At 40.3% G+C, this 72,089-nt stretch overlaps 1 protein-coding gene across 3 annotated transcripts; it reads left to right on the top strand.

The window, feature by feature from the left end:
• The first annotated feature begins 40,292 nt into the window (after positions 1-40,292).
• LOC128734940 (proton-associated sugar transporter A-like) lies at positions 40,293-66,864 on the top strand. 3 transcript variants are annotated; one of them, XM_053829355.1, is made up of 7 exons: positions 40,293-40,760; positions 63,797-63,921; positions 64,441-64,708; positions 64,787-65,049; positions 65,111-65,395; positions 65,457-66,370; positions 66,442-66,864. In XM_053829355.1, exons 2-7 carry the CDS (start codon positions 63,900-63,902, stop codon positions 66,670-66,672), a joined length of 1,983 nt encoding a protein of 660 aa, XP_053685330.1. In that variant the 5' UTR covers positions 40,293-40,760; positions 63,797-63,899; the 3' UTR covers positions 66,673-66,864. The 3 variants fall into 3 exon arrangements, with proteins under 3 accessions (XP_053685330.1, XP_053685332.1, XP_053685331.1); XM_053829356.1 differs by lacking the exon at positions 40,293-40,760 and adding an exon at positions 50,775-50,837; XM_053829357.1 differs by lacking the exon at positions 63,797-63,921.
• The last annotated feature ends 5,225 nt before the right edge of the window (positions 66,865-72,089 follow it).

Genomic DNA, 72,089 nt, shown 5'->3' with positions numbered 1-72,089 from the left:
AGTCGATATTTGTATAACGCGGGTAATTGGGACCGCGTTATACGAAGCGCGTTATACAAGTACACGTAGCATATGGAAATTGAGTTAATTGGGGCTATACCCGAATTTTACGAAATTTTGAATCAATACGACCATGGTTCCTTTGGGAAAGATGTCAAGTATATATTTTTCCATCTTGCAGATGCTTGGTGAGACAGAAAAAATCCCCTGTTGGTCTTCCAGAGTTTCCGGAACATCCGCTAAATTTTCATTTCTGTGAAGTCTTCTCATAGCTTCAAATTCCTTCTTAAAGTCCCTATGGCTTATTATTTGGCGTAATATAAGTAAAGTAAACAATCCGTGCTATTGAGAAGTCATCATGCGATTCTCCGACAAATCCGGAACATCCGTAAAAGTGGTCAACGAGCGAAAATTGTTCTTTGAGTTCGGAATTATGTTCATTCAACCTCGAATTGAACAATGTGAAATAGGAATACAAATTCAGCGGTTTGTAACTCATCCTGGCCACTATGAAATGCATCGTAAGATCCGATATTAAATGAATAAAATTGATGATCAAGGGCATCGAACTGCTTATCGCGTTGACGAAAGCAATAAAGTTTTTGAAGCCTGTTCGCTCTTACAAGAAGCCACATTCTGAATTGTCCAGGAAAAGGTGAAAACAAAAGCAATAATACTTCTCTCTCACTTTTTCGCAGGCAAACCCCATAAAAATATTAGATACCGTCAACGCGGATTACGGAATGGCCATGGCTAACTACGATGGTTAGATTTCTGTTAAAATTTTCCCAGAAGAGCACAATACCTGGTGAAGAGCTTACACAAAAGTTGATATATTTGCTATTAGATTTGTAAGTATAGTAAATGTTACCGTTGTTCAGTTTACTATACCACATCTATCAAATTAAACTAGCGAAATTGGTAATTTCAACAAACTTGCGAAATAACCTCGTTTATTTGTCAGCGAACATTTGCAGTATTTGCATCATTTCTGTTTCTGAATCCGAAATGTTTTATATCAAACCTTTTTCAAATTGTAACGCGGACTTCAACATGAATTTTGTGTTGAATTCTTGTGTAGTCAAATTACACTCAAAATATTCACGATATATTCTCAATTTTCCGGAGGACCACCTTACGACTTCCTAAGGTCACTTATTTATTACTTTTTTTTTAATTTGTATCATTTACCCGACCTTAGTTACTTCAAAAATATTTTACCAATTTTAACTAACTTTACCAATACGAAAATTTCAACGGATATTCCGGAACCTCCAGCAGGCCAACCCGTAACTTTGTGGATTCCGTATATCACTTAGAGAGTCAATTGTTATATGCCCTACAACTTCTTAAAATACACCACGGTCGTATCTGTTCAAAATCGCTTAAAATTCGAGTTTAGCCCCAATTAACTCAATATCCATATGCTACGTGTATTTGCTATATGCGGAAAACCGCGTTATAGAAATATCGTGGTACCCGCGCTATAGAAATCCGCGTTCTACAAATCCGCGTTATACAAATCTCTACTGTATGTATATTTCAACATTGTGCATAACTATGACCATTGTGTTATTTTTTTATAAACACCTGTTGAATACCACGCCATTATTCACAAAAGGGCCATAATATTTGACAGCGAAATAAATTAAACGGAAACTGAAAGTATTTTATACGTCAGAAAACAACGTCGTTAGCGCCAACGCTAAAACTGTCATTCTAGAAAATAACAAATTTATGATCGAAATTCCTTGCAATGATCAAATTACCCAGCATAGTTAGAAAGAATAATTAGTTTTAGTCATGTTTTAGACAAAAAGAGTGATTGCATGCCTTGGTTTCGTTGGAAAATTGCGACGCAGTAGTGCGCAGATTTAGGCACAGGTTTTTTATTCATGTTCCAAATTCTGCGCAGTAATGCATCCTTCGAAGAAATCGCGAAAGAATACCTCACCCAAATGGCTGAGGTATAGAGGCATGAAAATTCAAGTAGAACCTTTAACTTGCATTGATTGGAATCCTGTGTTGCGACTCGGGGTCCGTACGAGCGCCAATTTATGAAACTATGCTTTCTGATTTTTTTTTTGCATGTCCATCTTCAAGGAGCTGTCAGGCAGTGGCGAAGTGGTTTCTACATGAAAACACAATTTTTAATATTTGTCTAAAATGTAATATTCAGTATGCAGAAAACCCGAATCAACTCGTCCTTCATGTTATCGACAATAAAATTTTTAAAGTAAGCCAATCAAAATGATAACAATATTGCTGTGCCGCCTGGACAGCACAAGAACGCCAAATCATGCGTTTATTTATGGTAATGGCTAATACTGGATTTTTGACATGCTTTTAGCGTATAAAGACATAAACAACATGATATGAGTGTTTATAGTTACTTTTTAGGTGCGCAGAATTAGGAACAAACATGCGCAGAATTAGGAACATGGGCAAGAGAGTGCGCAGAATTAGGCACAGTGTATAAGTTTACAAAACAAAAAATATACGCAATTGTTGGTCGACTTTTGATTCCCATGTTTTTTACCAGATACTATAAACCGTAGCACTACACGTTGCTGCTATCAACGTTATTAATTTAAGTCTAGAATACTTATAATAGCGGAAGAATCCTAAAAATGTCTTAACTGCGCAGAATATGGTACGTTCACGGTACTTTAACTTATCGAAAGCTAATGCAAACGGTAACACATTTAAAATCTATAAAACGTATTACTTGCTGGCTAAAAAGTGAGCGGTTAGCTGATTAGCGGTGTCCACCTCTGCCAAGTTGGTTTCATCTCCAAAATTGCCAAGGACTATATTGATTCGCATTGCCTGAAGACGTTATATTGGTTCCTAATTAGACCGACGGAGACGAAAGATGCCTTAGAAATAATCGACATGTAATGCGCATTGATATAAGCTTGGGATTCAATCCATATTTAATATGGTTGACTCGGTTGGGAATAGTACCGTCTCGATATGGTAAGTTAAGATAAACGGGTCTGTAGAACAATGAAATTTCATAACGTTTTGCCGAACACGTTTGGGAACATTTGTAAGTGGAGGCAGTCCTCGTTACAACGCACCACTACATAGATTTTCAAATTATCGGCGTAAGTAAGTTTACATTCATAACTAAGCGATAGTATTGTTGAAGAAAATAGCGTATTAGAGTGACCCCAAGTTGGTCTCTTGCGGAACACCAAATATAAGAAATGGCGAAGAAACGCATTGGCCGTGCTTGACATGTACCGTTCTTTCAGTTTGATTCAGGTTGATCTGCTCGATGCTTTATTTCACAACAATTTAGAGAGTAATACTGCATGGTCGAAGACTGCATTTAAATCCTGTATGACTGCTTCAAGCTGGCAGAAAATTCTCCTCGCTCGAATAACAGGTTGAAAATAAAGAGTAATGGCACAGCAAATGCATAGCACTAGAATAGCGACAAAAACCACCATCAGAGATCTCATCCGGTTCAGGAACGTAAGAGCTACTCTACTTTTTTTAAGACAGTCACAATTATGGCTATCAAGGATTTTGAATTCCGACACGCAAGCCAAACTATACTCCTAGAACATACGGCTTATAGAGTGCAGCATTTATCTTTCTATAGATGTAATTCGTATTCTTGAGTTGCATTCTAAAACTGCTGCCTCCAGCTACCAATGAAGCGGCCACGGTCCCCTTTCGCTTTACAATGAGACGGTTACTCCAGTTTGTCTGAGTTTAGCCACTGACGCAGAACTTCGCTGAACTTGGACGCCATATCTTGAACAGTTCCAATCCACAGCAGATAGATAAGTTCTCTCCAGTGCTCATGTGTCACCGGTAGCGACCTCGACAATTTGCCACAAACATTGATACGAATATCAAGAGCAGGTTGGTGATATCCGTTCGGTTCGTAACGCCTTTGAAACGCTTTGTTGAACAGCAGTGTGTATCATTAATCGTAAATGTAATCAGTCTAACAGCTTCTCGGGACAGCCGTTTGCGTGCATGACTAAATGACACCGCTGGTCGATGTTGATGGTCGATGCTATCATATGCAGCGTTAGAGCCAAGGAATAAATCCTGAATGAATACTCTGTGTTTACGGCCTTTTTGGAGGATCTGCCGCAGCGTAAATATTTGGTCAGTCGTTGACCGTCCTTCAACGAATCCGGCTTGATAAGTTTCCAAAAATCTGTACGCAATTGGTTACAGTCGACGGAATTTTATTTGGGCCGTTTAAATGCGGCATTGAAAAAGTTGATTGCGTGGTGATCACATCCAGCCTTCGATAGGAAAAAGATAAAGCTGAATTGTGCAATCCATCGGCTTATACAAAAGGTATAGGATGAGAAGGAACTACCAGTGGATTGGTTGAAAAGTCTCACTCATAGGCCCAATCTACGAATTTGCAACTTTTCATGAAAAATTTTCTCTCCTGTTTTGTATTCTGAGGCCGTTGCGGAAATTTTTTTTGGCGAGTTCTTGTGTGGTTTTTAAATTTACCTTAATCATTAATAAATTTCGGGAATTCAGCTTACAGATTTACCGCCTGTTCACCATTAACCCACCGTTAGTAGAGCGAGTAGAGAACACGATGAAGGTCAACGACTCCGAGACGGCTTTTTTGGTTGGATGTGCAATATTCATAAAGATGCGCGATGTCGAGATTGTCTCCCCGTGGTGTATCCTAAGTAAGGCGTAATGAACTACAATACTGGGCATTTCGGAGCAAGCGGCTGCGTAAGGAATGTTGTATACCGCATCCCGTGAATGCTGTATATCAAAGTAAGTTCGGATCTCGACGTTTCCCGGCTTCTTTAGGCTGTAAGAGTCAAAAGTTCTGTACTGTAACAGCTGGCTGCGTAGGCTGTTGAATGAAATAGAGACGGTCATGTTTCGAATTCGGAATGTAGACCAAGGATTTGCTTTGTGTACTTCTTTCAAGTACCCGTAGAAGGTGGGCTCGGTTTCGTCGTAGTGCTGTGCAAATATCAGGTGGATGCCCGTAGTTGACCGTGCATATGTGCTGAGGATTAGAAGCAAATGCTTCCACTAGAGCATAATCAACTCCTACGCACTGATAAACGACAAATCCGATGACGTGAAGCACGAGTTTTACGACAGGTTCGAACTTTGGTGAGTGACCAAACCACGATGGTACGACATTAGAAATGCAACTGCACCGAACACCGAGCCTGACCACTTTCTCGTCGTTTGTGTTTCAACACGTTGTCGAACGTGTTAAAATTTCGTACAGAGAGGATGATAGGTTTCAACACCTAGCGGCTAAAAGCCGATGGCTCGACATCGGATAGATGGATAGAAGACTGGGTTGTGGAGGAATATTAAATGGTCTGCGGAAAAGGGGGATACGAGGAAACATCGTTCAATTGCGAATGCCAATGGATTATTCTTTTAGTATGAAAGTCAAAATCCTCATTTACATTGAAATATTCTCTAAATCCAAATAAACACTAATCAGTGGTAGAAGGAGATATAGTTTAAATCGAAAATTCAACCTGTGTTTACCGGTTTATCTAAACTGTGTTAGACTAAAATTACCTGACCATCATCTGGTTTAGCTTATTAGCTGACGAGATGCTTTTTGCTCACATGCCGATGCCGAGGTTACAGCTGCTGGGTGCGGTTGTGTACATTTCTATCATCGCTCGTAACTTTTCGATTCATTCACCCGTCAAATCATACTTCAGATGGGCATTTTAAACCAGCTTGATCAGGTTTAGTCTGCAATTTGTGGTTCTTGCTCAGTCGAAGCTGAGTTTAAAACCGATTACCTTTGCACCCAAAATAATTTGGATATCAAAATTACATGAAAACTGAAGCATTTTATTTTAGTGGTGCAATTATTTATTTCTGTGACTATAGGTGAATGCCGCCCTATTCTATTGCAAATTATGTAGCTTTAACATGGAAAGTTGGATTGAAAATATTCACAAAATCTTTCATAAGTAACTTTAACGTGAAATATTTTTTGAGTGTTGCTCGATCTCTTATAGGGTGGCCAAACAGGATGCAAAACATTTTCATAGTAACTTTTGAGTAATAGAAATAGGTTGCACGAAAGACTAGTTGATCACTTAATTTTCGTCATCGTTTTCTAACAGAACGAAAAAATGCTCAATCACAACAAAGACGTTCTTCTTTTCATAAGTGTGCCTGTGATGAATTAAGCCGCAAGGTGTTGTAGAAATTCCGTTTTCCAAAAATAGCGAAGCACTGAGCCGACAACAGATTGCCACATTGGCTACCGATGCGACGACGTGGAATGTCTGTCTATTGACGTGAAAAATGATGAGTTCTGAACCGGTTTTCCACTCCATCGTAGGTATATTCAGCGATCAGTGATAGATATATTTTCGGCACATTGCTGCCCCCTAGTAGATACGCCAGCGGGGGAAATTTTTGTCTACAATCATCTTATTTCTCATCAGATTTTCAGGTAGAGTTGCTCACCTCGTTTTCTCGAACAAACATGTCTGATTGATAGATGGGAAAATGTGATGGAAGTGTACGGTTCGTAAACAGATGGAAGATGTAAAATTGTATTATGAGTCGTCGCGATAATATTCTAACGTTGCAACCGTAGTAAAGAACGTACCAATTCAATCTATACCTATAAAAATGGATTTCTGTCTTTCTGTCTGTCTGTCTGTCGGTATGTTCCTTATAGAATCGAAAACTACTAAACCGATCGGCGTTAAAATTTGCATGTAGGGGTTTTTGGGGCCGGGGAAGGATCTTATGATAGTTAGAGACCCCGCTCCCCTAAGAGGGGGGAGGGGGGCGAGCTCCCATTCAAATGAAACAGTAATTTCTGCCTGAAATTAAAAAAGAAGAAAACTTATCCAATTTAATTCTACTATGTATATTTTATTCACGATTCGAGTTCGAAAGCAGACACTGAGGAAGCGTGCAAGTCGTATGCGAAATACGTATCTGTCGTGAATAAAATATACATGGTAGAATTAAATTGGATAAGTTTTCTTCTTTTTTGATTTTAGGCTTTGTATTCTACTGAGACGCTCCAAAAACTTCAGTAATTTCTGCATAACTAGAGAACTAATCAAGCAATTGGAACCAAATTTGGCATGTGGGTGTTTTTGGAGGAAAGATTTTTTTCTATGGTGAATTGAGGACCCTCCCCTCTTTAGGAAGGGAATTATGACCAGGGCTTCGACCGATCCTTTTTTTCTACCGCAGTCACACCAACGCGCATTCAAGTTCACACCGTCCGTTTAGAGGTGGAATACGAACGCTATGCATAACACAACTGGCAGTTTGCTCAGTCAAACGCCGATCGCACGCAGCAGAACGACCGCGCTCTAAAATTTGTTGACATTTTTGTTTCGATCAAGTTGCCTTTACCGTTTGGAGCAGCGAATGACTGCAAAACAGTCAAATGATTGGCAATCACCACGCTAACGAAAAGCAACCGCACAATCGTATGATTCAATACTACAAAAAACAACCACTACATGTGCATGGAAGAAGTCGGTCGGACTCCGTCCAATACAAACGAATATTTTGCTTGCGTCGGACCGACGTCCGGGTGACAAACTATTACTGTGAGCAGCCGATTTGGAGACAAAAAGAGAAACGAAAAAATACGTCTCCGTATGCTTCCAGTCAGTTTGCAGTTTATATTCTCAAAGCGCAAAGTAAAACGGGAGATCGACTGGTTGCTTTTGCTGAGATGCCGCATGAATTGTAAGACGGCAGCAGCGCAAGCGGGAGATTGACTGGATTGAAAAAACAGTCAAATGATCGTTCAAAAAGCGGAGTTTGAATGCGGAAAGTTCGCATTCACGGCAGTCACATTCAACTTGCGATCCCTTTTCAAGCCCTGATTATGACCCCTCTCCCCTTTACAAATTTCCTCTTATCTCGAGAACTAATCAAGCAAAATGAACTAAATTTGGTATAGAGGTTTTCTAGGAGGCAAGAATTTTTTTGATGAATTCGGACCCCTCCGTTGTTTAGGAGGGGGGCTCCCATACAAATGAAATACAAATTTCCTCATAACTCGAGAATTAATCCAGCAAATGGAACCAAATTTCGCATGTGGGGGATTTTGGAGTCTTGAAATTAGTTTGCCTCGGAACAACTTGGCCGTTCAAATATTCCAGAATGTTTCCAGGGTGATGATATGAGAATGTTTCTTCAAAAATTGGAACGTTTCATTACTGTTCATTGAACCTGGTGTTAAAATCAACATGAAAATATTATATAAAAACACTACGAGAATGCACCATACCGCTCCAACAAGATTCTGCACCCTCTCACCAGGCAAAAGCTGCACCGTATTTTAATTCTTTGAAAGAGTGACCTGCCTTATCACCTGATTTGAGAGTCTCGATTTCTATGTATGGTGTTACATGCTAGGCAAAATAGGGAGGACCAAACAATTGACATGATTTCAAGCAACGTTTGCAGAAGTTTTGAGATTAAATGCCTCAAGATATCGTCATTACCAGCTGTAACGCTTTCAAACAACGATTGCAACTGATAATCAAAGCTAAGGGAGATATTTGAATTGAACTAATTTAAGACAAATATTATGGATGTACTTCAAACGAAATATACTCAAAATTGATTCTAAGCAAGCGTCTTTTTTGTGATCATTTACTTTACTGACAGTCGTTACCACACATCCTGTACATAGTTCAATTCTGTCGATGCACTCCCGTATCGTAGACTGAGACCGTTGGGTGGGTCCTTTGTCGGCGAGTACCTACCTGGGTTTCGTGAGAGTCGCTCCACGACGGGTCAGATGTGTACCCTGCGCCGGTTAGTCGACAATCATCTGTTTGTGGACTTTAAGGTGGCGTACGAATCAGTCCAATAAAATGTGCTATGGCAGATAATACTAGAATTGGGGTTTTCCGACGAAACTAGTTACGCTTACTAGTTCGTGTGACGCTAGATGGGTCAAAATCATGCGTCAGAATAGCGGATGAGTCATCAGCTGCTTTCATGACGTTGGATGGACTTAAACAAGGGTATGCGTGAAAAGAAACGGGTCGTCTATATTGTCAGAATCAGCCATAGAGTAGTGGAACGGGGGTCCTTAGGCTTTTTGAACGAGTAGAAGCGAGATTGGAATTTGGATTGGAACACCGCCAAAACGAAGTACATGGTTGCTGGTAGGGATCGTGAGAGACCAAACTGTGTTGGTGCCGACGTGTAGCTGAATGAGGCACGATGTGAAGTGGTGGATGAATTCATATTCCTACCTTGGTAAGTTCGTTACCATAGGATCGCAGGATCGACAACGGACCATCGCCACTGAAGTAAAGTAAGGTATGGTACAGAAATTCAAGTCAAGTCAAGTCCATGTCCAAGTCCAAGTCCAAGTCCAAGTCCAAGTCCAAGTCCAAGTCCAAGTCCAAGTCCAAGTCCAAGTCCAAGTCCAAGTCCAAGTCCAAGTCCAAGTCCAAGTCCAAGTCCAAGTCCAAGTCCAAGTCCAAGTCCAAGTCCAAGTCCAAGTCCAAGTCCAAGTCCAAGTCCAAGTCCAAGTCCAAGTCCAAGTCCAAGTCCAAGTCCAAGTCCAAGTCCAAGTCCAAGTCCAAGTCCAAGTCCAAGTCCAAGTCCAAGTCCAAGTCCAAGTCCAAGTCCAAGTCCAAGTCCAAGTCCAAGTCCAAGTCCAAGTCCAAGTCCAAGTCCAAGTCCAAGTCCAAGTCCAAGTCCAAGTCCAAGTCCAAGTCCAAGTCCAAGTCCAAGTCCAAGTCCAAGTCCAAGTCCAAGTCCAAGTCCAAGTCCAAGTCCAAGTCCAAGTCCAAGTCCAAGTCCAAGTCCAAGTCCAAGTCCAAGTCCAAGTCCAAGTCCAAGTCCAAGTCCAAGTCCAAGTCCAAGTCCAAGTCCAAGTCCAAGTCCAAGTCCAAGTCCAAGTCCAAGTCCAAGTCCAAGTCCAAGTCCAAGTCCAAGTCCAAGTCCAAGTCCAAGTCCAAGTCCAAGTCCAAGTCCAAGTCCAAGTCCAAGTCCAAGTCCAAGTCCAAGTCCAAGTCCAAGTCCAAGTCCAAGTCCAAGTCCAAGTCCAAGTCCAAGTCCAAGTCCAAGTCCAAGTCCAAGTCCAAGTCCAAGTCCAAGTCCAAGTCCAAGTCCAAGTCCAAGTCCAAGTCCAAGTCCAAGTCCAAGTCCAAGTCCAAGTCCAAGTCCAAGTCCAAGTCCAAGTCCAAGTCCAAGTCCAAGTCCAAGTCCAAGTCCAAGTCCAAGTCCAAGTCCAGTCCAAGTCCAAGTCCAAGTCCAAGTCCAAGTCCAAGTCCAAGTCCAAGTCCAAGTCCAAGTCCAAGTCCAAGTCCAAGTCCAAGTCCAAGTCCAAGTCCAAGTCCAAGTCCAAGTCCAAGTCCAAGTCCAAGTCCAAGTCCAGTCCAAGTCCAAGTCCAAGTCCAAGTCCAGTCCAAGTCCAAGTCCAAGTCCAAGTCCAAGTCCAAGTCCAAGTCCAAGTCCAAGTCCAAGTCCAAGTCCAAGTCCAAGTCCAAGTTCAAGTCCAAGTTCAAGTTCAAGTTCAAGTCAAGTCAAGTAAAATAAGTAATATCAGACAGAGACTTAAAGGTTTAGTTCCTATGATAATTGCGATCAATATATTTATATTTGAGCTGATATGGAGTCTTAACCTTGAGGTATACGTCTTTACCATCCTTCCCCTAGTTATTATTTTTAAATTTGGAAAATTTCTATAGCAAAATGGACAGTATCAGTAATGGAAAACTATTTCCTTTCTGAACGTTGTCGCTAGATTATTAAATGGTTGCAATTTTTACCGCCTTTGCCTGCGGTTCTCGTTCGTCCGGTAATTGCTGCCGCATGACAAAGAACTTATGAGCTCCGATAATATCGATTACAATTATCGTTTCTGCCTGCGGCGGCGTAGACCATGCAGCCGAGCTGTCAAGGGCATTGGCGCTGGTGTAAACGAGAAAAGTAAACGAACAAACTGACATTTTTCTCCGGGAAAGGGGTTCGACTTAGTTGGTACTACGGAGAAAATAATGAATATTTTAGTATGATTAAATTAAACGAGTTTCAGTGTTCAAAATCGTTCTTTTCGGCGAATAAACGAAGATCCATTTGTAAAATTCTACTTATATGGAAGTACCCCTCTGACCTTCCCGGCCAAGAAATAAGAACAGAATGTTGCGGCACGGTTCGGTTTTCGCTATCAGTGACGCCTCACTAGTGCTATTTACTATTAAACAAGATGCAGCTCTAATTAAAAATGGCGTGTAAATAAATTATCCAATGTTTGCACTGCGTGTAGTCGAATCCCAACGAGACGCTAGCGAGAAGAGGAAATATCGGACTCAGTTGCTGTTGGTGTTGCTGCTGCCATATTTGCTCTGCTCTAAGTAATAGGTTATGATCATTTTGCGTCATGGGATTACTGCTGGAGCCGCTTGAGAAGCTTCGGTAGCATTTTAGATATGTAAACTAAGAGTTAGTAAATCATGCTGTTGACTTTTCGCTGATTATCGAGTAGAGATATCAAATAAATTAAATTGTACGCTTTAGAATGTTAACTTGCTTACCCACTCTTGCTGGACTGAGCAAATGTATTGCTTTAAATTAGGGTTAAAAAATCGGTTCTTAAATAAAAATAAAATAAATCAAGAAAAGAAAAAAAAATAGTGAAAGCATTCAGGCACGACGAGTTTTTCTATAAACTATCAAATATTAGTATATACCTACCTATTTTAAATGATTGATTACATTTTCTGCCATAGTTAATGAAGTTCACTACACCCAGAACTTCATCTTGCTCGACACGACAGGAGGAATGGCAATGTTTTTCTTGTTTTGTTTTACACGGTTTACTTCACTGGCGGATCGTTTTACCAGACGCATCTTTAACTTTTGTCCTCCTAAACGAACAGAAAGCGTTTTAACAAACAGCGCTCAACCGACTTGTGCGAAGAGAAAAAGAAAAAAACGGCAACAAACACTAGAAGTTGCTAATTAACAGGTCTATTTTTGGCGATTTCCTCCATTTCCAACCAGAAGCAGACCACATTTTTATGTTCTATAGATACACGTGTTTACGCTTGCCGGTGCGGTGGGTGGGCGTAGGTACGGTTTTTGGTTTCATTTGTTCCATTTCCTTTGCAAATTTTCAAAACCCATGTTGGGGCCATGCACAGAGCACGCCGGGCTGTCTAGGTGGCCGGATATGGTTACAGCATTACGTACACACATTCGGTCGGTACTGGACCGATGGGAAGCGCAATTTGACGGGGAAAACAGAACATTACTGTTGTTGGTTCTGCTCCAAATTCATGCAACGCAACTACCTTCCGGCATTAAAGCCAGACGCTATTTTAGTATCAATCAATCAACAGCTAAATGAAAAAAAATGTAGAAGTGAGCACATACTATAATATTGAATGTAATCTCCTACAAATGTTCAATTTACACTGCAGAACTTACTTTGGTGCCGACCTCGAATTTGTCTGACACGCCTTTCGTAGTCGTAATCGAAAACATTTCGAATTATTCTGCATGTTTTCCACCAATATCTCATAAATGTGGATGTGGTTTATTTTAATTATGCTGTTTGTGTCAATATTTTCTCAACCGCGCGCTGCCATCCGCTTGATAATAAATACGTAAACAAACGTTAATGCTTGCTTGCTTGCTGGCTGGCATTGACACGCCGCGGTCATACCCAGATGTGTAATTTCCAAAACGACGCGACGCGTTGTAGACCGCTTGTTATCCTATAGTCTCGCGTTCAACTTGTCGTGGGTTGTAGCTGATTTGAGGAAATGCGACGCGTTATCGTGCCATGCAGCTCATGCCTGGGAAAGTTTTTTCATTAACGGCACACCTGCCGCAGTTCGCAGGCCGTGTTCTAAAGGTCAGTTTTTTTCATATGCGACGTTTTATCGAAAAAAAAAAATCAGAGCTCGTTGGTTGCTAAATAACTAAAATATGAAATATTAAAATAAAATCTATTACAAATTTGTGCCTTGATTTATAACAACCGTTGTTAGAAAGGTTGATAACAGTTTTTTGCATGCCAGAAGGGCATTGGGTTAAAAGGCCACTGCGACAGTCTTAATGATCGTCTTTTGTGGCAGGCCCCGATTGCTGTCACAGTTTACGGACCGCTCATACCCATTGATGGAGTTGAGCCGGATAGTTGTAATCCTGTGCCTCAATGTGGTACTAATGAGGCCAATGACTGTTTTGGGATTTGGGCTCCATACTTGATATGGAGTCAGAAGGAAACTTCCAAAGAAGTTGTGCCTTGATAATGCAAGAGCCCCGCACTTGCAGAGCAGATGCGCTGAACTTTCAGGTCCAGAGTTACAAAAGCGGCAGGTGTCGGATAATGCCTTGCTGATATTCTTTAAATGATAAAGAGCGGGGCTGTGTCCTATTAGGAGACCCGTGATTGTGCGTAGTTTACTACGAGTTAAATGGAGTAGTTTTTTAGCTACTGCAGGGTTTGGATAGATAAACTGTTTAGCTTATCTACAACCCTGTGTTTGATTCCAACGGGATACTATTTCTAGCTTTACTCATGTCATCAGTTAGCCTTCCACGGCGGTTGTGGAGGTGCCCAGAAACGGTGCAGGGCCAATAAATTGCTGAACCGATGCTTGTCTTATTAGGTTGTCTACAAATTCATTGCCCTCGATTTCGCAGTGACCGGGCACCCAAAGTAATAAAATTTTGTTTTGGCGGGAGAGCTCCCTCAATGCTGTGCTACACTCCCAAACTAATTTGGACACGTATTTGGCGGACTTAAGTGCCAGTAGTGCTTCTTGGCTGCTGCCCGCCTATGTCTTGTCCAGTGGTCACTGTCGAGCCAGGGAAGTGCGTGTTCATTACAACTTCCAGAGTTTCCGTGGTGGTAACAGTGAGACTTCCATCCTCTTTTTTTTTAATTGCGTTAGACTATTGCAGTGGTCCTTGGACATCGCTTTCTGCAGACTCGTAGCCTCTTGCAGCGTTTGTATGCTTTCGCAAAATTTAACTCGTGATTTCCTTTTGGCTTTGCGTAGCTCAGCTTTGTATTTGGTTAGGGAAGCTCTGTAGTCTTCCCAGTTAGACGTGATTTTGGCCTTGCTGAACAGACGCCTAACCTTCCGAAGGAGATTGCTAAGCGTCTCATTCCACCAGGGCGCCTCACGGTAAACTGTTCGCATGTTTACGGGACAATTTGTGTTATACGCGTCTGTGATTCTACATTGTAGGTCACTAGCGGCGATATCCAGTTCAACTGGAGTTCGTATATTATTGTAACAGGAATTACGTGAGGCAATCAGATGCTCCCAAAATGAACTCCAATTGGTTTTCCTCGGATTCCTGAATTGTTTTCTCTTTAGAGGATTATACTCGATGTCGAAAATGATATGTCTGTGGTCTGATAAACTTGGTTCATCAGACTTACTTACGTGTCCATGTCTCCCGGTCTGGCAGAACAAAGAGATGAAATCAGAGATCTCCACTGCTGACGGTTACCCGGCATGGCTTTTACCTGTCGCCAGGACAGGTTCTCGTCTATAGCCCGGATGTCGTTAGCTAAGCTCTGAGCTTCTGGGTCTGTCTCTTCTACGCTGTCCTTGTGGATTCCAGTCGAGTGCTTCTCTGAAGACTTCGTTCGCTCCTTTCCTCGAGGTGTTTCCGATCCACTTCCACCTACGTTCACGAATTTCTGTGGTTATCGGCCGTTGATCACACCGACGATGGAGTTCCTCATTGGATATTCAGTTGTCAGGCCACCAGGCGCGAATGATATATCGCAGGCACCGGTTAACGAAAACCTGCAGTTTTTGCGTTGTCTCCGCTGAGACGCATCACGTTTCGCAGGCGTACAGCAGTACAGATTTAACGTTTGAATTAAAGATTCGGGTTTTCGTACGTAGAGTGATCTGGTTCGAGCGACAAATGTTTCGCAGACCTGCAAAGGCACCCCTGGCCTTCCTGGTCCGTGTGGCTATCAGTGTTGTTATCACCATCGGGCGTTGTCTGGCTACCAAGATATTGAAAGACGTCTACCTACTCAACTTGTTGTCCCGCTACTGTGAAGTTGGTGGAATTGACAGTGTTCACTACCAAGACTTAGTTTTTGCTACAATGACTGTGAGACCTGCTACCTGGGAGCTCTCGGAGAGGTCGTCTAACTTGCTCTACATATCGTTTCGGCGTTGTGCGACCAAGACAATGTCGTTGGCTAGGTTGAGGTCATTTACCCAGTCAGCATTTTCATATGTATAATTAGATTGCAAATAAGAGTTACGTACTGATATGTACTCAACAAAATCGTATTTGATGCGCAAAAGCCACTTATCCGTGCCATTTTGGAGGCGATATACGCACTGAGGAATAATTTTGAGCGTTACACTTATATAAGTATTTCAATACGATAAGATCCGATTAAGCGCGACCATCTGCATGCAACTATATGAATTTGTGCTGAAAATCGTATGTTTGTCAATTACTAGCATTATAAACGATAGAATATCAACTTGAGCGCGCTTTATTAGGCTTTATTATAGTCCGACTTTGTTAAGAGATATTTACGATAGTTTTCGTACATTGATATACGAGTTGGTGCTGGCTGGGTAGCTTCTCCATCGTTAGAGGACTCCAAGGCAATCTTCGATTTGGTCTACTGTCAATTGCTCCAACTAATATCTCATCCATAACGATAAGAAAACAGAAGCGGAGATAGAATGCAACCTTGTCTCACGCCAGCAGGAACCCTGATGGGGTCGAACAAGACGCCGTCGTGCAAAACCTTACACGAGAACGCCTCGTACTGAGCCTCGATGAGATGGACTAGCTTATCTGGAACTCCTCTACGCCTAAGTGCGCCCCAGATATTTTCGTGGTTGAGTTGGTCGAACGCCTTTTCGAAGTCAACGAACACCAGCAGAAGAGAGTCCTGGAATTCATGGATCTGCTCCAATATAATGCGGAGCGTTGTGATATGGTCTACACATGATCGGCCAGCACGGAATCCAGCTTGCTGCCGCCGGAGAGTAGCGTCGATTTTCTCCTGGAGCCGGTTGAGAATTATCTTACAGAGTACTTTGCGAATAATACAGAGCAACGTGATGCCACACCAGTTACCGCATTCAGTTAGGTCTCATTTTTTAGGGATTTTGACCAATATGCCCTGCATCCAGTCCACCGGAAAAGTTGCGGTTTCCCATTTATTGCTGAAAAGCTGATGCATCATCCGGGCTGACAAAGATGGATCAGCTTTGAACATTTCGGCTGAAATACTGTCTATCCCTGGCACTCTATTGGATTTCATACTCTTGATGGGTGCTACAATTTCATCCAGCGATGACGTCTCCGAGTTGACGCGAATAATTTGACGAATTGTAGGCGTCATATGCTGCTGGTTTTGATCTTCCTCCAAGTTTCATCCGAGATCCACTCCCTTCGCCTGTTGCGCGCTTTGCCGAGGGTTTCATCACTGGTCGTGATGAAGGCGTTCTTGATGCCGGTCCAATGCTCTTCGACAATTCCACCAGGTGGCAACTCCGGGGCTCGGGATTCAAGTTGTTCGACAAAAGCCCTTTTTACCTCAGGAATCTCCAACCAGCGGACGTCGTAGCGGCACCCAACTTTCTCCTCCCGTCGTTGGACACGTGCGACGCGCCAACGTATCTCAGCGAAGACGAAATGATGATCAGATGCGATATCAGCTCTGCGTTTATTGCGTACATCAAGAAGGCTCCTTCGTCATTTTCGGCTGATGCAGATGTGGTCGATTTTTTTTCTGTTCGGCCATCGCGGGAAACCCACGGGACTTTATGTACTGGTCTATGGGGGAAGAGCGATCCACCAATGGACAGAATTCTGTAAATAGTTCCCCGTTTTCGCTCATTTCTCCTAGGGCATGGCGTCCCACGACACGTTCAAGGTCCGCGTTGTTTGAGCCAATCTTCGCGTTGAAGTCGCCCAAGTGGATTTGGATGTCCCCCTTCGGGATTTTTTCAACCACGCTGTTCAGCTGACTGTAAAAGCTCTTTTTCTCCTGCAGGTCGGCAGCATCTGTTGGCGCATAGCACTGGATAGCTGTAAGGTTTCTAACCCGTGTTCTAAATCTGGCAACGATTATTCGCTCGTTTATCGGTTCCCACTTCATCAGAGCCGCATGTGCCCCTGGGCTCAGAAGGAATCCAACTCCTCTTTCTCGAGTAGTATTTACATCTCGCATGCCAGAGTAGAGCAAGACTTGCTTGGCTGATATCTTGTGTGCGCCAGTACCCGGCCAGCGTACCTCGCTCAGCCTCAGGATTTCAAGCTTCAGGCGTCCGCGTTTTCATGCTAAAGGTCGTTGCAAATAATCCAAAGAGATTTTTTCTTTCATTTTCATTAACTTTTTGTGTTCCGGTACAATAGGCTGTTAACCTAAGGTCCTTGTCCCGCTGATGGGTCTGCCATCTCAATGTGGGCGGGAGCCACTGTGCCCCCCTTTCCTGTTAGCGTACGACAACTGAGTTTGCCTACCTCACCCTGCACCACGTGGAGGCAGGGATGCCACATATAATTCTGTGTTTTTGTTGGAAAAATCTAGCCTTCTGTACAGCGAGGAAAAATATCTGTGCAAAAATCTGTCCAATGCAAAACAATGAGAGTGAAAGAGACGGATAGTCTTTTTGCTGACTATTTCCGTCTCTTTCACTCTCATGTAAAAGCTTAAAAATCTGTGTAATTGGTAAAAATTTGTATTCTATTCATACAGATTCTGTACAGGCGATGTCTTTCAAATATCTGTTAAACTCCCCAAGGAACAAAACGGCAGCAGTTAAAAGAGCAGGTGTGGAATAAGAGTTGCGTGGTAGCATCCAGTGCTGAATAAGCGAATTTGCTGAAGTGCGTGTTGTTTAAACGTTATATCCCACATTTTTCCTAGCTTTTAATCAACATCTACATGTTGTTATTTAAGTGTGGAACGAGAGTCGAATAGGCATTGTGCAAACGTATCAGCAGCACAGCTAAGAGCAGGTGTGGAATACCGGTCGCTTAAAAGCTACCGTATCAGCTAAGAGCAATTGTGGAGAAAAGTGGAATTAGAGTGGAATAAGCATTGTGCAAACGTTTCAGCAGTATTACAGAAAGCACGTGTGGAATAGTAGTGGAATAAGGATGGAATAAACGTGGCGCAAACGCATCAGCAGCATTGCTGAGAGCAACTGTGGAATAGTGATGGAATAAGGGTCGAATGAAAGTCGCGCAAACGTATCTGCTGCATTGTTGAGAGCAAGTGTGAAATATGTGTCGATTAATCGTCGTACAAACGTATCAGTAGCACCACCAAGAGCAGGTGTGGAATAAATAGTGCTTGATGGCAGCCAATAACACCAATAACTTGAATGACACTTTTTACTTTACACTATATAATTTATATAAATAAATTTATATTAGGTACACTTTATTTCTTTTTTTTTACAGATTAAGAATAGAAAAAATTTTCATTACCACTTTTAGCAGACAAGTCTTTGCTGGTCGTGGCAATCCTTTTATTTGTTGTTGTCTGGACGGTATGTATCTTTTCCCTCGGCGTGTCGTTATCCCTCGTCCAAGGCAACCAGCTCTGCTTGACGCTTTGCGAGTTACTCACAATAGATTTGCTCAGCGAGATGAATTGCGTCGGGCTAAAGTCACCAGAATTGTTATGGTCGGGTGGCATAGTGGCGATACCACCACTGCTGGTAGCGCCGTACCGTAATCGCGTGACCAGCTCCCGCTGCCGGTGCGCAAAAAACCCACTTCTGCTCTTGCCATCAACTGCTGCTTTTTGTTTTTTAGATGAAAAAACTAAATCCGATCCGATGACAAATATACGTAGCGTTTAGCTCAGGAAGCAGTACTATCTGCGTAAACTAATGACGGGGTGACAAAAATACTATTCCTCTGCGGTACTGGCACGAACCACTTCTGCTGTTAACTAATCACTACTGCTGCTAACTAATAACATCACTGCTAACTAACTGAACAATCGCACACAATGTTCGCAGCTAGCCGAAAGTTCTGGATTTCCAGTTTCCAGTGAATTTCACTCAGTAGCACCGCTCACCGTCGTCAATATTCAAGAGAAAAAAACTTTGCGTTGTGAGTGTGTTATGTTGGTGGTATTGCTGGTGGTACAAGCGAAATACTTTAGCACAAATAGTTTATTAAATGTTTAACATGTGCAGAATAAATAATTCTAAAGCAATCTTGTACAGCAGATGCCAAACATGATTTAAGAAACTACTCTTCAGCGTTTAAATGTATTTTAGCCCATTTTTGTTCCATGCTTGACAAACTTACACTGGTAAATACACATCGGCTAAAAACTCGGCGCCTGTCATCTGTCAGATTATCTCAGATGTGTTCGTCGATGGCTTCCGATCGTCAGGATGTAAGTTCGAATCCGGATGAATGAAAAAAGTATAATGACAGGCTTGATAAATTTTGAGTCAACCAACAATTTCCTACTAAGTCTCTCATTAAATTATAAAAATACGAATACAAAAGTGAACATGAAAATAACGAAACCCGCAAAATAAAATAACAGTAGCTACTTCCTGCCTATTTTATTCTTTTTGCTTGTCTAAATATTGAACTGCTGTGGAATAAACGTAGCTTCAGTGTCATTAGCAGCAGTTTAATAAACATCTCTATGCGTACTGAATAAACGTTTTACTATACGTTGATTAACAGTCATACAAACGCATCTTCCACGTCCATATTCAGCACTGTGCTGTTTAAATTCTCCAAAACCAACTGTATAAGCATTGAACAGAGGTGTTTAGATATACTTTAAAAGCAGCTATACAGCATGTGCTGAATAAAAGCTGTCGGTGAAACGTTTAATAAGCAAAAATTGTTCCTTGGGTCAGAATAATCTGTGCATGTGGCAACCCTGCGTGGAGGTAGGAATAGGAGTTAGCGAACCGAGGTTATGGAATGCACATTTTTAGCCTTTGCCATTTGCACTCCACAGAAATTTGCAAAACTCAAGATTGTGACAAAGGTTATCCGAGATTCACGATTTATGTACAACATAGTATAATTTGTGGCAATACGAAGTTGGTCGGGTCAACTGATGCCAAATATTTATGCTTTTTTCAATAATAATTTGACAAACTATTTTTTATATTTGGTATAGTCAATAAATTTGCTATAATCAATTTTAAGAAAAATTTCTGATCGATTGATGCAAATATCTCTAAAATCTATTGAAAAATGACTGAGTTACAAGCGTGCAAACCAACCACTTTTCGTTACATGCTCATTTCTCGAACTTAGAATACAGAATATAGAAAACAAAAACCCGAAGTAATCCACTTAGCGGCGTGACCTTGCCTTTCTACTGCCACAATAATTATCATTTAATTTCTCAGGAACATCTATAATTAACTTGACTATATTTTTAAATATCCGTTACGTATTCCTCAAAATCCTTATTTGCCAGTAAAACTCACAACGTATTGCGTACAATAAATATATTTTCTTTCCTGGGGTGCGTAAATATTTGTAAGCGTCATTTATGTTACTTGATGACATAATAATCAAGTAAGTTTTGAAGGCATACAAATCAAAACTTAAACTTCTTTTGAATGTAATTTTATGAAAAGATAGTCAGCTTTATCGCATCGTTTTTACAATGTAGCCCGTTAGAGGGTTTAGGAAACTAGATGAGATCAAAAAATTGTGCAAAAGCTGCGCAATAAACTGCAATTTCAATGCAAATTTTCATCACATACACACATATACATACATACATACATACATACATACATACATACATACATACATACATACATACATACATACAAACATACATACATACATACATACATACAAACATACATACATACATACATACATACATACATACATACATACATACACATTGAATACAATCAACATTTGATTGATATGTTTTGATGAGGACACCTAGACCTTTCATTTGACACTATGAACATTAAAATCGGTCCAGCCATCTCCGAGAAAAGTGAGTGAGATTGAAAGCGTTACACACTTACACACACACACATACACACACACATACACCACACACACACACTCACACACAGAAAATGCTCAGTTTCCGAAACTGAGTCGGATGGTATATTATATTCGGCTCGCAGGACCTTCTTTCCATTTCCGGTTTTCCGAGTGATTTCTATACCTTAGGTTGTGTTTTTTATCGACTGGATTCAATTGTAACTGTTAATATTCGGCAGGGCAGTCTTCGGAGAAATTTATCAAGACTGAAGTTTGATGTTTTCCCGACGTTTCGACACTTTGTTGGTGTCTTTTTCAAGGGGTAATATCATTTAGTCTTTTGTTCTGTTTTTTGGTTTGTACATATTACGGTCATGGAGGGTAGTAGTTGGTACATGAGCTGGAATTGGAATATTTAAAAATTCAAATAATTTTTCTTGCTTTGACCTGTAGTTGAAAAAGGCACCAACAAAGTGTCGAAACGTCGGGAAAACATCAAACTTCAGTCTTGATAAATTTCTCCGAAGACTGCCCTGCCGAATATTAACAGTTACGATTTCTATACCTTTATAATATATATTTATATAGTAGAAAGGCAAAACGTAGTTCTATGTTAATAGTAAATTAGTAAGTATGTTTACACTCTAATGAGATGCGTCAGAACTCCTCGCCAGTGCATACTCTGTCCGATAACTGTTGCTTTCTGTCAGATGGTTTGCGTTTTGCTTGACCGAAGTTTGCTTCTCCCGGCACTCCCGGCCGTACATGCTTGAATCGATTGACCATTAATTGGGAGGATCGAAGATAGTTTCTGTTTGCTTATACAGTTTGTCTGTCACCATCAACACTCCTTGCAAACAGTCAATCAGTAATTTATTAGAATAACCTAAAAGCGAAATATTTGTGTGTTTGTAAGTAACTTGGTTTAGTCATTTCAGTGCTTTATGCTAGCAATATTAGCTTACGAAAGGGTAAAGATTTTCTAACTCAGGGCAGAATTTAACCAGCTAAACGTCGTTTTTCCGATGTTTAGTAAGATGCGACATTGAGCTCGGTGTTGTTTTCCAGCAGTTATTCCGGGAAACGCTGAGAGTCCTTATGTTACCTATGTATGTGATTTCGCTCCGTTGCATATGTAAGTGATTTTCCGCCCGTTTCGTCACAAGAGCACCGTGCCTACCCGGCGAAAAGAACTTCAGTTCGGGAAAACGCCGTGTTTGTCTCGTAGTTTTATCGCAATAAAGATTCTTCTTTAATGGCGTTTAGGGTAAGAGAAGGGTATTAATTTTGTGACAAGCCGTGACAAGGGGAGTGATACGCGGTGATAAGAATGTGAATCCATGTTGATAAACAGGATACTTAAACGCTTATCGTGTAGTCGAATATCGTTTCATTAAGGTTGAGGTTGAACGCAAGAAAAAGTACGCATTTCCAAATTGCATTTATTTTTAGATATGCTAGGCAGGTACCTCAGGTGCACTGCATATAAATTTTATTTATAATTTTTCTCAACATCAGAGCTGTATTGCTCTTTCCAACGTTGACGATAGTCTTAAATTTATTCCAAATAAACTGGTTTTTCAAAATGAAACTAAACAGAGCAGATATATAATAATTTTGTAATATCAGTAAAGCAACAGTGTAAAAATCAGAGGGGTCGTGTACAAGACACGACCGCATATATAGGTGACGCAGGACTACGTAAGTCTCTTTGTAGTGATAGTAGTATGTATTCATGCTTGTAATCATTCGATTCTTCATGTATACATGCTATATGCAACATATATACATGCTACATGCGTTGTATGTAACATTTATCAAAGTAGTAACATTGCATACGTCCAATTCTCAAAAGATTGTGCATTTGAAAACAATTCAACAAAATCAAGAACACAAACTATTGCTTTCCTGCTACCTTACTGAAATTAAAGATTGTTTTTATTACCCATGGTTCCCAACGTTGAAGGGATTTTACCAATTCAATCCTATTTTATCAACATCTTTTCACTACACTTCTAATGAAACGGCAAGCATGCGTATTCATACAGAGTCGTATTATAACCGAACACTACAGCTGTAGCACATTTTTCCAACACAGATATCAAATTCGCCGAGGTTTAATCGTCTTGCAGTAAAGAATTTGCGATCTGTTGGGACAACGAACTTGTGTCATTTTTCAGGCACACTTCCCTAACACAGACATCAAATTGGACTAGGTTTAATCGCGTTCGTAAGAAATTTGTTGGCACGAGGGGGGTTTAACACTCTTTCTGGCGTACTTCCCAAGCAAGGACATCAAAATGGTCTAGGTTTAACCACGGTGATAAGAAATCTTGTTGAAATGAGGAAACTTTGTCACTTGTTTTGGCTTACTTCCCAAGCACAGATATCAAATTGGTATAGGTTTAGATCATCGTAAAGAATCTTCCAACCAATCACGAAGCGAGAATTCTGGTGAAATATAAGGTTCATTATTTTCAGTTTTTCAATAGTTCAACATCAAGAATCCACACTTTTCTTTATTTTGGTCAATTCTTAGAAGATTTTCCAATCGATTGGTGTAAGAATATTGAAAATCGATCGGAAAACCGCTGAGCTATAAGTGCTCAAAACCTTTCATTTTTCGTGACGCTCGCATTTTTCGATTTTTTGGAATGACACCCTATCTCAAAACTTGCTGTAAGACGTAGTCCTACGTCAAAATAAGCAATCTATCGTTGGAGTTGACAGCTTTCGTCTGTGAGAACTAAGAACTCAGGACTCAGTGTATGTCAAGTTGCGATGAATTATTCGCCTTTGGTTATGCAATGCTTAGTATATATTCGTTTCAATAGTAGACACGGAAAAAATACTCGATTGAGAATTGACCTGGAACTTTGTTTGGATTATTAAATAGTCAAATTTTGATTTGCTGCTCTAAATGCAACCAAAAACGCAATTAACACGAGACCATGATGAATTGTTGCGGCGGTGGAAATCAAAGAGTAAATAAAAAAGAATAAGGAATTCTTGTTCTTCCGATGTTAGTCAACCGAAAAATGCATTGTCGACTGCATTTTTACTTGAATAAACTTCGTGAAAAGCGAATATATTTTTGTTTTTCAGTTATACGTTAGTTTTTTCCATGCAAAAGATCTACCAAAATAGAGTCAAAATTGAAAGAATTTTTTTTCCGATTTTCGGAAATTACATTCTTTGAACTTCCAGTTTTCGTTCATGTTAGAAGCGTTAATACTTCGTACACTTATTTTTCGAGTTCCTCAGGCTGTAAAACCAAGATATGATTGATTTTATACAAAGAATGTTTACTCTAGTTTATCAAATTTCTTTGTCCCACGATTTTTAAAGCCAATTTTGCATGGGGGAGGGGAGTTGGTTTTGTTTGTGTTATACGTTAAGAATGTTATCAAATAGAGAATATACAAAACTACTTTCGAATGGCTTAATAGGATTGGGATTCTCAAATAATTAAAAGTAATAAATAATTATAACATTCTAAAGATGTGTTTTTTGTTGTAACTTCTGTTTGAAACGGTTTTAAAATCTTAATTTTTTCATTTTTTAGAAGCAGAAGTTAAATGGATGTGATATAATAAAGCGATGACTTGTTTAATTTATGAAAACTATGAAATTAATTAAATGGCTAAATAATGTTTGATTTGTTGTCGTCTGAAATAGTAAAACGAACACCTTTCGAGGCACAGAATATTTGAATCTAATGGCGGGCTACCATTTTTATGTAAAATCATACATTGTCAAAACTAAAAGAGTAAAACCATAACTGAGTCTGTCATAATTCTCCCTTGTTGACCGACTAATCAAAAGATAAACCGTAATGTATCATCTTCAATGCAATTGCTCTGTTAATATTTGGGTGTCAACCTCATTATCTTTCGTGGGCATTCACTTGTCACTGTGAGATTTTCCGTCGAGATTACATGCGGCTACCGGACTAAACCGTTCCATGTGCTATTTTTGTAGCAGCCTCCCTCCGGTCCTTCAGATGAGCCGATCCGGCGGATGACAACAGCGATCGTATTATCCCACCTGGCAGCTTTATATATCTTGATAAGCCACCACGGAATATTCCAAAGCAGGTAGGCGACTTTTTCCTTTATTCAGAACCGGCGGGCGCCTCTCCTCGTGCATACACGGATGTAGTAAACAAAACTGTGTCTCTTATCTGGGCATCATGAAGTGTGAGGCCCGCAGTGCGTTGCGAATCGCTCTGCATCTGTTTCGTATCTGTGCTAGAAAGTTGATATCATTTTGTTTTTGTTACAGAGAATTCGCAGCCAATCTTTGACACTATCTATTTGCATTGATTTCTATTTTGGGGTTTTCCTCTGACAGGACAATGGTTAATCAATTTTCCCGGCAGTCATTTAACATGAAGCTCTGATTGAATCAGATGAACACATTCCTTTACGGAAGTGTCTGCACTGCACTGCATGGGGAATTTACGTTATCCTGTGGTGTGATTAAGCCACTGTCTACAGACTTGACTAGTGTGCCTAATAGTGTTACTTTCTGGAAGCCAAAAATAGATTTTGCTGGAATATTCCACGACACACGAGTGTAGTAAATATGTACGCTGTTGGGTCGTGTTGTAACATATTTTACAAACGTGTAAATAAATCTTACTTATCTCCCTATTCAATTACGCGCTACTTTCTAGGGTTTATTCCAACTATGAAGCGTGATATGTGTGTTTTCGGTATACTCGTACACTTCTTATTAAAGACGTTTTCTCGAATCTTCGACTAACACGCAGTAGGAAAAATTCGGGTTTCCTGTTTTGTTAAACAGGGAACTGAGTAAATATAAATTAATTTATTGAATGGTGTATTCTAAAATATTTTAAGGCTGAATAAGTTCTTGAATTACCTATATGCTTACTAATGTGTCTGCATTTTGCGCTTCGGTGAAAAAGGATTAATATCAGGAGATGCTTCTCCGTAGATGAGAAAGTTTTGCGTTAATCTAGTTAATCTTTTCTACATTATTTCTATGGATTCCGTTCGAGTGCTTTTTGCAGGCGCTTTGTCTGTGATTCACCTGGGGGTATGTTTGCCGTCGCTTGCCTGTTCTACAAAGAAGCTGGGGCACCAATCTTATAATCAAGACAAAGTAAAAAGAAAGGTGATTTCATAATTGGGTGTCTATTTCAGTGAGTCGGTTCTGAATAAATGTTGTGTTTTTTTGCATTTACCCATTTTATCAAGGTACCGAAAAAGAGAAATAATTCTGCTTAAAATTTAGTTCACTTTTATCGTTTCTTATCGTTTCTTATAGGGTATGTTGCTGCTCCGTCGTAATTGCCTATTCCCGTCCTATCCAACACAAATTATTTAAAATATCAGCGATTTTTATGACACACAATGCAAAATTAGTTATTCCCTAATATTTTAGTTTGTTGACTATCATACGCGATCAATCAAAGTGAGCTGAGATTTATTTAAATGCTTTTTTTCATCAAAGAATTCCTAGCAGCCAAATTTCCAACGTTTTTTCGAGCGACGAAGAAGAAAATGTCGACTAATCGTTTCAATTTCCGTCATTCATAAAATGAAAATAACTCACGCAACGTATTGTTGTTACTCTGTAGCCGAGAAAACTTGCATAACCTACAGAAATTTTGCAGAATAACATTTGTCACGCTGTCTTACACAAATACATGCGCGCTAGCTTCGTAAACATTATTTTGATTTTTAGTTCGGACGATGAAAAATTTTGATGGACGAATTTTTAAACGGTACGATGAATTTTAGATATAGTCAGTTGCGTAATTTCCATCAAATGCTTTATTAATCGCTTTTTAGTGAATTCAAAGTGCAGGGATCGGAAGGTAAGTGTTTTTGAGCTAAATCAGCAGCTGAGCTTTAGGAGTATTCATTAAATTCACCTAAGAAATGATGAAAATTAGAGTGGCTTTCCTTACTACGACGGGAATTAGAAATAAACCCGATTTGTTTCTGTTTTGCTCATTTTAGTTATCATTTTTATCTAATAATTTTGTTTATTTCATATTGATTTTAACTCATAGATTTTATTTGATCCAACCTTGGTTGCATTTTATGATTTACTTGCCATTCGAGTTTAAAGCATTTAAATTCGACTATACCTCAGTCGAATTTATAGTAACAATATTAGCAAAAGAGATGTGCGGCCATTTGCAATTTACACTATCATTAAATTTTTACCTTTAAATAACCGACATTATAACAAATAAGATTATCTAGCTTAACTTACAAATGAGTAGTAGGTAAAATTGAAGAATTGAAAGTAAAAGTTGGTAGCTGAGTTGGTAGAGTTACTGGTATTGATTAAAATAAACAAATCAACAAATCTTCCACTTTGGCAAAATTGCTCTGATTTAAGTGAATCGTTGCAATAAAAGAAACGAACAATGTCGCTAAGTGTATGCAATATACCTAGTGTATTGTTTGAATTGTGCTTTTCCACTCTTTTGTCATGGCCTTGACGCATTAAGACCGATTACCTTTTGGAAATCAAGAGAGAAGGTGACGCCGCTGCAAGCCAGGGGCGGACTGGGAGCCAAAGGGCCCACCGGGCCTTTGAGATTAGGGGCCCCAGTTTGTAATATTCTCATGATAGTAAATTAACACAAAAAACGAGATCTACTCAAAAGACATCAGCGTTACAAGGACAGTAAATCGAATGAATATGGGCTCTATTTTGTAAGTCATGTCGTGCAACTTGACTCGACTCAGGCACTGTCGAGTGTCGAGTATCGGGAGAACGGGCAGCATAGCGGCTTGATGCTCGAAACAAAACAAACTCAGTCGTTCTTAGGACCGAGTTACCAGCTTTTAGCGTGTGCGTCATATTAGCGGTTCACGGTACTTTAGTTTGGACGCATTTTTCTTCAACCCAATCTTCGCTACTTTGAGTTTTAGTTTGTTCAGCCACCACCACAGATGCTGTTCTATCGACAACATCCATTTCATTGGGAAAGCAGACGAACTAATTAGATTTGCTGAAGATTGTGCCTGTGTGTTGCTCTTTTCATAACATCTTGTAACGGCATGTTGAACAGCCCACATGAGGGACCATCGCGTTGATAAAGTCCCCTGCGAGGTTAGAATGGCCATGATTTTACGGTCGATGGTATCATACGCAACTTTGAAATCAATGAAATAATTGTGCGTTGAATTCTGTATTCATGGACTTTTTGGAGGATCTGCCGCAGCGTGAATATTTGATTTGATTTGCGTGATAAATGATAGGATGTCAATAGTTCAATATATATAAGTAGCTTACTGCGTCTACACGTCATAACAGAACAGTTCATAGTGCAGTCCATCCCGTGCCGATTTATAGCTATCCCTGAGACTAAACTCTTGGATTCTCCTATATGAAACCTGCTTCTATAAGCAAGGTATTCTGTGCGAATCCTCTGTAGAATTTCTTCAACGATTCCAATGTGAGGAATGCCCGAGACTCTGCGCGAATCCTTTTGGTTCGTCCTGGTAGAGCTGCGGAAAAAAGAACCCATAGTCTAAAAACGCCAGTATGAAGAGCACGTGCTCGCCAGTCCAGAGGAGAGGTTCGTCAACAACGACACACGGAGTTTCTATAAAACGATCGGGTGAATTTTGCCAAGCCTGTGATGTGCAATGCTGGCAACCTGCTTACCGACAAAACGACGGTAGCAGCCAGGTGGAAGAGTATTTCCAGATCAGCAGGTACAGGATAAAAATTTTGAGCGACGGCCAAACTGTGGAGCCACCAACACAGGAGGAGGTCAAAAGAGTAATCAGTGAGCTGAAAAACGGTAAGGTTGCTGTAAAGGATGGTATCCTGGCTGAACTTCTAAAAACGGGGAGCGAGTAGCTGTACGAAACAATTTGCCACCCATTGTCAGGAACAGAATATGGGAGGAAAATAAATATCGGAGGAGTGGTTGATTGGCCTCATTTCCCATAATTTTAAAAACGGACATCGACTTGAGAGTAAAAACTATCGAGGCATTACGTTGTTCAATTTTGCCTATAAGGCTGCTCTCCCTATCCTGTGTTTTAGACTGCGTCCGTTAGCTGAGTTCTTCGTCGGCGAGTATCAAGCTGGTTTTCATGAGGGTCGCTTTACGATGAATCAGATATTTACACTGCGTCTAGTAACTGACGAGTTCCGGGAGTACAACTTGCAGACTCATCATATTTTTATGCATTTCAAGGCGGCATACGATTCAGTCAAACGAAATGAGCTGTGACAGTTAATGCTAGGACATGGTTTTCCCACATGACTAGTAGCGTTGATTCGTGTGACGCTGGATGAGTAAAAATTATGAGTCAGAATAGCAGATGAGACCTCACGTGCTTTTTGATTTTGCGGATGACGTCACCGAAATCAAAAGTAGAGCAGCGAAAGAAGCTTTTAGGTCATTTATTGAGAAATTGGGACTTACCATTAACACCGCCAAAACGAAGTACATGGCGTGGAAATCCAAATGGTGTTGGTGTCGAAGAGGAACTGAATATATTTTGGTATGCTCGTGACATGTGACAACGATGTAAGTCGCAAAATAAAACGACTAATTGCAGCTGCGAATTGGCCTTTACGCAGGCATTACATTTTGTAGCTGAAGTCCCGTAGCTTGGGTTTTTAGCGTAAAATTTGGCAAAATCCAAAATGGAGCGTAGCGCAGGCGCATGAACCACGAGCTATATTAAGAATGCAAATATGCTGTTATAATGAAGATAGTACAGTGTGGCAGTCTGCGCTGGGCTGGTCGCGTGTCTCGAATGCCCGACGAAAGAGTAGCCAAAATTATTTTAAGCAGAGAATCAAGAAGAGGTCGTAGACTTCGGAGTAGACATCGCATTGATAGACGTGCGCTATCGAGGATGATGCACGTTCAGCTGGTGTTCGAGGCGTTTGAAGAAAGGGAAATATTTTAGCTCAAAGAAATATTTTTTTTTTTTTTTTAATTCTATATTAGAGAGGTTTTCAGCCTGCGGCTGGCCAAAGAAATACTATTTTTCACGACAAAAGCTCAAAATCTTCGAAACTTCGGAAAATAACGTATAATAATGTTCTACAAAAACGTTTATTTTAGCAAGATAAACAACTTTCTAGAACACTATAAATACGTAAAAGTTGACCAGAATAAGTCAGGGTTTAAAAACTGTTTTTAAGGGTTTGTCCACGAATAACGCTTCATAGATAATTTCCATGAAAAGATACAAGTATGGTATCTTTGACAAAGTTATTTGTATTGATATTTACTACAACTTTTCCGGAAATACCAATCCTGTATCTCGAACATACGAGAAAATAAATTTCGTATCTCACTTTTAAGGGAATTAATCACCCACAGATTTCTCTTACAAGAAGGGGCTTGTGGTACGAAGAAATGTTCCTAAAGACACTATATGTGGAAAACTTCACGTTTTGGCGCAATATCGCACGATCCCGTATTTCGCTGTTTGGACCACTGTGGGTTGGTGCAACAACAACAATCCCTCTGACTCTAGCAGCACCGCCCAGCTGAGTTCCGAACATACGACGAAAAACTTGTCAAGACCCGCATTGTATCTTGAAGCTAACTGGGTGGAAATGCTTGCTGAGGGTGACTGAGTTTTTGTGAATATGGCTTTTCGATAAATGAGCAGTGGACTTCCCGATTTAAAATTTTTGTTAGGTCTTCAATGACAACAACGACTTATCTCTCGTTACATAACAGCGCAACAATCGATGAATAAGTTCGGCTACGTAAGTGATGTAATGGTAAAACTTGAAAAAATAGAGCGGACTAAAATGGTACCAATGGTAAATTTTAAGAAAAATGTCGAATGATAGATTAATATCAGATCATAATATGCACATTATGATCAGGGATGCCACATATAATTCTGTGTTTTTTGTTGGAAAAATGTGACAATCTGTACGGCGAGGAAAAATATCTGTGCAAAAATCTGTCCAATGCAAAACAATGAGAGTGAAAGAGATAGAGAGTCATTTTGCTGACTATTTCCGTCTCTTTCACTCTCTTGTAAAAGCTCAAAAATCTGTTTAATCTGTGTAATTTGCCGAAAATCTGTATTCTATGCATACAGATTCTGTACAGGCGTTTTTTTTCTTCTGTTAAACACAGAATAATCTGTGCATGTGGCAACCCTGATTATGATACATTTCATTAGCCTGCGGACTTTAAAAACGGATCACTGCCTTTGATTTCTACCATTTATACTCACCATCCCTCAATTTTCTTACCGATTTTCGGTGCTATTTTTAACATTACAGTAGGGACTGCGATAAGGGCATCGCACTAGGCCAGTACAGGTAGTAGATTGTAGAACAATTCATTCTTATTTAATAGTTACGTTTCCCTGCATTATTTATAGCAAATCAGAAGCTCAAGGTCATAGTACATTAATTAGTGATCTGATTGGTCTACTAACACAAACGCCACCAAACCACCGCTCTCCAACATTCGCCAGAACGAAGAGGTCACGTAGGTTTGATTTGTTTTACTGTAGTTTGGTAATTTTCCATAAACGATTGCGCCCTCAGTGACATGATTGAGTATGTCATACAGGTTATCAAGAACCGCGCGCTCTGCTGGTAGCAGCTAAGGTGAATGGGCCAATACTAGAATAATCTAGCTCGGTTTAACGCATTTCGTGTTTACGTAGCGAGTATTGTTCTAAGATTGCATACAAGGCGAATTTTAACTATAACTAAATACTTATTATTGTATTATTATAGAGATGGCAGTATCCGTCAGCTTGCATTCGTAGTTCAGTGTCATCACATTCGATATCTGACCAAGAAATGCATATCTTAAGACAATTCATTCAGCAGCAGCATGTTCTGTAGGTATTAAGAATTCTGTACTCATTTGACTATACAACACGACTAAGCTTTCAAAATGTAACAATAGTTATTTGATAGTTATGCTTTGTTAGACTTCAGACAACAATGTTTACGGTGTTTATATAATAAAATCATTTTACGATGAATTCAGGCACATTAACCCTACTTCGAAGTGTTTTGAGTTTGCAATGAGAGTCGTAATCGAATTAATCGGAAGTTCCCGTTCTCGTGTAATGTTTACTGTAGAGCTGATTGTTATGTCACGTAATAGATAATGTTCGAAATTTGAAAAGTTTGTTCTAGCTGTAAAGCAATATAAGTAAACAGTATATTTCGAATATTGAATCCTTTCACATGCGGCATGCACATTTTTAATTTGAAATTATCATTTCTTGTTGGCTTGTCATTTTTTAGCCGGTGGACTGCTTTTTTTAATTTTACTCGTCGTTTGGATGACACATTTTCGTCGTTTGCTGTACCAATGAAGTCGTTTACTTCGCTCTTTTGGTCTTCAGACTATACGCCATTCAGGTGTTCATCGATGTGCTACTTCTACCATTCGATCATCGCACGGCCGTCTGTCAAAATATCTTCATTCTTAACTCTGCACATTTCCGTTCACGGCTCGATGTTCTTCGAAAAGCATATTGGTGCTTATTCTATTTTACTTGTACTTTTTCGGCGAGAATCCGTTTTTCGAATCAGTGCTGAATTTAAGCGCCGTCTTCATGTTTGCCGGTCTTGGGCTGCCGCTCTGCCATCGCACCCAAAACCCGCTGCTCTAGCATCTTTGTGAACAGCGCTCATTCAACGGAGTCTGAAGTCGTCGACCTCTGCTTCTGCTGAATATTGTTTTTGCCGGTCTCTTACCTAAGGCTGTGCAGGATTTCGCGAGATTTCGTGTTTGCCGAAAGTTAACGAAATCGTACGAAATTTTCCTTAAGTTTAATGGCAGGATACCATTAAACTACAGTTAATTTTATGGTAAATTTCGTTTGGCTTCGTTCGATTTCAATAAACGCGAAATTTTACAAGATATCGCACAGCCTTACGCTCACTCGGCATACTAGCTACGTGGCCAGCTCATTGTACCCTGCTGTCACTTCACGGCACATTTTTAGATATTTAGTATATCTCGTGATTCATGCGCCTGCGCCACACTCTTTTTCTAATATGCCGCCAAGAACTGATCGCAGGATATTACGCTCAAAAACGCGAAGAACTCGTCGGTCACTCTCATTCTACGCCCACGCTTCGTGGTCCTAGAGTACCACCGGGATAATTGGCATCTTATAGAGCGCGAGTTTCGTACGGAGTTGCAGGTTACCGGACTTCAGCTGGCTACGTAATCCGTAGAAGGACCTGTTAGCAGTCACTAATGGTCTGTTTACTCACATTTAGTGTCAAATAACACACCCCTTCAAAATTATCTCCGTTCATCACCACCGCAGTTCCAACACCCGAAGGGCTACCACGCTCCCAATCAGCCACCATATACTATGTTTTTCAAGATTTGGAATACGGAACGACTACCGAAGGAGGGTAAAGACGCGATTTGTTTGCCTTATCTACAAGAAAGGCGATAAGCTGGATTGTGAGACCTACCGAGTGATCACAATCCTGAATGTCGCCTACAAAGTGCTGACCCATTCGAATCTCGCAGGGGACTTCGACTAGATGGTCTTTCCTGCCTGCTATTCAATATTCCGCTTGAAGATGTTATGAGACGAGTGGCGATCGAAATTCGGGGCACGATTTTCAATAAATAGAGTCAATTTATCTGCTTTGCTGGCGACGTGGATGCTGTCAGCAGAACATTTGAGGCGGCGGAAGATCATTACACCAGACTAAAACGTAAAATAGAGAAGATTGGGTTTAAGATAGATACGTCTGAAACGAAGTATATGGTGGCGGGCGGAACCGAGCGCGACAGGGCTCATTTGGACAGTACCATGGTTATCGACGGGGATGAGCTTCAGGTAGTCGACGAGTTCGTATACCTTGGCTCACTGACAACAGAGAACAACAATACCAGTCGTGAGATTGAAAAGCGTATTATTAGCGGAAGTCGGGCCTACTACCGACTCCACAAACACTTGCGGTCGAACAATCTGAGTCACCGGACAAAGTGCACACTGTTCAAAACGCTAATTAGACCGGTTGTACAGGCACGAAACGTGGACACTGCTAGAAGAGGGCATACGAGCACTGCGGGGCGCGTAGCGAGCAAGATGGATCGATCAAGTGGAAGGCGACCTGCGGACCCTACGTAGACTACGTGGCTGGCGAATTGCAGCCATGGACCGAGTGGAATGGAGACGACTTCTTCGTACAGCAGAGGAAACTACGGCCTGGAGCCGATTAAGTAAGTAAGTAAGTGTCTGTAAGTTGGATTCCCGAAATTTATCGAGGATTTGTCGCAAGATGAATATTTGATTCGTCGTGGCGCATCCTTCTCGAAAACAGCACTGGTATTTGCCAACAAAGGTTTTCTGCAACGGTCTCAGTCTATGAAATAGATAGCCGTTTTTCAGCCCTCTAGCTGCTTTTTAACATCGTCCAAAGTTGGAAGATCGACCGCTTGTCCATCATTGTATTGTTCTGGAATATATGAATAATTTCCTGCAAAATATATCAAATGATATTGGGAAAAAGTAATTAAACAAAGCGAATTAGACGAGTAATGGTGTAAATTCGAAGCATTTCATTATTTTGGTATCCTGACGCAAGATCTTGCTCAGTACCAATAGTTATCAATAGTCAGTATCATTACTGAGGAAGATCTCACGTCGGGATCCCAAAATATTGAAATATTTCGAATTTCCACCATTACTTGTACACCCACTATTACTGGTACATCTACTCTAATTTTTCATAATAGTAGTTTTTTTACATTCGATGGAGGGAACGGTAGGAGAAAGTATTGAAACAAAGGTGTTGATAGTATCTCAGGGGGGGGGGACTGGTACCGAATGGCCGAAACACAAATGGCCGAAACACAAATGGCCGAATCATGAGTAGTAGTAGTAGTAGTAGTAGGGGAAAGCCACCATCATTTCAAGGATTTGCCAATGTATGTGGGTAGAATTACAGTAGATCCAAATTTGATTATCAAATGAATTTCACACTAATGCTGTTACAGAAGGGCCAAAAGGGATTGGGCGGACCCACAAGCAGAGGCACTTGTGCGCATTCCGGGGTTATAAGAGTCGCCTTCCAGCATTAGGATCCTTCCATGTAATAATCAATTTCGCTATACCAACTTTAACCCACGTGATGATTTGTTTGTTTTGAATTGAGAAGTGCCATATTTGCTTCAGACCTTAAGGATTCAGGTTGGCAATCCACTCCGTCATCCAGCCTTCCACATTTATGATATCAATAATAATACTGTTAATATATGATATGATATTAAGATGAAATGTGGTATAAATGATAAAAATAGAACAATCTCACCAGCAGTCCTTCGTATGGAATAGAGTAGCGTCCTTTGGGTTCCATAAATGCTTCTTATTTAATTTTAATTTTTAAAAGTTAATTTAATTTTTCATTCTGGTATCCATGTGCAGTATTAAAACTCGTTTTGGCCAGTTTTTACTATATAGCAGGAGATGCTTCATAAGCTAAAACGAAAAAAATAATTAAAATAACTTATTAGGCTTACCTATTAGCTAGGCCGTGTGGCTCCGCCGTCTGCCCAAAACCGCGGTTTTGAGACCAGGCAGCCGGGAACCACCCAGCAACGCACCTCCTAGCTTGGCTACTCAATAGAGCATTACCAGATATGGCCACGTAGAGGCGCTAGGTAGGGGCTTGGGATGTCTAGAGCTATATTGGACGCTCATATGCCTTCCCCATTTCATACCCTAAACACAAATGGCCGAATCATGAGTGACCGAAATCCAAACGGCCGAATTCCAACAACAGTCACAGAAGGCCGAATCACGAAAGGCCGAATCGCGAAAGGCCGAATCACGAATGGCCGAATCACGAAAGGCCGAATTTTCCCGGAATGCCCAAATCAACAAAATTTTTATTGCTCATTTTGTTAGACCTTACACATATTGAATAATTTTTTTCATCTATTTCTCTCCGCGAATTTGAAACATCCCCTCGAAAAACCTTTAAAATTTTCCCCTCTATTGCCTTTTGTTCCACTCGCACCTCTGTGATGATCAGCGTCAATGATAGGTGAAGGAACAAAGCTTTTCGTAAAACTCTGTACCTTAGTTTCAAAAAAACAAGACGTACTCTACATCTTATTTTTTATTGGTAGATTCAGGGCTTGAAAAGGGATCGCAAGTTGAATGTGACTGCCGTGAATGCGAACTTTCCGCATTCAAACTCCGCTTTTTGAACGATCATTTGACTGTTTTTTTTAAACCAGTCAATCTGCCGCTTGCGCTGCTGCCGTCGTACAATTCATGCGGCATCTCAGCAAAAGCAAACAGTCGATCTCCCGTTTTGCTTTGCGCTTTGAGAATATAAACTGCAAACTGACTGGAAGCATACGGTGACGTATTTTTTCGTTTCTCTTTTTGTCTCCAAATCGGCTGCTCACAGTAATAGTTTGTCACCCGGACGTCGGTCGGACGCAAGCAAAATATTCGTTTGTATTGGACGGAGTCCGACCGACTTCTTCCATGCACATGTAGTGGTTGTTTTTTTGTAGTATTGAATCATACGATTGTGCGGTTGCTTTTCGTTAGCGTGGTGATTGCCAGTCATTTGACTGTTTTGCAGTCATTCGCTGCTCCAAACGGTAAAGGCAACTTGATCGAAACGAAAATGTCAAAAAGTTTTAGAACGCGATCGTAGTGCTGCGTGCAATCGGCGTTTGACTGAGCAAACTGCCAGTTGTGTTATGCATAGCGTTCGTATTCCACCTCTAAACGGACGGTGTGAACTTGAATGCGCGTTGGCGTGACTGCGGTAGAAAAAAAGGATCGGTCGAAGCCCTGGGTAGATATAGTATAGATGAGGCTGCTTTAAAAGCACTGAAGTAATTTTCGTGTTCATCTAAACTGGTTTGGGAATGCATTCAATTACTACAACAGGTGGCTAAAAAAAGCACCGTAAGTCTTTTTTGGGTACCTGGGCACTGTGGAATTGAAGGCAATGAAAAAGTGGATCAGTTGGCAAAAGCTGGATCGCTAAAAACTTTCATTGGACCAGAACCATTCTGTGGGACCTCAACATGTACCCTCAGAATGGAATTAAGCAACTGGGAAAAATCAATGATAGGTAATATATGGAATAACAATTTAACAGCTCGCAAATCAAAGCGATTTATATCACCTGACAAAGCAGTAACTCAGAGACTTCTTAGTCTATCCAAAAAAGACTTACGTACTTTCTGTGGCCTAGTAGCGGGTCACTGCTCTAGTAAGTATCACTTGAAACAGCTAGGCAAACTGGAAGATGACTCTTGTCGCTTTTGTAACCTAGATAGCGAGAATGCGGAACATCTGCTTTGTAACTGCGTCGCACTTTATCATAGGAGGAGTAAATTCTTTGATGAAGGTTTAATACCACCCTCTGTTGTGTGGACAGGTTCGCCCAATAAGGCAATAAACTTTATTCGTTATTCAATACCTTATTGGGACAATGCCATTAGTCAACAAGTGGAAATCACTTATACAAATGGTGATAGGACACCGTGACGTGGCTACAGTAAATAGGGTCCCGCCACAATAGATCAAATAACTGGTCGCGGTGGAGAATTTACCCAATAAAAAAAAGCCCTTAAGCGCAAATGATTTACGTTTATTATAGGGTGAGAAGCCTATTGATCGTGTTAGTAGCAAATATTTCCTAGATGATTCATGGCGAGACGGCCGCATGCCGCGAGTGTGCGCCTGTGACCCGTCGTCCCACTACTATTTAGGTGCATGCATTTTCCTATGTTTTTGACTAGTAGGGATTATCCCTAAGTTAAGCGGCAGCGAGTAAGGACAGCATATACCCAATACAACATTTGTGCAGGTTGAAGACAGTGATTATTTTCGACTAAATATGACGTTCGGCCGTTCGTGTTTCAGCCTTTTGTGATTCGACCTTTCGTGATACGGCCATTTGTGATTCGGCCGTTCGTGATTCGGCCATTAGATATATTATGCCATTTGATATTTCGGCCATTGGTGTTTCGGCCATTCGTGATACGGCCATTTGTGTTTCAGTTATTCGTAGGTAAATACACAGGGGAAACAAGGTGTGCAGGAGAAAGAGTGGAAAATTAGGTAAGGGAAGCAACGCTTATTAAGTTTGTATAACGTTTCAAGCTGGAAGATCCGCGGATCGAACCAAGCTAAAGCGAAGGTAAGAAAATTGATAATCACTGATATATACTAGCATAAAACTTTTATTTTCCAGTATAATTATTAATTAAATATGAACAGTGCTTTTAAGAATAAGACCGTTTTGTTTATTTGTAAAAATCAATTGGCAAGGATAGTCTTATTGAATGTTTCAGGTCATGCTTATAAGGCCTAGCACCGTACTAGTGTAATGGTCCATTTCAAATAAGCTTTCAACAGTAGAAAAAATCCGGATGCGGGTTTATAGGATCCAAACGTGGGCCGATGGAATCTCGGATGGAAAATCGGTTAAGCGCAGGGCTAATTGCGATGCACGAAAGTTCATAAGAGACAGCCCTACTAGCACAGTTGTTACAAAGTAGCTGTGGTAACTGAATTGTGACTAATTTCAATTGTAATCCGGTCAACTAAAAGGATCTAAAGTGTGCTACTTGGAAGGATGGTCGGTGAATCGATTTCGCCATTTAAGGTCTTTGCCACACACGCTATTTGCTGAATCTTCCTACGCTGTTCAAGTGCCTGAAGACCCAAAACGGCAACGATCGGCATACGGTGGTAGATTAACTGGTTCGCGGCTCTAAACGCAAGCCTTAGGAAATGTTTTTGCACTCGTTCGATGCGCAAATTCCACGACCACTGACAACAGTGGGCGTATTAACGAACAATACAGTGCTGTCAAGCAGTACGGATCACTGAAGTCACGTGCAATTTCAATAATGAAACCGAGCTGTCGGATCTCGGAAGGCTTTCGATATTTCTATGGTATGCTATAAGTTGAACGTGAGTTTGGTGTCAAGCAGTACCGCAAGGTCATTGACTTGGTCGACTCTTCTGAGTACGTGCTCATTTATTTGGTAGTTGAATACAACCAGACTGGCTATGCGATGGAAAGTAATCACTTGACAGTCAATTTTCTTTCACCAGCCAACAAACACACCCAACAGTCTTTGAATCCGGATACAATCGTCTATGGAACGAAGTACTGAATATAATTTCAAGTTCAGCTTACATCCAACTCCAAGAAGCTGAGCAATATCGTTCACAAATAGCAAAAACAGAATAGCTCCTATGTTGCTGCCTTGGGGTACACCCAAAAAAGGACCCGGAGGTACACCCGAGAGGTTGGTAAACCGGGAAGAGAAGTAGGAATCAACACGATCGTTTCATTCTTTTAGCAACTGACAAAAGCACATCGGGAGGATTTCAATTTCTTATAATGTAAATAAATGTGAATAAAGTATAATTGTTATACGAAATAGGCTCTATCACACCACATGTTAGATTATTAAGTGTACTATCCACCTGAAATTAAAGAAACATAGTACTTTCCAATCTGTTTTTTAATGTCTTCAGTGTAACTTCTTACTAGGAAGTACCTAATATGCAACAACGTCGCAAAAATTAATTTTGAAATCAATGGGACGGTACTTTATCAGTCTGCTTTGTAGACGATGTAGGTTACCAGGGTGCTTACTACGCTCACTCCGCAACCATTCAAAGTCAGTGATTCGAAACGGCAAAAACAACCGTTTAGAATAATATATAGAGCAAGCCGGTTTCACTGTCAATCGATGTAATTCAATTGCAGCAAAAGTTATTCTGCTCGCTTCCGTGTCATGTATACTGCACATTTCAATCGGAATAACGTGGTGTCATTGTAGACAGTGAAAATTCCAATTCATGCTTTTCGGAACAATAGAAATGCGTCAGAATTGGATAGCGTTTCATCTAGAAGATCCGCATGGCGATCCGTGTTCAACATATACCAGCCATCTCCTACCACACGCATACAGGTCGTGAAAGTTAAAGTTTCGGGAAATTTGTGAGTGTCCCTTTGGGGCACAGTTGGTTTGAAATGATTTGAAATTGGCCAAAAATCGCCCTCAAGAAAATTGTAGAAATGAGAAATTACGTCTAAGAACCAAACCTATTTGCTCCACCGTACGATGGTGATGCTGCCAGACAGTTACTGATAAGCCCGCCGGCGCTAGATTGATATGAGACCGAGTGCTGTTGTCGAGAATCACGACGCTTCAAGTTTTGGTACAAATCTTCTATAAATATGAAAGGCAGAGCACTGTCAGCACTTAGTTGGTATAGGTTCGTTGAACGTTCGTTAAGGCGATTCTGAGCTTGTTCGGCAGATTCTAGATAATAATTACTTCTACGCGTCCCTGTGATCTGTGGATCAATTCGAGCGCTTCTGGTGCTAATCGAAATTTTCAGTTCCCGGTTTGGTAGTGCAGTCTGCAATCATGTGTACCACATAACCCTTTCGCGAGTTTGCATCGATATATTATTATAGAAAAGTGTACGGTTTCTATCTCCGCCGACTAGGCTGAAGAAGTAGAACTTTTGCCGTGCTGAACAGCACACCGAAATAGAAAGTTCACCCTGGGTAGTGTCCAGCGAGGTGTGAAAGTTATGTGTAAAGTGACGGGCCTACCGTTGTATCTGATCCATTCCTACAAGAAGCGCCGTATTAAGCTCGGTAATAGCCCAAACAGTAGTAACCTTGGTGGCGGTAGCAGTGAAAGGCACAATAGTGGCAGTATCGAACTGCTGCAGCGCCGCATCGAGTGCATCAAGAGCCAGATTTGAACGGAAGCAGGACACCGTTCTAGCAGAGAGGTAGGTATTGGAGGAAGAAGTGCAATGTCCTGAACTGAATCGGAAAACTTTAGGGATTCAGTACACCGAAACTAATGAAAAGACACTCAAGTAACTAGAAGAAAAATTAGAATGCTGTTCCTGCGTTCTTTAGAATAAATCTTTATGAAATTAATGATTATAATTCATTAATGAAAGATTAAAATTAATGAAAACCACAACTTGTTACTTTGTTTTACAAAACTTCCCACATGAAATACTTTACAATAGTCAAACAATTTCCCAATAGTTTCATCGCTGCTCTGTTTCTTGCGAACAAGTTTAACGATTGCTCTAGTTTATCTTAGTTTATCCCTGGTAAACATCTTGTAGATTATCATAACGCATTGAACCGTAAAGAAGACAACTTCGGTTTACTATCACGCTAAAAGTGCAGCCCTCACTAACGGTGACAGCAGTTTGTTGTGAATATTCATAACACAATTACATCTTCCAGACGGTTTACTTGCTCTACGGTATAACGTCAAATTTAGTCGACCTTCTCTATTAATATAAGAAAAACAACAGTTTGTCGCCTTATTGTTACATGAGACATAGGCACAAATTAATCGATATTTCTTACTGTGAAACAGCATGATTGATACTTTTGACAGTTCATTATGACTGTACTAGTGGACAGTATCTAAGTAATTATAAAAAAATCCAGTAGGGGTCACAATGAAGAGCTAGTACCACAAACTGTTAGGAAAACTTCTCTATTCTTCCTGAGCAGGTAGATGTCGCAAAAAATTATTTTGCACTCTGTTATCGTATAATTTTTTTTTGCAAAATAGATCTATGCGATAGAATTTGTTTTGAATCATTTTTGTTTTCATAAGTTATTTTTATATGCTAAATTTTCTCAGTTGATACAAGATTGAATTTTGGTCTAAAGCTCATCTTGGCCATAATTCCTGTTAGGTTTAAACTCATGCAGCGCAATTGAACAGTATCAGTGGTTGCTTCGGGGCATCAGGAACTATTCCTGTGCAGCCTATTTCCAAGTGAACGCTTCTCTGACTCGACTCGAGTTAAAAATAGCTGAAAAAATGACGCTGATAATGCAGATGGAATTATTTTTGTTTGATTGTCGCTTTTAATAAAACTAAGTGCATATAGCTTCGGGTCGTTTGATCATCGATTCAATTAGATGAATGAAATGTTACTCATATGCGTAGAAGATAGGTAGTTGGTGTTCGAATGGAACAAGTTTTAATAAACATGTTTATGCTTGGACTATTCTATACATCAGTTTTATGTTTCCAACCAGCATACTGCTGCAGCAGTAGTCTATATTTAAAACGAGTCCATCGAAATTGTGGTTTAGAATTAAAAAAATTGTTTAGGCCATTATAAATATTTTAAAAAGTTTTTGTCCCTCCTGTTTTGAGCCACTAAAGCGGGGGGGGGGGGGGGGGGGGCGAAAAAAAAACAAAGAGAATTTTTTAATCGTGAAAAAAATGGATTTTAGGCATTTTTACCTAAAGTTTAAACGCGAAAACCAAAGCTATTCTTCCTTTTAATATATACGTTATTATTTTCCATGCGAAAATCTACGAAAAAAGACAAAAACGAAAGAAACTTGTTTTGGCCGATTTTCGGAAATTCCACTGTTTGAATTCTCATTTGTAATTCGTGCTAGAAGTGTTAACTTAACTTGTACACTCATTTTTCGAGTTTTTCAGGCTATAGAGCACACAGACAATTGATTTTATAAAAAAAAGTTAACTCGTGTCCTACAAATTATTTTTTTGCCCCCGGTTTTTTCAAGCCAATTTCCCAGGGGGAGGGGGGGGGGGGCTTGACAAAAACTTTGAAAATGATTTGTAATGGCCTTATTGAAAATTTAATAATCGATTTCGTTAAAATTTCAGTCGGTGTTTAGTAGATTTATGAATTAACGGGCACTATTTCTCCAAATTTTCTTTGTTAAACGTCTTACGATCCGGAAAATATAAATATCTGTTTAGATGTCAAAAAACTGCGGATACATTCCATTGGCCAGTGTTTGCGAAAATGTTTAATCTTTGTATTAGTTTAATTTGAGTTTTTATATTGCATAATATAGCTCTACGATGTTGTACACAAAAGAGTCATAGTCGGAAACTGAAACAAATAGTTTTTATGGTCGTATTGCATTTTATTTAACTGAATAAAAATTTCTGGCTGTTTGCAACATTTATGTAGTCTGATTAGAGTAAAATGTTGCTTAGAAAATTCTTGATCGTTTGCTATCATTAACTCATTTTTTAAAATTTTGCGACTTGATCCGGTCTGATTTAACACCGATCATATGATATCGCGTCAAGCAATCGAGTTGAGCAGACGAGTCGAGCAGTCAAATCGAGCAGTCTAGCCAAGCAGTTAAATCGAGCAGTCCAGTCGAGCAGTCGAATCGAACGATTTAGTCAAGCAGTCGTGTCAATCGATTAAGTCGAACAGTTGAGTCGAGCGGTTCTTTCAAGCAGACGAGTCGAGCAGTTGAGTCGAGCAGTTGAGTCGAGCAGTTGAGTCAAGGAGCCCAGTCGAACAGTTTATTCGAGCAGTTGAGTCGAGTAGTCGAGTCGAGCAGTCGAGTCGAGTAGTCCAGTTGAGCAGTTGAGTCGAGTAGTCCAGTCGAGCAGTTGAATCGAACAGTTAAGTCGAGCTGTCGATTCAAACAGAAGTCAAGCAGTTGAGTTGAGCAGTCAAATCGAGCAGTCTTGTCGAGCAGTTAAATCAAGCTGTTCAGTCAAGCAGTCCAGCCGAACAGTTGAGTCGAGCAGTTGAGTCGAGCAGTCTAGTCGAGCTGTTGAATCAAGCTGCCAGTTGAGTCGAGCAATCAAATCGAGTAGTCTAGTCGAGCAGTTGAATCGAACAATCGGGTTGAGCAGTTGAGTCGAGCAGCCGATTCGAACAGTTGAGTCGAGCTAGTTGAGCAGGTGAATCATAATGTCCAGTCAAGCAGTCCAATCGAGCAGTTAAATCGAGCAGTCCAGTCGAGCACTTTGATCGAGCAGTTAAGTCGAGTAGTCCACTCGAACAGTTAAATCGAGCTATTCAGTTAAGCAGTCAAGTCGATCTGTCCAATCAAGCAGTTGAGTAAATCGAACAGTTCAGTCGAGCAGTTCAGTTAAGCAGTTCAGTCGTGCAATCAAATCGACCAGTCCAGTCGAGCAGTCTAGTCAACCAGTTTGGCAATCGAGCAGTCCAGCAATCGACCAGTGAAGTGACTGAGGATAGAACTCATTGCTACGAAAACATGATGTCCTGTTATGGGCCTGATTTTAATTACCGATAAGCATTTTATGACATCCTATCAGAACCTGGTTTTCGGTACAGACATAAGCCTCTTATATAAATAGATTCTGACAGATGTGCATTTTGCCTCAGATTTTCGGGTTTCATCATGGTGTGTTTCGAAGATGAGTTAAAACAGTCACTGATGCAGTAGAAAAATAGCGTCAATAATGTACAAAATGTTTTGTTTGATGCCTAAAGCTAATGATTCCTATCAGAAAGCTAACAAAATATTTAGAAAAAAATTGAAGTAAGTAATATACAGCTTCAAAGAAACACTTGAACGAAATAGATCAGAACTGTGGCGAAATTAGTTACGATTGGGGAAAAAATATACCCAATTGAATTAAATAACATGGTTGATAGTACCAACAATAATCTGAATTCAGTGGAAACTGAACATAGATCATAGACACGTGGAAATACATCGTTACTTCGAAAAATAATTAATCATGTTAAATCAACTAGCGCATAAAATCATTTCACAGTCAAACAATATTGATTGTGGCAGTTAGTTTTGAGCACGTTCCAGTCTACTATGTATCACTTGCTTCCAGCTCGGATTAAATTCAGGTCAGCGTCTCGAGTGATTCCGAATAGTTTTTTTTTCTTCTTTATAATACTGCTGCACTGATAAGTGTTAGATAGCAATAATAACATTGCTGTGCTTCAATTTTAATGTACTAGATTTGCTTTTAACGCGGTTTGTTTATTTTCGCTTATTTTGAAATTTACGCAAACTTCAATTCACGAGGTGTTTTTGGTAAATTTCGAAAATTTTCCATTTTTTACGCAATTTTGAAATTTATGTAATTTCTTTACGCAACTTTCTGAACTTATACGATATTTTCGATTTTGATTTACGCGGAATGATACTCGACTTACGACTAAAAAGCATAAAAAGTGACTTGAATGTACGAGCATTTTTCGACTGTAGCTGTGCGATTTAGAGATATAGCTGTGGTCTTTCACTTACCCTTTTTTCAGTAACAATTGTAAAAGCACTTGAAGTGTTATCAGCTGACCGGACTCAGAAAAGGGATTTGCAAGCATACTACAGTACAGTACAGCGTCAACATAAATGTATCGAAAGGTGCCGGCAAAAAATATTTACTCCATTGAAACCTATTTCCTATTTGTGCGGAAAAATATACAGGCATCATGGATCAGTTTGAAATATTTGTTACTTTGCTATGCCACCAACGACCTAATAAAATCTAATTTCTTAAACTAATACATAATACTAATATAAGAAAACAAATAGTGCAATTTCAACATTTCCACTGACACACCTGGGCATAAACAGAAGCTAGGGTACCGACCTTTTAGAGCAGCGGTTCCCAAATGGGGGTTCGCGAACCCCCAGGGGTACGCCAAAACTTTAGTTCGCTTCAGAATAGTATAGGGAAATCCGTCAGGGGGTACGCGAACCGAAAAAAGGTAGGGAACCGCTGTTTTAGAGGCATGTTTTTGCCTGAAAATTATCAGTCGTAGAATGGAGGATTTCTTTTACGCAATTCCTTTTTTTAGGGGTAATGGGGGTAAAAGCGGCATCCCTCGATTTTTTATGTTATAGACTGTTTTTTTTTGTATATTATCTAATGCATCCTGTTTACCTTTGTTATTGCTCAGGTTTTGAGTTATTTTACTACAGCCGAAGTCTAATTGCTGTCAAAAAAAAATAAATAAAATAAAACCGGTCAACGTTGAAAAAACTGTTCTTGTAAAATGCCCACCCTAAAGAAGGTTCCCAAGAACATTTCTGGGACTTGCGATTTTTATCGACGTCTGTTTTTAGTGATATTCAGGAGTTGTTTGAAACTATAATTGACCCTCTAACGCAGCGGTTCCCAAATGGGGGTTCGCGAACCCCCAGGGGTTCGCCAAAACTTTAGTTCGCTGCAGAACAGTATAGGGAAATCCGTCAGGGGGTACGCGAATCGAAAAAAGGTTGGAAACCGCTGCTCTAACGGGTAAGACCGTCTGTAGACGGGCTCCGATTTTGGAGCTCCAGAGCCACATACGAAATTTGACAATATGAGAATATGAATATGAGAATATGAGAAATATGTTCAGAACAAATTTCCTGACATGTTGATACTAATATCACAACCTTCTGACCATGCGTTCAAAAGTTATCATCTTTCAAAAACTAGAATTCCGAAAAATTCGGATAAAAATTATGGTGCGAATATTCCCTTTTTTACGTTTGAAGAAAAAGGACATCTAGTACGATCGATCTCAAATATGTTCGATCTCAAATTTTTCCTATGAGTAATTTACATGCTTTTTTTCAGTTTTGTGATATATTTAAACTGAAACATTATTTGGGTAGAGCGTTAAGCATAAAAAAACTAAAAAGAGAAATTGGACTATTTCATACCTAGCGGTCCTCCAGATAAATATTTTCCCATGAAAATCAACACTCGAGCTTCTTTTGAGTGCACTTTCATGATGAAGTAATCATTTGCTCGATCGCATAGTTTTTACGATGTTGCCCGTTAGAGGGTTAAACCACCACAAGCGTTGATGGTTTTATGGTTTTACTCTCAAAGAACAATTAGAAGACATCATAGATTTTTCACAGACTTTATTTTCTGAAGTGCCAAAATGAGCCACCACAGCAAAGCCAAATTTTAAAAGAATGGTTGAACAATTGTTGAAGTCTTAAGGGTCAGATTGCTTATATAAATTAAATAAAAATCTTCAATAAAAAAGCAAAACCTACCCAGGTAACCAATAAGCATTACCATAAGCAGTAGATCAATCGCTTGTTAGCATATCTGGCATTATATACAGCACGTTGCTGTATATTAGCTTTTTGACTACGTAACTGTTGTAAATTGGAAGGCAGATTCTAATTTAAATCTTCTTGTAGGTAATTAGCTGGTAACAAGCATTGTCAGCATTATTAGAGGGTTAGCAGCAAAGTGGCCGCATGTTTTGCCAAAATAGCATTTAAGTAGCAATTAAGGTGACTTAAATGGTTATTGGCTTGCATTTCAATAGCATTATTGGTTACCTGGGTAAGAATTTTCCGTTATCGAAACTTGATTTTCTGTTTTCATACGACAGACTTCGCAGCCAGCTGTTAAACTACAAGACAATTGCGGAGCTAGTGCTACAATCTTTTTGACTCTAATAGCTTCTCCCAGACACGTCTTCAGAACAGAATTCAACTGATAGTTGACGCTATGCTAGTTGGTTCATATTACATAATAATACGGAGCTAGTGCTACGACCTTTTTTGACTCTAATAGCTTCTCCCAGCCGAGATCCGAACCTACGACGACTGGGAAAATCTTCAATAACACTTTCAAAATAAACATAAATCCCATTACGTAAAGATTTATTTACAACATATTCTCATTGGCGACCATGTTAGGAGTTTTGAGTTGTATTGGGGCTATCCGGAAAGGTTTTGGATTAAGTTGCCGATTTAGAACGAAACGATCACTTGGCGGCCTGAACCAAAATACATCATGCAAGACCTCAAATCACACTGGAATTCAGAAACTAGGTCAATAGAAGCCAAATAAACTACTTCGGGCAACGTTGGCCGTAGCAAGACATGTTTCAGGGGAATCCGATAACCCTACGCGAGTGGCTAGTTTTGAGCATGACCAAAAACTAGTCGTGCGACACCTCAAGTCACACAACAATTCAAAAACTAGATTAAAGGATGTCAAATCTGCTACTTGAAACGTTACCGGCTTACGTATTAGTCTACAAGTAGCGCCTGCAGCTTGTAGTTCATACACCTTCGCCACTCTTCGCTTTCCGTTTGTACTCCGTCAAAAATAGTCTACAACACATTTTGTTCAAATGCGGCAAGTGCACGTATGTCTTCCGTAAGCAAAATTACAGTCTCAAGTCCGTAGAGATTTATAATTTGTGCGGCGGCATATGCTCCTTGATCGAAGCGTCTCGCGGAGCAAACAATGGGCACGTCTTCTCAGCGCCCTTGAATCTCCTTATTAGTATGATTTTCGGTGAAGATGACAAGAACTCCCAAATATATGAACACATCGATTACTTCCAGTTCATCGCCGATAACAGTCACTGTCAGTGGAAGGTGAGCCTAGTTTTCTTCGGAGCCTCTTCATCTGTACCGTGGACCCCCGTTCGTTTGACCGTTTTTAATCTGAACACTTTTTAATTTGAACCCCGTTGGTTTGCACGACGTGCAAATTAAAAATGGTTCAAACGTCATACTCAATATGACATCATTTGCTTATGCAGACAATGCACATAAACACGATTTATTTGTGCTGATCTGTTTCACATTGCGTTTTCCCAACAATTATGGTAGAAATCTGATCGGAGAATGAATATTCGCTGCTTGTAACTGCCAACTGAATCAAACCATCAAAACAATAACAAAGAGCAGGGCGGCCAGTTCACACAAGTTTCAGCATATTTAGGGTTACCAGTTGTTCAAATTAAAAACTAACCCCGTTAGTTTGCATGAGGAATCGTTCAAACGAACGGGGGTCCACTGTATATGTTTGGTTTTTGAAGCATTGATTTATCCGTGCTAATCATCGTAGTTTCCGATTTTAGTCTGGTGTAGATTACTTCATCGTCACAAGGTTTTAAGTAATGATTTCAATGTCGTCTGCAAAAGCTAGGAGTTTACAACTTTTGCCGAAGATCCCTCGTGTCTTTCCACGAGCGATATTAAATAACGCATAGGATAGTTCATCCTCTTGCCACTATCCACTGTGGGATTCGAAAGAACTCAAGAGTGTTCCCGAAACTCGAATATAGCACATTGCGTGTGAAAATTTCATCCGCAGTTGCACGGAACCTGCCCGACGAAATTTCTTGCAATTGCATATAAACGACGTAATAAGATCTGGGAGAGCACCTTATGGGTGGCCGTATCAGTGTATTGCCGCAGTAACTCCGGTATTTTCTCAACTCCCCAAAGCCTTGAAATTATTCAGTAAAGTGCCGTTGCTAGCGATTTTATACCAGTTGTGTAGAGTTCTGTCGGTAATCGGTCCTTTTCAACGGATCTATTGGTCTTCAGCTGTTCGTGTTTTAGCTTGAGATAGTTGTTCTAGCTCTTCACGAGCTCCGTCTTCTTTCTGGCACTTTTTCCTCCTCTAGGTCCAAATCCTCCCTTCTGACAATACTCAGATAGTTTTTCTAAGCTTATTTTTCTCCATCGTTTGCTAAACTTACCCATCATAACGTTTCTTCACCTAGTACCGCGGTTGCGGCCTTACGATCGAGAGTATTTGTCGCGCCATCTGTCTTCGAGGGCTTCATAGAGGTAGGTAGAGGTTCATTCAGTAGGCGCACGTAGCTCTGGGCAACTCACGGATTGTCTAATTGCTGAATATTTAATCAATAAGGGGTGCTGTACTGCCTTTAGATAATGATCCGAGTCTAGCATGATGTCTTCTGCAGTGCCACGATGCTGAACTTTCGGGATTTCAGTCGTTCGAGTAGTAACCTGTCGCCACCCATGCAATTCCGAGATGCAGTTCCAGATATCAAGCATCCATTCCATGTCTCATTTCGTCGCTTTTGTGCATGCCGAATGCTCTGAGTCGAATTTTCTTGATTATTCGATTATTCGGTTAAAGGATTGTCAAACCGTCCCTGACATATAAACAGATGGTCAAGATTGACAAGGCTATTTCTCGTTATTTCACTCAGCATTCGCATGAGTGCCTCCTTCTCTGTCGGTAGGCGACCTTAGTTTCCAACGAGGTTAGGTTGCTCGTACTCTGGTTGTACCACGAGGACGTATGGATTGAAGTTGCTGGATAAGAGGCTAAGGACCACTAGGGTGTATTTTATACCTACAGATGCGTGAGGCAACGACGTTATGCATTATCCAACCGTTAATCAAGCCATATTTCACCTTCTTTGTCCAAATTTCGACTGATTGTTTCAGATGTTCAGCCGTTTCGTAAACTTGGGCAACAAAAACGAATATTTACTCAGATTTTACGTGCTAACCCCAATGACCGACTTTTTTTAAGGCACGTCTACAGCAATTTCTTTATAATTTACATTTATAATTATTATTACAATATGAATTTCTGTAGCAGTCGTAAAATTGCTGCAAAACACAATAGGCCGTATGAATAAAAGGGTTAGAGCAAACACTCCCATACGATTTACACAGGAAAAGTAAAGCAAACTGTTTTATTCATACAGTCTCTCATACTCATACTCAGTTCTTAAGTTATTTCCTGCTCATTATTTACATCGTGGCAATAATTGAACGCGCATAAATGTATTAAAGGCTTTTCAATGCTAGATTGATGAAAAAAAAGATTTCTTCATTTTTTAATCCAAAATAAACCATATATAAATAGAAAACTTCCTGTTGATTCAGTATTGAAATACAATTGAATACAAATGTTGAATGCAACTGAGAACGTTCACTATCATTTGTTGAAGATCGGGATTTATAATCTATTGGTATGCATTCCTTTACGTTTACGTTAATCACCGGATTCGAAAAGCATGTGTGTATACTACAGACTGTCTGAATACCACCGATCAGCGGCAAAAGCTGTAGGGATTAAAGGGGTGGCTGTTGTCATTGAATGGCCACTTACTACGCTCGACCGCTCGGAACTGCTAGCCGATGATGAGCTGGGCCTGGCCTAAAGATGATCCCCATGTTTCACTGGTACCGCAGTTTTTTAGAAACCCTTGCCCGGAGTGGAACGCAGAACCATCACAGTTGTAATCACTAATGTGTCTCTGTTCTAGAAAGGCGCGAAGTGCAGTGTATATATATATGTTTTAAGGGTACGGATTAGATCCTTAGTGTTTGTCGTTTAGTGAAAAAAAACTGATGTAATTCCTGTAATCATAATTTTACTGCTATTTTTACCGGGAGATAGAAAAAGAAATTCAAATTCAGATTATGGCAGTTCTCAGAGTTATCACTCAAAAAAATAAAACCGATTAATGGCTTTCAACAAGGGGGCGATGGAAGTACTCGGCGTTATCTCTTAATAACGTGGTTTTATTCTAGAAAACGTACACAAGCAAGCTGCATATTACTCTGTGATGGAATAGCGTCCAACCGTCTAAGGTTGATTTTCCTCGTCATCTTCATGATTGAATAATAATATTTAAATGTGCTTATGAGCTGCTGATAATTCTATCGGCGGGGTTCCGATCCGAGTTGGATTCGTCCGATATGTCACTGTGAATTAAAACTTCATAGCCAAATCAGTCTGGTTCTGAATAATGCAGCTGTTAGCATAAGAACTTTGGTCAGTATGAAAATTGTACTGCACTACTGATTATAAGTAGGTGCGGCGGTCAGTGCGCTCTGTTCTACTAATGCGAAATTGTCCTGCAACCGACGAGTGCGAAGTAAATGCAGTAGAGCTGATCAGCTGATTTGTGGCCATTTTTCAGTGTTTTCTGTATTTTATTGCATTTTCACATGATTAATGTTTCGTATGATTTTGTAAAGTTTCAAATTCTTGCAATAATTTGACAGTTGAAAAAACTTTGAAAAGCACCCCAAACGTTAAATCTATTTCCCTTCATTCTATTGCCTTGTTTTTTCCCTCTCCAGAATAGCGCTTGCCAATAGTATTTGAATAATAAATGCCATTATATTATGTAAAAGCACAAAAACACAGGTCGAAAAGACAAATTACTAGACAAAAAAGAACAGCTGCCAGAGGACTTGGCAGCTGTTTAAATAATTTAACATCAAACGACCGAAACCAAGCTTCATTGGTTTGTAGAAATGCGAGAAAAACTACTGAATGCGGTGTGGAAAAATGCTTACAGCAGGTGAAATCCAAATTGATAGTGAACCTCAAATGTTCCGGTTCTTTTCACAGAAAAAGGGCGAGGGATAGAAATATTTTCACTTTTATTGATGCGTCGTACTTTGGGATCCTGTTTTCAGGTGTGAAGAGCGGAAACACTTTCATAGGCCTACCCACAATCGGAGAATTTGTTTACCATTTACGAGGTAAACCCCTTCCACTTGTTTTTGTTACTTTTTGATGATGTCATGGCTCGAAGGGATGAAAGGATTATTTTGGCATTTGAATATTTTTTCTGGACTAAAGGGAGGTGAAAAGTTGTAAACCATAAATAGTTGTAGCAGAAAGTGTGTTTGGTGGGAGAAAAGGTTGTTTCACTCTGAAAAAAATATTACATATGATCGACATTCTCTTTTATTCTATCAAAATGTGAATAAATCAGAAGAATAGGTGTGTCTGGGGACATTTGCGCCAATGGTAAATAATGGAGAAAAATGTGAGTTCTATGCTAATTCAGAGTACCTTATATAGTATAGTTACGTCTGTACAATACTTAGAATATACAATGTATGTTACACGGTGTTCAAAAGACCGTTATTAAAAAGTGAAATAGGCCATAAAAGCGGCGTATGCCAGTTGGTTCGTCGACGACGACGAAAAGTCGACGAATTTTTGAGTTACGCCCTTTTGATGTTTTAAAGGGACCGCTGGGAAAATGGCCAATATCGAACATGAACAAAAGCTTATGTGGCTTGAATTTAAAAACTAGATCAAGGGAAGTCAGTTCAACTACCTACCACCACGTTGGTTATATCTAAACAAGTTTCGGGAACACCCAAACAAGTGACTAGTTGCGTCCATGAAAAAAACTTATAGGGTGACACTTTAAATCACACTAGAATTCTAAAAAACTAGATCAATGGAAGCCAAATCAGCATGGTTTTATATATTTTGAAGCAGCGTCTTTAAGTCTCCATGTCGCCCAATAAATAAAAATAAGAAAAATCGGAGCCTAAAGAGCAAGACAGCCCTTTAAGAAGGGATATGTTCATATACACCTAAAAACTATGGTTTATCATCGATTGAATAATTATTGACATTTGCAATCCCGATATACAGGGTGTTCAATAAGTTCGAATACACTTTAAAAATGTGTTTAAAAAATAAAAAAACCAGATATTCTTTTCTGAGTCAATTTTTATTGAAGCAGTGTTTATTGAGACATATTTGATGGAAGCACCCCCCATTGTGCTTTATGAGGAGCTTGAGACGTTTCACGAAAGAATCACACGCGGCACGCACCTGGTCCATGGGCATCTCGGCCCAGATCTTGGAAATTAGTTTCTTAAATTGGTTCATAGTGCTCACTTTATGTTCGCTCTGCTTGGCCAGCATGTACGACCATACATAAAAGTTCAGGGGATTAAGATCCGGGGAGCTGGGAGCACGCTTGGACGATATTCGCAGTGTAAGCCGGTTCGCCGTCCTGTCCAAAGACGTAATGAACCGCGGGATGTTTATGTGGAACGGAGGATGCTGGCCAACGTCGGCGCCCACAGCTGATCATTTTGGACATTGTGCGGCTGTTGCAAGATGAAGGGTTTCTCATCAGAAAACACGAACTCCTGACCAGCGTGCTGCGAAAGTATCAGTTTTGCTCTGTCCAGCCTCTTCTTCGTTGTAGATCGTGAACCTTGCGTTTCTTGTACGGCTTGCATCCCAGGTCCTTCGCCATGATGGTGACACATCCAGGTCAACAGCGGTCTTCCAGATCATGCGGTTCATTTTTCGACAAATTCGCTCCCTCACCACCTTGATGGCTGCTGGTATCCTCGCCGATCGCGCCCACCCGGATCTGGCACGGTTCTTGCCCGAGCCCGTCTCCCGGTACCGATGGATGGTGTTATAGATGAAATTCCGCTTCACCCCGTGAGATTTCAACTGCGAAATATGTCACCGGGTCGTTCACCTCTCGCAAACAACGTTACTACGACGTTGCGATACTCCTTCATCACGCGCGGTAAACATATAACAAATGACATCCAGTCGACACCTTGCGCGCCGGTTAGCCTATTTATAAGACTAAAGCTAACACCAATACCAATATACAGAATGCACATTACGCGTACTTACACAACGATGAAAAGTTGTACTCGAACTTATTGAACACCCTGTACTTGCTTCCAGCTACGGGTCGCCGTCTGCCTGTGGCTTATTGTACTTGAGTGGCATTTGCAACAGGCCTCGTTCTTTATGATGACATCAGGATCAGAATAGATATACCCGTAACCACCTACGGGTGCAGTTTGGAATGTGGAATGGGGCTTTGTCTTGTTGAAATACTTTATAAAATTACTGTTTTTGTACTCATCAGCCAAATCCATCGCCCCAAGAGCCTATGTAATGATTGGTTAAGATTCGGAAACTCGATACTTGTGAGCAGGTATAGCGGATTTTTTCGCTTAAGGAAATTCAAAATATTTGAACTATAATAATCATTAAGAACTCGTCGACACTCCACTTGGTTTGGGGGTACTCATCACGAATTCTTTAAGCGTCTTAACACTCATCGAGTCATCTTGCACGATAGGTCCCTTTCTTCTTGGTGCTGGTTGGGTCCTTGAAGAAAGCAGATTTCGTCACAACCCAAGTAACCGAAAGTTCGGCTAAAAGGGGATTTATTGGCTTGATCAGCCAACGAAACGATCATGAATAGAATGAATGAATTCGATTTAGCTTTGTTTTTAAGTAACTAACCGTACTTTCAAGTCCGCATTTGATTATTTCACTTCGAAAGGAATGCAATGCAAATTCTAACAGAACTAGAAAGTTAGCATAAAGTTCACTTAAGTCGCTATACAGAACACTGTTCAGCTCAAAAAAAAACTTCAATAATCTTAAAAAAAAATCAAAAGAGGCAAATTCCCACTTGTTTTGTATTTATTTATCCATGACATTTAGCATTTATTTCGGTTACCAATATTGACAACCAATGTTAATTATTTTAATGAAAAATCGTACTCGCGAGGGTTCGCATTCCTATCCGAGAGTAGAATCAAGGGCGAAGATGAAGTAGAAAAGAAAAAGTAATGCGAAATTTGTATCCCAGTGCGCCACCAGCCTCACGGGCAGCTGATTCCTTACGAGTTTTTTGACTCGCGAATAAGCTATGCAGGAAGACGACCAGAGAATGTGCGTGCGCAAGTGTGTGGGTAGCAGAATGTGTGCACACAGCAATGACGGTTTTTCTTTTATTACCTGAGTTAGCGGTGTGAGCGTTGAATGCTATGTTTCTCATACCCTTTCGGGTGTGAGTAGGCATCGTTGACTTCTCCCTCGATTCGCAATATTACTTTCAAGTTCCTACAAATATTAAAGATACTTTATTAAGAATGAAATTCGGGTTACAAATGTAGTGTCTTGTTCAGCAAAAAAGTTCTGCGGAACTAAATTTGAACCAAATATGAACTTCCAAGTTCGTTCGAACTTTTGTGAAAATCGAACTTTTGGTTGTTTGGGACTGTCGTCTGCCATTCTGACGAAGTGGTTGGCCAGCCGTAGCCTTCCGACTTTCGCCAGATGTACGATGGATACCTCCTCCATAATTCCGGACGAAACCAAGGAATCAAATAACAAAGAACCAAACTCCGGCTGGCGCTTTATTGGAAACAAAAGACACTGGAGGTCGGATTGGAGCTCATACGATTCCAAGCAGCGCTCCTGTCGTCTACAGGAAAAAAAAGAAGACAAAGCTAGACGCAGGCGTAAACAACGGAAAAGGAACCAGCAGAAGACCTTGTCGGTCAATAGTAAACAAAGGCCCAGAAGTAATACACACACGGTAGACAGTTATAACTGTAACTCTAGACCCGGCAACAGCAACAGCAACCAAGGTTGGTTCGAATCGGATCAAAACTCACTCACTCCCCATTCATTTGCCGATTCAATACATGCAGATCACGACATGCTTGTATCTTCTTGCGAAAAGAGAACCAAAGACGCAAAAGAATGAGGCGAAAAAACAACACGTGAACCTCTATCGCCGATAAAGCTTTGTGTGTGTATCGCTGCTTGCGTGTGTCATACAGTAGTCCCCCCAATAAGGACGCTAATAGGGACCGCGTTAATGGAAACCGTGTTAATGGAGTCTACGTAGCATATGGGAATTGACTTAATTGGTTCTAACATGGAATAACTCGTGATCCTGACCGTATAGACGGTTGGTGTCTTCGACAAAGTTGTTCAGTACATCAACGGGTTTTCAGTAGATTATAGTATTGCGGAATTGTCTCACTACGTGGCGCTAGCGTATATGTAATATTTTTGTATAGGCTGTATCTGGCACTGTAGGCTATCTTGAAAGTTGCGGCCTTCGGGAAGGTTGCTCAAATGACTGCCACCTTCAAGATGGCATGGAAAAGAGCGCAGAACTAACTCACTACGTGGCGCTAGTGTATATGTAATCCTCTTATGCAGGCTGTATCTCACGCTGCTGACTATCTAGCAAGTTGCGGTCTTCGAGAAGGTTATTCATATGACTGAGACCTTCAAGTAGGGATGGAAAATATTGCAGAATTAACTCACTACGTGGCGCTAGCATATATGTAACATTCTTGTATAGGCTGTATCTTGCGCTGTTGACTGTCTGGAAAGCTGTGGCCTTCGGGAAGGTTATTCATATGACTGCCACCTTCAATATGGTATAAAAAATATTGCAGAATTTCTTCACTACGTGGTGCTAGTGTACATGTAACATTCTTATACAGGATGTATCTTGCGATGATGACTATCTGGAAAGTTGTGGTCTTCGGGAAAGTTATTCATATGACTGCCACCTTAAAGATGGTATGGAAAATATTGCAAAATTGTTTCACTAGGTGGCGCTAGCATATATGTAACATTCTTATACAGGCTGTATCTTGCGATGACTATCTGGCAAGTTGTGGTCTTCGGGAAGGTTATTCATATGACTGCCAGCTTAAAGATGGTATGGAAAATATTGCAGAATTGTCTCACTACGTGGCGCTAGTATACATTTAATCCGCTTAGGCAGGCTGTATCTCGCGCTGCTGGCTATCTAGTAAGTTGCGGCCTTCGAGAAAGTTATTGCAGAATTGTCTCACTACGTGGCGCTAGTGTATATGTAATCTTCTTGTGAAGGCTTTATGTTGCGCTGCAGTGAATACAAAATATCTGTTAAAACCATGCAACCAATTCACATTCTAATAATAAGTTTAATAAAGCTTATACAAATTTGTAAAACAGTTTATGCCCTACTAGCACAGTTGTTATAACTACTAGTAACTAGTAACTAGTTGTGGTAACCAATTAATGACTGATTTCAGTCATAAATAGGTTGCAGCAACCAGAAGTGACGAAAGTGTGCTACTTAGGTGTCCTTGTCTGGAAATTTTTTTGAAGAGGGGGGCAAGAAAAAGATAATAACATCAGACCGTCAATAACTAAACATAAAAGAAAAAAACCAGTGTTTATTTTTCCATATATTAAAAATTAAATACAAAAATTTTGTACATTACTTCAATTTTTGTTGAAACCTAACAAAGCAAAATTTTTGGACTCATCCTGGTAAGCATCCTGGTAGAGATGAACCAGTTTCATAATAGTGGTTCAACGGTAACCACGAAATCTAATCATCTTTTGAAAATGGCAGTTTAGGTCCCTACAACTTTTTTACATGGAACGCATCTGCTCACCGGCGTGCCCAGAGGTGGGGCTCCACAATTGCAAATCAATGCTGACCTTTATGTTTATGCTATTATGTTCAGCATGCTTTTTTTAGAAGAAACTGGTATATCTCCCACAGTCCTCGCAAAAGGAATCCATCGGGTTAGTCTACCATCTATCCGTAAATGCTACTTCCTAAATGGCCAGAAAAATCTCACCGTCATTTGAATAACCTTCTCAAAGACCGCAACTTGGTATACAGTCAGCAGCGCGTGATACAGCTCGCTTAAGAAGATTACATATATGCTAGCGCCACGTAGTGAGGCAATTCTGTAATATTTTCCATCCCTTCTTGAAGGCCTCAGTCATATGAATAACCTTCCCGAAGACCGCAACTTTTTAGATAGCCTGCAGGGCAAAAGACAGCCTGGTTAAGAATGTTACATATGCACTAGCGCCACGTAGTGAAGCAATTCTGCAATATTTTCCATACCATCTTGAAGGTGGCAGTTTTATGAATAATCTTCCCGAAGACCACAACTTTTCAGACAATCAGCAGCGCGTGATACAGCCTGCTTAAGAAGATTACATATATGCCAGCGCCACGTAGTGAGGCAATTCTGCAATATTTTCCATCCCTTCTTGAAGGTCGCAGTCATATGAATAACCTTCTCGAAGACCGCAACTTGCTAGATAGTCAGCAGCGTAAGATACAGCCTGCATAGGAGGATTAAATGTACACTAGCGCCACGTAGTGAGACAATTCTGCAATATTTTCCATACCATCTTTAAGGTGGCAGTCATATGAATAACTTTCCCGAAGACCACAACTTTCCAGACAGTCAACAGCGCAAGATACAGCCTATACAAGAATGTTACATATATGCTAGCGCCACGTAGTGAGATAATTCTGCAATATTTTCCATCCCTACTTGAAGGTCTCAGTCATATGAATAACCTTCTCGAAGACCGCAACTTGCTAGATAATCAGCAGCGTGAAATACAGCCTGCATAAGAGGATTACATATACACTAGCGCCACGTAGTGAGTCAGTTATGCGCTCTTTTCCATGCCATCTTGAAGGTGGCAGCCATTTGAGCAACCTTCCCGAAGGCCGCAACTTTCTAGATAGCCTGCAGCGCCAGATGCAGCCTATACAAAAATATTACATATACGCTAGCGCCACGTTGTGAGACAATTCCGCAATACTATAATCCAATGAAAACCCGTTGATGTACTGAACAACTTTGTCGAAGACACCAACCGTCTATTAGGTCAGGATCACGAGTTATTCCATGTTGGAACCAATTAGGTTAATTCCCATATGCTACGTAGACTCCAATAAGGACGTTCGACCGCGTTAATGGAATCACTCGAGACCGTCCTTAATGGAAACGTCCTTATTCGAAACCGCGTTATTCGGGGGACTGCTGTATTTGATTCTCTCCGAGTGAACGGATCGGCGATAATTATCGTTTCCCGAGACGAGTGAGTGATGAGTCTTGAACTTCCGATCGAATCACTTGACGATAATGCAGTACAGCAATCGGAATAAAATTTTATCGCAAGCAGCAAACACAGGAAACAATCCACGAGCGGCGGGTACCTACGCATAATTTTGAATTGAAATTGGCAAATAGAAGCCGTATACCACTAGCACAGCTGTGTAAACACTAAGATGGCCGTTATTACATAAACATGAGCTTGATAATTTTGACGTAGGACTACGTCTTTTAACATAATAGACTTCATTTTAAAATATTTTACTAGGTTTGAAATTGCTATCTTAACGTGTGATTTGCCTTTGCAGGTGGATTTGTATCGAACCGCGTTGGCGGATGCAAAAGAGGAAGAGATAACAATTGTAAAATTTTGAATATTTCTAGTGTGATTTGAGATCACGGATGATGTGATTCGGTTTAGGTCGTAAAGTAGTCATTCCCTCGACGGCAACTTAATCCGGCTCGAAACTTCTCATATTTCGCAAAACAATTACAATACAGGCTGCGATTTATGTTCATTGCGGAAGTGCAATTGATGATTTTTATTTACTTTATATGAGCAATCTACCCTTTAAAACTTTAAAAGGACGTAACTAAATACAACTTACCTATACATACTCAGCAATTTATTGTAAAAAGGATCTATCAAAACTCAGAAGTGCTTTAATCATGTTCAAATTTAGTAAACCTTTTTGGTTTTTAAAACAATTTTAGATTTGTATTTTTTTCGTTTGGCGTTTAGGTTGGCTTTTTCTGAGGCCCTCTCCTAAAAATCAATTTTCAAATAACTTTGGGACAACCAAATCGATTTTAATGATTTTACTACCAAATAAATGGTTTTGTCATTCTTTATATTTAAATGTCAGTTCAAGTTATATGGAATAAATTGTAAAACGTCAACTAACAGTTGAATTATGTTCCCAAGATGTTTCGAGTTCCATATCAAATAACATGTAAGATGGTATAGCAAAGGTTCCTTTCACCACCAGCTGGATTAAATCCAGGTTTTACACGAATTTCGGAATTTACGTGGATGTGCCCAAAACATCTTTTTTATACGTATCTAGGTTTGAAAATTATAAGGTTTTTTAACGCGAATTTCGAAATTTACGTGGTTTTTACGCAAATTCACGAGTTTTTCTAATCGAATCCAACAAATCCAAGTCCCCTATGTTGCCAAAATCGAAACCGTGCCAAATCGAGACCCTTTTTGGATATGAAAATATTGAATGTAGATGCGTTAGAAATTGACTAAATATTATTAATCAACGATTGCAAGTCCGCCAAGAGTTATCCGTCCGGTGCAAGTAAGTTTTTGGCAACCTGCGATAAGACGTAGTCCTACGGCAATAAAAATATTACTGTTCGTAACATTCATTTTTCGTCATTTAAGGCTTATATGCGGAAACTGACTGTTATTTAAGCATATTTTTTGAAGTGAAATGTTTTATGTTGCCAAAACGGATTATTTTGTTACTAAAATCGAGGCACGCCAAAATTAAACTATGCCAAATGTGAAATCCCACTATATAATGGCCCTAAATCCACAGAGGTGGTGATATGGATAACCAGAATAACAGTGTATCAACGCAACTGAGTACGCAGAGCGGTTTTATAAACGTGCAAGGCCATTCAAATCTTTGCCTTCCACGAGCTACCTCGTTCTTAAATTTCAAACCTTGCTAAACATCTGTTTAATTCAGCCATAATATTTTTTGCAAGCATTTTAATGAACAGCAAGTTGCTGCCTTGTATTTATATTAAAACAATATCAGACATCACTATATCCTCCATTCGCCAACACAATTGCAACAAAAATATCCATAACCGAAAAATCTTACATTTTTTTCCAAGCGAAAAAAGAACGATAATCATCCAATGATCGCAATCCTTTCTCATCTGCGAAAATTATCGCCTGGCGATCCTTTTCCGTGATATTTACACACAGAGCGAATCACGAGAGAGTGAATCGCATTCCCCATGGCGCGTATACGTTTAGGATACAATACAGAGAGAATGAACTCACAGGATTGCCGATTGTGCTCACACACGGAGCAGCATCGTACGATGAATATAGCAATACATTGATAGACGATGTCGTTTCATATACCGAGAAAAAGTTGAATGCCACTCACAGTTTTCTCGCGGATCACCAACCCTGACAGCAACAATAACATCGTCAACAGTAGCAGCAGCAGCTCCAATGCAAACATATTCAAAACGAACGTCAAAGCCAATTCAGTACTTCTACCTTGCCTGGAGATGCGGGCTGACAGACCCCAGCAACGACTCCGATAACGGGACCGGAATGAGATTGATGGCACGACATAGTACGGGTGTGGCGATTCGTCCTGAGGGTGACGATTGGGTTAGATCCGACAGGGGCTCTTATAGTGCCTTGCATTGTGCGTCCCAGTTGATATCCGACAGCTGACCCATGACCTTGGGCTAATGGACTCACGGTACCGATCACAAGACTGGGATGATATTGATGGCAGGATACAGTACGGCTACAGTGGTTCGTTCTGAGGGTCACGACGGGATCAAAACTAACAGGGGCCTTGCTGTGTGCGTCCCTGTTGAAATCCGACAGCTGCCTGATGAACTTTGGATTACTGAACTCTAGCGGATTCGTAACCATGTTTCTGCGGGCAAAAACATATCAGGGGCAGAACGGTCCGGCATATTGATGCGTACTTGGCTGGAGGTACAGGCTGAGAGACCCCTGCCTCGACTCCGTCCACAAGACCAAGACGACTTTGTTGGCAGGGTACAGTATAGCTGTGGCGATTTGTTCTGAGAGTCGCGACTGGGTCGGAGTTATACATGGGCTCGCATAATGCCTTGTTGCGTGTGTCCCGGTTCACTAATCCGAGCAACTGATGAGATGGTTCGACATATGACGGTTTTAAATTAAGTATCGACGAATCCGGGTTCGTATCAACGATTTTACGGCTTGCCTATATTTTTTGCATTCTGTTCTGACTTCAGTGTCCTAGGTAAAGAATTGAAACACTTTCTGCTAAAATATGTAACCGACCTCTTTGTCATTTCTGTATGTGTTCGCGCCATAAGTAGAATTGCAGGATTCCTTAGTAAACATCTGTATGATGGGCATTTCAGATTTTGATTATGATGTGCTTTTTGGTTGTGCAGGTTATTGCGAAACTGAAGCAAACACTGGAGCTCTCTCAAGGCAGGTACAGGTAACACTGAGTGAGGACTACTGTTGTACAAATCGGCAGTTGAGTACAACGTCGGTTTTTTAAGTACAGCTGTCTGCTCTCTGCTGTCTGAAGCAGGTTTAGACGGTTTGCAATGGTTTCAGGCGAGATTTTGTTGCAGCTCCCCGGATGGAGACTAGGTACTGTAGTCTAGACATTATAAACGCGTGATACATAATTATTAATACTTTGGATGGTAAAAACTTGAAAACCCCCCATAGTATGCTACACATTGAGGCGATGTTCCGTTGCAACGAGTTTACATGACCACCCCATGTCAGCTTTGAATCTATTACCAAACCGAGATGTGTAAAACTTTCAACTTTCTCTATCATTGTCGATTGCACTAGTAGATCACTATGTGGCGTCATAGCTCATAGTACGGCGAGACGAGTGCACTATTATAAATTTCATGAGTTTGAAGAAATCCAAGAAGAGATCTAGAACTTAGCTAGATCGTCCTCCATTCGACGAATTATGCTATCCGGGCTTGGACCCTTGTACGATAACGAAGTATTGTCAGCAAATAATCGAGGTTTTCCGTGTAGGTTGAGTCCTAGGTAGATTATTTACGTAGAGAAGGAATAACAGCGGTCCAAGATTGCTACCTTCTGGAACGCCAACCGTCAATGGAAGCTATTCAGCCCGTTTACGTTGACGAATTGACTTCTCCCACAAAAGGTAGTTGCGAATCAAGTCATTTGGAATCTCTCTGTGTCCAGAATTTTTTAATAATAATATCATCTTGAATTACTAAACCATAGATTTAATTCATACAAACACAGTGTGCGGCCCGATTTTAAGATAGACGCTAGAAACGAGCTTTTCCATATTTTTGGAAAGATTCCAGACTCCAGTGTCAAGTTAAAAAGCCAAAATAATGAGCCGTGAACTCTATTGCAATATTTTTAGGGAAAACTGGAGGGATTCCGTCAGGTCCTGGACCTTTCGAGGCATCTAAACTTTTTAAAGCTTGCAAAATATTCTGAGCATGATGTTAGTTGATGAAATGCAAAATAGTCGCGATTGTGATCTTCTTCAGAAAATGCTGTATAGATTTCTTGAAAAAGTATTGCAAACAGGTAACAAATCTTTTCCGAGTTATCTCCAATACTTTATCACGAAGCATTAGAACAGATAGAAAATTGTCAAATTTTAGTTTGGCTTTCACGTAATCATATGATATGATATGATCTGTAAATTTAGCCGGTTGCAAACGTCCAAATATATTATCCAAATGATCACTTCTTGCGCATTTTTTTTTATAAATTTTATGGGCCTTGTTTGCGATATTTAGATTCTTAGTCTGGCTTAGTCTTAGTTTTAAACTAGACTTAGCTTTTTGTATTTTTGTGACGTCTTCTTTCTTCAATCATCAGTCAATTTCCTACAAAAAATTTACCAAGCCTGCGAGTAACTTATTTTTAGAATGTATTTCAAGGTAGCATTTTTATATAATCCTATTTCCAGAAAATCGAAACCATCTCATATTTTCCCTGAATTAGAGCGAATTTTGTTTAATAATTTTTCCATTTGCTACATTTTACGATCGCGCATTCTAGGGCATATGAAAAAGGCTATTTTTGGAATGCCGTTGCCCCTTATCTGATGATTTAATGCGCTCTGTACAGAAAACTTCATCATCAGTGTCGGTATTCCAAAAAAATGGATATTACCAGTATCAAGGGTAAGAATTTCATTTTCAATAATCAAAATTATGCATTTGTTTCATTATTTTATATTATTTTTTTTTCTAATTCTATCCCATATTCCTGATTAAACAATGAATAAGATGCATGATCAATGAAACGTGGCCATTGAAAGCAATCAGTTATCACCTCTAACACCAGCAGCTCTCATGTCCGATTATTGCTAGTGGTCATAATTTCGGAATGTATTTGATAGTTTGTTAACTCTTCACATTTTCTTTTTAATAATCTTACACTAATTTTGAGAGGAATCGCATGTCATCTCTCCAAAAGATATTTAATTTCAAACTGTTTCTTTTGAATCAAATATGTCAGTCCGACATTTCATCCAGGACGGTTCCCAGTCGGCGGCGATCTTATCAGCTAACTTCCATTGCACTTTCCATCAGTTTACTTTCACTAACCGCACTTTGATGGTTTTCCGATTCAGTTTCAAGGGTTTGCTAAAATATCCTCAATGTTACGGAATCTCAAATGTGCCCTCAATTTCATTGCAGTCAGCTTCCTCGAGAGCAGTGCGATCTGGAAGCACCCGCAGGGAAAGCATTCAGCTTCGAAGCAGTACGGGACGAACGGTCACATTCAGCGTCCACACTACGACGAAGCCAGTGACAACAACAACGACGACGACGGCGGCATCATGGTGGCCGGAGCGGTGGGAAACTTTCATTCCGAGCTGCGGAACGATCCGCTTGTGCGGGAAATGCGCCGAGTACGCGAGCTTAACGCTCAACGCTACAAGGAGGACTACTCGCATGTATTTCGGTAAGTGTAAAGAGTAAATACTCGTCATTAATCTAAGTGTAAAATTAATTTGGCGTTCAATTGGTTTTCCTTCAACAGGTCAAAAACCCGATGGGACTTCATACGGCTTTCGTTTGTCATCATGGGTATAGAGTTTGTGTATTCGGCAGAAACAGCGTTCGTTTCGCCGATTCTTTTGGGAATTGGCGTTGAACATCAGCTGATGACACTGGTTTGGGCAATTTCTCCACTGGTAGGATTTTTCTTGGCCCCAATTTTGGGTACCCTCAGTGATCGCTGTCAGAGCAGGCTTGGCCGAAGGAGGCCCGTCCTGATGTGGCTATCTTTTACTCTGATCATCGGTCAGTAATTGAAACCCAAATTTACTTTTAGCTAACTTTTAATTAAGAATTTCAATTTTAGGTTGCATTCTTGTACCCTACGGCGAAAACATTGGCAAGTTGTTTGGTGATCTTGGCGAAATTTTCCCGGAGGCATCGCCGGGGAACGAGACCGATTTGTTGAACTCCAATCTGTCGGCATTTTTACCGTATGAGTTCTACCGTATCGAGGAGGAAGTCATGGAACACGAAATGAACTATAAATGGGCAATCTTTTTCACCATCCTGGGAACATTGCTGATGGACTTTAGTGCCGATACTGCTCAAACTCCCGCCCGGGCCTATCTTCTGGACGTTTGTTTACCAGGTGAGTGAGGAACTCCATGGCCCGACAAATATAAAATTAATTAACACTAATATTCCCGCAGAGGATCACGGACGTGCGTGCAGTACCTTTTCGATCATGGCCGGAATCGGTGGAAGCCTCGGTTATGCGCTTGGTGGCATTAATTGGGATAGTACCACGTTTGGAGAATTTCTCGGTGGTAGCATCAAAACCGTCTTCACCATCGTCGGCATTCTTTTCCTGGTTGGTTTGACACTAACTGTGACCAGTTTTCGGGAAATCCCGTTGCCGGTAATGGAAAAGGATGAACTGCTCAAACCGTTGACCGAGTCCGCTATCAAGAAGGAGCGCGCTCGGTTGAGCGATAAGATCTACTACATCAAGGATGTTAGTCGGACGTTTGCAATGCAGTTGCAGACGATCGACACGACAACGGAACAACCACCACCGCAGATCATTACTAATGCCTTGTCTGAAATTGAAAAGGGACCTCCCGCTGCTACTGATTCGGATTCGGAGGACGAGGAAAGTGCAATGACTTTGAAAGATTTTCTGAAGAGCATTTTATTCATGCCCAAGTCGATAGCGATCCTTTGCCTGACTAACTTGTTCTGCTGGATGGGACATTTGAGCTTCTGTTTGTACTTTACCGACTTCGTCGGCGAAGAGGTATTCCGAGGCAACCCGGCAGCTCCTTCCAAATCGGAGGAATATCAACTTTACCTAGAGGGGGTTCGATATGGTTGCTTTGGACTGGCGATATATTCACTGGCCTGTTCCTGTTATTCATTCACAATCGAGAAACTGATAAAAATCCTGCGAGCCCGAATTGTGTACTGCGGAGGCTTGATTCTTGATGCAACAGGAATGATTTTAATGGCCGTATTCCCGAACAGAGTAACTGTGTACGTATTCAGCGCCACCGGAGGAATTGTCTACGCACTATTATTTACCATGCCTTTCCTACTGTTGGGGCAGTATCATGCAAAGGGGCAGGTATGTTTCAATTGAAATTACGCTTCAATGAAGTACAACTAGGCAACTACTTATGTTGTTTTCATTTTCAGTTCAAAACTTTCAAATCTGAAATGCCCGATAAACCGGAACGAAAACGCGGTCTTGCTACCGACATTGCCGTTGTCGGTGGAATGATCTTCTTGGCGCAAATCATCGTTTCGCTGGGTATCGGATCGATCATCACGTGGCTCGGCTCGACGACGGCCGTCATCTATGCAGCGGGGGCGTGTAGCTTTCTGGCTGCCATATCCGCGTCGCAAGTCGTGTACATGGATTTGTAGAAATCGTAGAAATTCAAGGTTGCCAAAATCTCACCACCTGAAGTGGACTTCAGAATATGCACTTATTATTATTACACTTTATTTTATTGCTATTTTTATCATTAATCCTCAGCAGAAATCTGCAAGTAATATAACATCATAAATTAACGCTTACGCAAGGTGCATTGTGATACTTGTAATGATATTGTAATTAACTAAGTTGAAGGTCACCTAGATAAGTAAATTAATGGAATGTTTTAAATATTGTACTTTGCAGTCGCATGTGACAATTTGTTGATGACCATCCTTTCTCCAACATGTAAGGTAGAGATTCTTCTACAGTAATCAAGTTCAAAATCAAGTTAGTCGTACAAAAATTAGAATACCTACGCGTCATTATGCCAGAAAAAATCTACAATATCAATAGTTTCATCTATAATGGACCAACGCCATTTTGAAATTCGCAATGACCGCATGTGATACAGTATAATGCATGAAAAAACTTATCTACAGAAGTGGTGAATGACCCTTTGGGTTAAAACCACCCAAAAAAACTTTATCTATCTAAGCGGGTAGACTGGAGCATGGCCACGCCTTCTATTTAGCCATTGGTCGAACTGTGACTGCACTGATACGAAAGTGATTTGATAAAATTGTTTATAAAATTGACAAACAGCAGCTACGAAAAAAGATATCGATGGCAAGACAACACAACAATTCAGACTCAACCCCGTTGTGTTTGTGTTGACTTATAATGAACTCAGTCGTTATTCGAATATTATTTATAATGAATGGCAGTCTTTCCAATTTGCCAGTATTGCCTAGTTGTAGGCATGGTGCAGACCGAATTAGATATCCGTATAAAAGCCGCGAGCCGCTACGACTTCTGACCATTACTGCTCAGAATAACGTGCAAAATATACGGCGTTAACTATGAAATCTCGGAACTCACTGCCTGCGGTATAAGATCTCCAACATGTTCAAGGCAACACGATTAAACTACATTCCCCCCCCCCCCCCCCAGTTATTAATAATCCGAACTTATATTTTTCTTCCCTCAGATCAATGCGCGGGTCGCAAGCATTCGGAACGCCTGGATGGTTCTTCAATTAACTTGGCACACATGTTCTTTGGTATAATCAGCGCAGGGGAGTCGCTCACAAGGGAAGAGGAAAAATCTAATGGGTAAAGGGAACCGATAGCAGCTGTGAAAGTGGCAGATTTATAAGAGAGGGTTTCTGAAACGGAAGAAGATTAGTGGGAGGCTCAAAAGTGATTCAAAAAGGAGATAGATTTGCAAGTGGCTGATGGGGACAACCGGGGAGAGCTGATAAGCGGAGTTGACACATTCAGATGAAGAGAAAGGGTTTTATTACTTGAATTATGAGAATTTTCGTTGCAGATGCAGAAGTGACTGAGAGTAAGATCGGGCAATCAGCTAGTAGCACTATAAAACTAACAGATTTATTATGGTTTGACAAGTAACCACAATAAGATTAATTTTGATTAGTACGCCATAATGTATTGCTACGCCTCACTTATAGTCAGTTTTAAAGAGATGTGGCGCCGCCTTATTGTTTGTTTTATTAACAGTTTTATCATGGTTTTATAACTAGCTTTAAGGTAGTTTTTGACTTGTATAATCTTGGTATTGCGTAATACCATGCTCGAACAGCCACCACAACTGCTTAGTAATGCAGCGTCAGTGCCAAGAACCAGGTTCTTATTGCGTTCCGTAAAATATACGGCGTTTGCTTTGGGTCGCCTACGCACATAAGAGTATTTGAGCCGAAAAGTTGGCCAAAAGTATTGTTAATCATTTTTATTAAAGTAAGCAAACGGTAATGAGTGAAAAATAGTATCATAAGTTCTATGAAGTTTTTTTATGGAATTAGGTTTGTATCTTCCTAGTAGTGTAGCACAACTTTTCTGCTATTGCTTTTACTGTAATTGAAGAATGGAAACTTTTATAAAAAGTGTGTGAGTCTGAGTGTCTGAAAGTCTGAGTGAGAGAGAGGTGAGAGAGAGGTGTGTGGAGAAAGAGAGAGAGAGTTAGAGAGGGAGAAAGAGTGAGAGAGTTAGAGTGAGAGAGTAGAGAGAAAGAGCGAGACCGGGAGTGAGAGTAAGAGTGGGAGGGAGAGAAAGAGTGTGTGTGTGTGTGTGTTTGTGTGTGTGTATGTATGTATGTGTGTGTGTGTAAGAGAGAGGGGTGCGATCTTAAACAGTTTCCTTCGTTTTCCTATGCATGCTTCTCTCGGTCCATTATGGATCCCTTCAATGAGCGACCTTCAAGAATTATCACAGGAAAACCTAATCCAGATCCAGCATGTACTTATTTTTCTTACAAAACAGGCCTTTTAACTGATAACACCCTTATCGAATAAATTGCGTAATGAAGAGAATCAAAGCATGCGCAAATTTGATATAAATTGAAATTTGGCGAGTTTTTCTTATATGTAACTAGCTGACCCGACAAACTTCGTATTGCCACAAATTAACCTGTGTTGTACATAAATCATGAATCTCGGATGATCTTTGTCACTATCTCGAGTTTTGCAAGCCCCCCAGTGGGCGGCGCTTCCGACGGCGGGTCACCGGCAACACTCGCGACCGGCTCGTCCTGAAGGATCTAGTGTTACTATAGATAGTTTTTGTGGTCTTGTTATTGATTAATGTTTTATGGAAGAGTCTCGAATTTCTCGAGTTGGATTAGTTTTTGAGTTTCGCAAAAATTTCTGTTTTATTTGTATGAGAGTCCATATCCCCCTACCACAGGGGTGAGAGGTCTCTAACTATCATAAAATAAATTCAAGACTCAAAAATCTCCTACATGCTAAATTTGGTTCCATTTGCTTGATTAGTACTCAAATTATAAGGAAATTTGTATTTCATTTGTATGGGAGCCCACCCTCTTAAAAGGGAAAGGGGTCGTAATACACCACAGAAAAAAATTCTGCCATCTAAAACTCTCACATGCCAAATTTGGTTCCATTTGCTTGATTAGTGTAGCATCCCTAAGCTCGATGAAGAGAGCAAGCGAAAATTGAGAGTTTGCACTCTCTGAACGCATGTATCTAAAAGGACTGATTAAACGTGTCACTTCATTTTGTACCAGCAACAAGTACAGTTTACTTTTACTAATTTTATATAAATATCACCTCACCTTCGTTAACCGATATTAATCAAGATATATATTTAACAATTGGCGACGAGAATAAAACGGTAATTTAAGTAATTAGTGCAATTTTCTTGCGTGAGTGTAGTTTCGGGCTTATTTTTACTCGCGAATTAAGCTGAAGCGGCCAGCAAAAGTATTTTTGTGATATCTGCGTTGTGCCATTGCGAATTATTTCTAAGAAGAAATTGTGCGTATCAGGCGACGATTACGTCTTTGCGAGTGTGATTCTGAGACCGGAAAAAGGTTAATTTTTATCCAGAATCAAAAGCTCATCAAATTTTATAACGCATTAGTGATTTTATTTGGTCATCAGCAAAGAAGCGTCAGTGCGAACAAAGGCCGTGGAACGCCAGAAATACGCCATTTTGCAAAGCGGTGCTATACAGTCTTTTGTGGCACGCGTTTTTCTTTTGTTCCGGATATCTTTGTACGGCGGCTGAAAAGCTTTTACATTCACTGGGCGACAGCATTCATTCGAACACCATTTTGTTATATGCTCACAGCTTGACTATCAGCGAGTCAATTTTTTGTTTTTTTGGAAAGTGTTCTGCTGCAGGAGGTGCATGAGTACTGTGCACGATTAAATTGAGGATTTGGCTGCTGCTGTTGATTTCTGGATTTATTGCTGAGGATTTTTTTTGGACGGACATCGAAGATCGATACTTTTGGAAGATTTTTAGTCGACTGTTGCTGTGGAGGATTTTTGCTGCTGTTGTTGAAGGATTTTTGCTGCTGTTGAAGGATTTTGCTGTTGCTGTTCGACGATTTTGTGTTGCTGGCTGCCGTTTACAGAAGTTTACATACCCATTTGCCCCGAGGATATATAGATACGTGGTAAGCTGTTTTATTTATACTGTTTATTTTTTCTTTGGTTTGCTGAAATTATTTTTGTGTAATTCGTAATTATTTTTTAAAGAAATGTCGTTGACAACAACTACCGAGCCTTATTTGCCTGGCTCAATTCCATTCTCCCAATATCTTGAACAACTTGAATGGATTTTCGACCACAATAATTTACCATCTGAGAAGCATAAAACGAGTTTTTTAGCTGTGTGCGGGCAAGAGGTTTATTCGGAATTAAAAAAATTATTCCCAGGTCAGAGTTTTAAAGATTTAACGTACAAGCAGATAACGGAAGAATTGACAAAGCGATATGATAAAAATGATTCAGAGGTAATTAATAGCTTCAAATTTTGAACTCGACGACAGGGTCAAAATGAGAAAGCTGAAGATTTCGTTTTGGCTGTCAAGGTTTTAGCTGAAAAATGTGATTTCGGAAATTTTAAGGAACGTGCGATTCGAGATGTTTTGGTAATCGGTGTTTTTGATAAAACGCTTCAAAAACGTTTATTTGACGAAGAAGACCTAACGGCTTCTAAAGCAGAAAGATACATTTTAAACCAAGAGTTGGCCAGTGCAAGGTCAAGATTATTGAACAGTGACGACGAACGGCACATGGGAGTGGTAGCGCGGTTGGGTCGTAGACCTGATCGTGCTCACCGCCGATATCGTAGTGGAAGTCGTAGCATAGATCGAAATCGTTCATTTTACAGAAGCGGAAGTAGAGGTAGATTTGCGTATAAAAGGAATAGCGAAGATAAACCTTTATATTTATGCTCCTTTTGCAAAAAGAAAGGCCACACTAGGAAATTTTGCTATCGTTTTAAAGAAAAGAACCACCACAAAAACAAACCTAGTGTAAAGTTTTTAGATTCTCCTAAACCAGCCTCCTCCGGAGTTTCTTCGTTATTTAAAAGATTGAAAACTGATTTGAATTCTGACACTGATGACGACGATATACCTTGTTTAATGATTTCAGCAATCAATAAAATAAATGAGCCTTGTTATGTTGAGGTGCTCATAGAGAATAAGCGTTTAACAATGGAAATAGATTGTGGTTCGGCGGAATCAGTGATATCGGAAGAATTATTTTTACGAAATTTTAGAAAACACGAAATCAAGCCATGTTATAAAAAACTGGCTGTTATTGATGGAAAAAAATTAAAGGTAGTAGGTAAATCGGATGTTTCGGTACAATTAGGAGGAATAATCAAAAGCTTGAGTCTTGTGATTTTAAAATGCGATTTAAATTTTGTCCCTTTAATGGGTAGAAGTTGGTTGGACATCTACTATTCTGGATGGAGGAACACTTTTGCTCAACCAATTCAGTCTCTGGAGAGAATCAACGCAGTCAAGGAAGAGCAAGTTGTCAGCGATATTAAACGTAAGTTTCCCAATGTTTTTGACAAAGATTTTTCAA

This window comes from Sabethes cyaneus, chromosome 2, assembly GCF_943734655.1.
Source record: "Sabethes cyaneus chromosome 2, idSabCyanKW18_F2, whole genome shotgun sequence".
Classification (NCBI taxonomy): Eukaryota; Metazoa; Arthropoda; class Insecta; order Diptera; family Culicidae; genus Sabethes; species Sabethes cyaneus.
This window is presented reverse-complemented; position numbering and strand designations above follow the sequence as displayed.

Bases quoted from the DNA above. Each gene is read 5' to 3' on its own strand.
- LOC128734940 (XM_053829355.1), top strand. From the start codon at position 63,900: ATGGATATTACCAGTATCAAGG. The intron at 64,709-64,786 runs GTAAGTGTAAAG...TTCCTTCAACAG, and splicing joins GACTACTCGCATGTATTTCG to GTCAAAAACCCGATGGGACT. The intron at 65,396-65,456 runs GTGAGTGAGGAA...ATATTCCCGCAG, and splicing joins TCTGGACGTTTGTTTACCAG to AGGATCACGGACGTGCGTGC.